At 47.0% G+C, this 71,846-nt stretch overlaps 2 protein-coding genes, 1 non-coding gene and 1 pseudogene across 3 annotated transcripts in view; 3 read left to right on the top strand and 1 right to left on the bottom strand.

Moving 5' to 3' along the window:
* Window positions 1–9,087: 9,087 nt before the first annotated feature.
* On the top strand, window positions 9,088–9,205 carry LOC144669878 (U6atac minor spliceosomal RNA; annotated as a pseudogene).
* Window positions 9,206–9,211: 6 nt separating this feature from the next.
* trnak-uuu (transfer RNA lysine (anticodon UUU)) lies at window positions 9,212–9,284 on the top strand. Its single transcript has one exon. It is a non-coding gene; the product is annotated as a tRNA-Lys (tRNA).
* A 31,707-nt stretch (window positions 9,285–40,991) lies between these two features.
* Window positions 40,992–47,922, top strand: LOC144669279 (uncharacterized). The gene is made up of 2 exons (XM_078531611.1): window positions 40,992–41,573; window positions 43,738–47,922. Exons 1-2 carry the CDS (start codon window positions 41,159–41,161, stop codon window positions 44,658–44,660), a joined length of 1,338 nt encoding a protein of 445 aa, XP_078387737.1. The 5' UTR covers window positions 40,992–41,158; the 3' UTR covers window positions 44,661–47,922.
* Window positions 47,923–67,910: 19,988 nt separating this feature from the next.
* Window positions 67,911–71,846, bottom strand: part of LOC144669289 (galectin-2-like) — a 9,873-nt gene continuing 5,937 nt past the window's right edge. The window contains exons 2-4 of the mRNA XM_078531630.1: window positions 71,024–71,100; window positions 70,044–70,215; window positions 67,911–68,100 (exon numbers count right to left, since the gene is read on the bottom strand). Coding sequence (XP_078387756.1) covers window positions 67,954–68,100; window positions 70,044–70,215; window positions 71,024–71,100 — 396 coding nt within the window. The 3' untranslated portion in view covers window positions 67,911–67,953. The remainder of the gene's footprint in view (window positions 68,101–70,043; window positions 70,216–71,023; window positions 71,101–71,846) is intronic.

Below are 71,846 nucleotides of genomic sequence, written 5' to 3' on the forward strand. Positions count from 1 at the left end.
TTCCCTCCCCTAAAGGGGCATTAACCAGATAGGCTTTCACTACAAATAAATGATGGTTTCACCGTCACCAAGACTAGCTTTTGATTCCTGATTTTATTGATTGGATTTAAATTCCACTAGCTGCCATTTGAACCCATATCCCCAGAGCATTAGTCTAGGTGCCTGCAGTGACATTGCCACTATACCATTACCCCCACATTGGGTGAGCAAAGAAAATGTGGGTAAGGAAATTGCGCAGAGCATGCCCATGACCTAATCCTTAATATATACTTGTTGTGCAATTTTAAAAGGAAATCCATTACTCAGGGATATAATTATCATAGAACGGAACACTGCCCTGCCATAATGATAGATCTATTCATTTTACACTAAACACTGCAGGACCTGTACTGCTATCACTGGGTACAGTAGTTTTGTGACTGTGTTACTAGGCTGGCGATCCAGGGACCTGAACTAGTGATAATAAAAGCAAAATACCGCGGATGCTGGAGACCTGAAGTAAAAACAGAAAATGCTGGAAAAACTCAGCGGGTCCGGCAGCCTCTGTGGAGAGAGAGAAACAGAGTTAACGTTTCAATATGGCTCTTCTTCGGAACTTGAACCGATGACCCGGCAAAGTGCGTGTTCCCATCCCACAAAGACAGCTGGAGTTTTTAAACTTGGATAATTAAATAAATCTGGAATCAAATGTGTAAATATCTGCTTCATCAATGTTAATCCTGCCTGATCCGGCCTTTATGTGATCGGGGTGGCGACAGTGGCACAGTGATAATGTCACGAGCCATATAATTCAGTGGTCCAGACTAAAGCTCTGGAGACATGGGTTCAAATTCCACTACAGCAGCTGGTTGAATTTAAATTAAATTTAATAAAATCTGGAACTGAAAAGCTGGTCTCTGTGACCGTGACCCCATCGGCTTCACGAATGCCCCTCCTCCCTTTAAGGAGGGAATCTGCTGTCCTTACCTGGTCTGGCCTACATGTGACCCCAGCACCACAGCAATGTGGTTGACTCTTAACTGACCCTCTGAAATGGCCGAGCAAGCCAGTCTAGGGCAATCAGGGATGGGCAACAAATGCTGACCTAGCTAGTGACGCCCACATCCCATCAAAGAATAAAGGAGGAAAAAAATAGCTGAACAGCCATGCAGTTCAATGCCTTCTGAAGTCACCTAGCAAGCCATTCAATTGGATCGAAAACCACCATGACAAATGACAAGCTGTGTATACCCCACGGTGGCTTACCACCATCTTATCAAGGGTAGGGATGGGCAATGAATGTTAACTCTGCGAGTGGAGCCCATGTCCTGTCAAGGAATAAATAGAAAATCACTGGCATGTATTACTTCATTTATAAACCAGGGGCGACTATGATGCCAGTAATCACAAGAAAGGGGGCAATTCCCTCGATATGTAGGGTCATAAGAATTAGGAGCAGAGGTAAACAATTGGGCCCTTCAAGCCTGCTCCGCCATTTGATAAGATCAAGGCTGATCTGGTTGTGGTCTCAACTCCACATTCATTTCTGTCCCCATGACCCTTGACCCCCTTGTCTATCAAAAATCTACCTAACTCAACCTTGAATAAATTCAATGACCCAGCCTCCACTGCTCTCTGGGGAAGAGAATTCCACAGACTAATGACCCTCTGAGAGAAAAAAATTCTCCCTAACTCTGTCTTAAAAGGGAGACCTCCTCTTCTTAAACTGTGTCCCCTAGTTCTCTCTCCCACATGAGGAAACGCCCTCTCAAGTCCCCTCAGGATCATGTTTCAATAAGATCGCCTCTCGTTCTTCTAAACTCCAATTGGTATAGGTCCCAACTTGTTCAACCTTTCTTCACCTGATAAGCCCCTCATCCCAGGAATGAGTCGCCTGAACCTTCTCTGAACTGTTCCTAATGCAATTATGTCCTTTGTCAAATAAGGAGACCAAAACTGTACAAAATATTCTAGATTTGGTCTCACCAGGTACAGCTGCAATAAAACTCCCCTACTTTTATATTCCATTCCCCTTGCAATAAACGCCAACATTCCATTGGCCATCTTACTCACTTGCTGTACCTGCAAACTAACTTTTTGTGATTCATGTACCAGGACACCCAGATCCCCTGCACCGCAGAGCTTCGCGATCTCTCTTTATTTAAATTGTATGCTGCTTTTCTTCCTGCCAAAGTGGACAAGCTCACATTTTCCCACAATATACTCCATTTGCCAATATTTTTCCCTCTCACTTAACCTATCTACATTCCTTTGCAGCCTCTCTACCTCCTCTTGACAACTTACTTTCCTACCTATCTTGGTGTCATCAGCAAGTTTAGCTAACATACTTTCGGTCCCTTCATCCAAGTCTTTGATGTAGGTTGTGAATAATTGGGGCCCCGGCACTGATCCCTGTGGCACTCCACAGGTGTACACAGCTTGCCAACCTGAAAAAGACCCATTGATCCCTATTCTTTGTTTTTTTTTTGGTTAGCTAGCTAATCCTTTATCCACAGGTTACCCTCTACACCACATATACGTATCTTGGCTGTACACTTCTGGTGTAGCATCTTATCAAATGCCTTTTGGAAATCCAGATATATCAGGACAATCCCTCCCCACTTAGAATCTACTGAAATGTTCATGTGAGGTCCTTCCCTAACTTCTAAATCAGAGACTCTAGGCTACATCCCCCTGCCTGCATAGATTTCGCTTACCTCCAATAGCCCTACCTCTGCTCCCACAGGTATACAATGAGGGTAATTTTAGCGTGTTCATGTACCACCATTAATTTATTGCATCCTCCTTCTGTGGGTTTCTAATCTATACTCAATGCATATTGTATGCTATAAAGGATGGTGCAGGGAAAGGCCACACAGCTAATCCCAAAGATCAAAGGTCTGATTTATGAGAAAAGACTGGAAAAAAACTAAGGTTTTGAACCTAGAAAGGAATTAATCATAACGTCCTACAGATAAAGAGGTAAAATGGACAAGGTACACCTTCCACCTGAGGTCTTATGGCATAGTGGTAATGTCCCTGCCTCCAGGCCAAAAACTCCAGGTTCAGGTCCCACTCCAGGACTTGGTGATCACAGAAAGTACACACATAACAAGGCCAAACAAGTTGATTATCTGCCTGTAAACCCTTCCACTCTGCCTGATGGCAGGTGATAAAAGTAGGAGAGTTTCCTGGTCTGCCATACTGCTGAAGGCAATGGCAAACCACTGCAGTACTTTACCAAGCATAATCATGGACCAATCCATGATTGCCAATGTCTTCTTAGGGCATGGTAGGGAGGAGACCTTCTACATGGTATGAGAATTGCATTAAGTTCACAGCACAAAAACAGGCCATTCAGCCCAACAAATCTATGGTGCCTCCTCTCACTCTAGGCCAGCATTTGTTGCCCATCCCTAATTGCCCTTGAACTGAGTGGCTTGCTGGGCCATTTCAGAGAGCAGTTAAGAGTCAACCACATTGCTGTGGGTCTGGAGCCACATGTAGGCCAGAGCAGGTAAGATGACTATTAAGGATATTAGTGAACCAGAGGGGTTCACTAATGGTCACCATCACTGAGACTACTCCAAGATTTATTAATTGAATTTAAAAGCTGCCATTGTGGGATTTGAACTCACATCCCAAGGGCATTAGTTCTAGGTTATTAGCTCAGTGACACTGCCACTGTGCCACCACCTTCCCCAGTTCTACATGCTAACCACCCTCCACATAGAGACGTTTCTCCTGAGTTCCTAACTGGATTTAATTAGCGACTATCATATGTTTTAGGCCACCCTAGTTTTGGAACCTCCTCAAGCAGAAGTCTTGACATCTTACATCTTCTCTGTATCTATCCTATCAAATCCCTTCATAAGTTTGAAGGTCCCTATTGCGTCACCCCCTTAACCTTCTCTTTTCTAGAGAAAAGAGGGTCAGCCTGTTCAGTCTTTCCTGATGGTTGTGACCTCTCAGTTCCAGTATCAGGTATGTTAAAATAGCCAAGGATGAGGCTGAAAGAAACTGAGGACTCTAGTCGGCTAAACGTGTCAAAGGAATGCAGAGCAGAAATAGTCAAAGTCCAATGGGCTGTTGAACTACATCGGCCAAAACAGCAGGTTGAAAGTCAGAGGGTTTGTTGATCAAATTTTTTGGGGCTCAGGTTAGACTATACCTTGAATACACAACAATCTCTGGCTGCCAATATAGATGTTCTCACCCCGCTGGCTGTGCAGCAAAGCGCCACAAAATTGACGCTCGGTGTCGTTCACAGAGATTTGATCTTCTCATCTGGACAGGAGGCACCCAAGAGGTGGTTAGAGAGCTTTACAGCACAGAAGGAGACCATTCGGCCCATCATGCGTATAGCAGCTCTTCAAAAGAGGTGTCTAATTTAGTCGCTCACCCCAGCTTTTTGGTCTTTTAGCAAGACAGAAGGTGGGTTATGGTATAGATAAAATTAATCCAGAGCAATCGTTTATGTTAAAGTTTGGAAAGGTGAGTGAGATTTACCTTGATGTAGCACCCTTCACAATGGCAGAATGTTCCAAAGTGCATTACAACCAATGAGGTGTTTTTGAAGTGTAGTCATTGTTACAATGTAGGTAAGTTTGGAAGCAGAACAAGGGGCTGCAGATTCAACTTAGTAAAAAGGAAACTTCTAAACTGTTAATTCTGTGCAGCGAGTAACATGGAATAAACCACCAGGAAAAGTAATGGAGGCAAAAAAAAAACCCTGCAAACATTTAAGAAACAATTGAATGCTAATATTGGGGGGAGGGTTACAATCTCATTGAATGGATGGGCAAATGGCCACCTTCTTTCCCAAAACTACAGAATTATTACAGAACAGGAGGAGGCCATTCAGCCCGTCATGTCCGCACCAGCTCTCCGAATGAGCGATGCGCCATATCCCATTCCCTAGCCTTCTCCCTGAAACCCTGCACATTCTTCCTTTTCAGGTAATAATCCAATTCTCTCGTGAACGCCTCGATTGAGCCTGCCTCCACCACACACACTCCCAGGCAGCGCATTCCAGATCCTAACCACTCGCTGCGTGAAAAAAAAAATGCTCATAATTTCCCTTGTGACTTACTCCCAAGTAGGCACAACTCATTATCAAGCTCCGAAACTTGGCTCCAGAAGACCATGTCAAATGAGGGTAGAGCGTATGCTTGTTTGATGTCTGGTGTTCGAAAACAATTCCTTTCCTTCATAATGTTTCCTATTTCCAGAGGTGGAGCTCCACACATGAAGGAATATTGGGCTGCTGAGTCAGGAAGGAAGAACAAAAGGAGGTCAGGGCTGAGGGAAGCCAATTTGTTAATGACTTTTCAGCAAAAACAATTAACTTTTATTTCAATTCGACCTTTAACTGTAGGTTGTACGGCCGCCATTAATCCTCTAACTGGCATGGTGCAGTTAGTTTATAAACAGCCCGTGAGTAGGAATGCCTCTGTAAAGGTAATATTTGCTTTGGCAAAGTTTGTGCCTCTATAAAACCTAATGGAAAGCTGCTAATTTATGGCAATGGTTTAGGCCGGGAATCCTTCATTATAGCTGCTATTCTTAGGCAGTGCGGTGTTAATTTTCCTTCCTGCTGTCTGCTAGCTCAGACTGCCAGAGTTACATGCCTCTTGCAATCTACTGGGTGTCTGCTGTTAAAATGGTTTTAGCCTTCAGGCATTTTACTTTACAGGTTAATTTGGTGCATGTCAAGGGAAGCAATCTCCATACTTTAGGATTAAAAGTTTGTCCTTTCCATTAATTGTCCGCTTCAAAGCAAGTCTCCCAGCATGGGTTAGGTGGGCAGGGAGAAATTCGTTAGCCTCTCCCATGGCAATATGGCTGAGCCTCAGAAGAAGCTTCCCTCCCTTGTACCAACACAACGCTGGCACCTTCCCTCCCTTACACCAACACACTCTGGCACCTTCCCTCCCTTACACCAACACAACGCTGGCACCTTCCCTCCCTTGTACCAACACAACGCTGGCACCTTCCCTCCCTTACACCAACACAACGCTGGCACCTTCCCTCCCTTGTACCAACACAACGCTGGCACCTTCCCTCCCTTACACCAACACAACGCTGGCACCTTCCCCCCCTTACACCAACACAATGTTGGCACCTTCCCCCCCTTACACCAACACAACGCTGGCACCTTCCCCCCCTTACACCAACACAACTCTGGCACCTTCCCTCCCTTGTACCAACACAACGCTGGCACCTTCCCTCCCTTACACCAACACAACGCTGGCACCTTCCCCCCCTTACACCAACACAATGTTGGCACCTTCCCCCCCTTACACCAACACAACGCTGGCACCTTCCCCCCCTTACACCAACACAACTCTGGCACCTTCCCTCCCTTGTACCAACACAACGCTGGCACCTTCCCTCCCTTACACCAACACAACGCTGGCACCTTCCCACCAGCCATTCTTATGTCATCTGTTGCCTTTTCCTTCATCATCCATGGGTTATTATCCTGATGTTCCTCTGCTTCCCGCTGCCATGGCAGCACCATCGCAGTGGTTCAGGGTGAAGGCTTTCGGGAAGGGCAAGAAAGACCTGCCTTGCCAGCAAAGCCCACATTCTCTACCCCAGAGAGTGTTGGCTGCTCCAATGTTGTATACAATTAAGGCTGGGATAGACAGATTTTTGGTCTCTCAGGGAATCAATGGATGGGGGGGAGTGGGCAGGAAAATGGAGTTGAAGCCCAAAATCAGCCATGATCATATTGAATGGCGGAGCAGGCTCGATGGGCCGTGTGGTCTACTCCCGCTCCTTGTGATCTTGTACCTCAAGAGCAAACTTGAAAACAAATTGGTGTCCTATTATGAGTTGCTTTACGTTGTGGATTCATGCCCTGAGCTAACCTTTCAGATCGATCTTTATTGGATAATTTAAATAATCACTTTTTAAGAACCTGCACTGGAGGCAGTTCGGGAAAGGTTCATTAGGTTGATTCCTGGGATGAAGGAGTTGTTTTGTGCCACTTCCTGTGACAGAACCGCCTCCCACAGAAGTTACCTCTGATCGAACCACGGCTGATGGTGGGGCCTTAAGCAGGGCTTTGACCGAAATACTTTATTTCATGGAGGATTCAGATTGCAGTGACAATTCTGACCTCGGCATTTGCTCAGGGAAGGGTTCATGTGTGAGTCTATGCAGTGGGGGTGTCTTCGCCCCAGCAGTTGAAAAGTTAAATATTTCCAGAGTGTTTGGAGAATGTCTGAACTGTAAACATTTAAGTTAATGTCATGATCCAAATACTCACCACAATGGCTCTTGACCAACAACTGTAAACTCATCTTAACTCTCAGAGCCTTGGAATTATTTTGGTCATATTGCTGCCTCTTTAGTGCCAGTGCTTTGTCATCTTTCTTTCACATGTTAAACTTTTTTGGATTCCCTCGCACTCTGTTCCCTTTACCACCTCCTTCCCCCTTACCTGCCTGATGCCCTCAAAAGTTAACTAGCTACAGGCTGGATGGGAAGTGAGTGGGTCGAGGATTTCGTGGCCCATTTACAGAGCCAGCCTGCCGCAGTTCTTTGTATGAATCCAGCTTTATCCCTTTTTTGTTTTCCACGCATACCGGCTACATTTTCAGGAGGAAACAGGAAAAGGGCTCTGCTCAAGGAACAATAGATCATTTATCTTAATGGAGGAGACTCCACACTGCCTTGTCTTTGAAGACTCCTTGAAACACATCGATACCATCATGCCAGGAGTCAGGCAAGGAAACGGTTCCAATACTGGAAGCATGGAGGTTGAGCCAAAATTTCTGCACTGGTTTTTGCAGATGGAGTCTTGCCATCGGTACATCTTAACGACAAAGTGGCTATTGATCCGTCAAGGAAACAACAGTGAAACTTGGATTGTTACAGGCTGATCTGATCTTGTATACCTACACGTGGATCTCCAGTAATAGTGGTGCCAATGCTACTATTTTTTTTTGACAACTTGAACTGGCTTTTCCTTCTGGGTGTTCTGTCTATGAAGGTGGAGTCACAATAAAACAGTCCTGTTAGGGTACATTTAAAGTGAGGACCTCACCTTGAGGAGCTCGTAAAAAGGGAGTCTTGCCTTAGCAATCCCTTAAAGGGGAAGTCTTTTTATCATTGTCGCTTTTAAAGAGGCTCATCAGAACAGTTCTTTTGAAAAGAGCTCCCACAGCGCTACTAGGTAGGGAGTTCCAGGATTTTGACCCAGCAATGATAAAGAAATGGTGATTATGCAACCACGGCACCTAACTTAGGGGAGAATGTAGAGGTGCTGGTGCTCCCATGCATCTGCTGCCCTTGTTCTTCTAGGTGGTAGAGATCAAAGGTTTAGGAGGTGCTGAAGGGACATCTTTCTGAGTTACTGCAGCGTATACGAAAGACAATACACACTGCAACTACAGTAGGCCTGTGGTGGAAGGACTAAATGTTGAAGGTGGTGGATGGGGAGCCGATTAAGCAGGTTGCTTTGTCCTGGATGGTATCAAGCTTCTTGCTGGAGCTGAATTCATCCAGGCAAGTGGGGAATATTCCCTCACACTCCTGACTTGTGCATTGTAGATGATGGGGAGTCGGGGGTTGATCCACTCCCTGCTTCTGACCTGCTCTAGAGTGGTGGGAATTCAATGAGAATAATGCTTTTACCTTCACTTGCCTCGATGAGTGTAGCCACAACAACACTCAAGCTGCTCAACTCCACCCAGCATAAAGCAGTCCACTTGATCGGCATGCCAACCGCCCACTCCATCCACGCCATGGTAGAAGGTGTGTACCATCTACGATACCTTCTGCAGCAACTCACCAAGGCCCTTTCGACAACACCTTCCAAACCCACAACCTCTGCCCACCTAGAGAGAAAAGGGCAGGAAATGTATAGAAACCACCACCAACTGCAAGTTTTCCCCCAATCCTGGCTCAGAAATATTTCCCTTTACCTCCATCATGGCTGAGTCAGAATCTGGGACCCCCTCACCTAGCAACACTGCTGAAGAAGCTTCACCCACATGGACTGCAGCAGCTCATGGAGGCCGCTCACCACCACCTTCTCAAGGGAAATTAAGGATGGGCAATAAATGCAAGCCTCCTCAAGAACGAATGCTTATAGAAGTGCCATATAGAATGATCTACTCCCCTTGATAAGGATGGAAGGGGCCCTAGTGGCCTTACAGCACACAAATGGTTAAGGCATTGCCATCTACTTAGTGGCATCTAACCATGCTTTTTTTTAAGAGCCTGGATAGCTCAGTCAGTAAAGCATCAGACTTTTAATCTGAGGGTCCAGGGTTCAAGTCCCTGTTCAGGTTCTTGTTTTGACCTAAATCCAGAAATCATGAGCAATTAATTCCAATTTTCTGTGGCTCCAGGAATGGAAAGGACCGAAACTGGAAGCAGCTCCCAGAGCCTAAATCCCAAAATTCCAGCAACAGTCCTGCCATCCCAGGAATCAGTCTGGTAAACCTTCGCTGCACTCCCTCTATAGTAAGAACATCCTTCCTCAGACCCCGGAAGTATCGAAGGTCGGCCTTGGGATCGCTGTGTGTGTGCGCAAAAGTGACGTGTTGCTCGCGAAAAAAACCAACATATGCTCCATATAATGAAAAAATACAAGAGCAAATCTATCAGAGATGATCAAGGATAGTAAATAAACGTTCCTTAAATCAAAAAAAAATCTATTTTTCAGCATGACAATTGAACTGCACTTTGCCCTCATAGCACCAGATGCTCTTAACAAATGAGCATACATAAGTAGGAATTAAATCGGATATAAGGCACAGAAGCAGGCCACTCGGCCCAATCAGTCCATGCTGGTGTTCATGTTGCACTCAAGCCTCCACCCATCTAAATCTATCATTGTAACCCTCTATTCCCTTCTCCCTCATATGCTTGTCTAGCTTCCCCTTAAATGCGTCCATACAATTTGGTTTGACCATCCACAGTGGTAGCAAGTTCCACATCCTCACCCCTCCTTTGGGTAAAAACATTTCTTTTCCATTGGATTTCATGGTGGCTACTTGTACATGTTATACGACCTCTCGCAAAGGGAGCTGTTCAGTCAGGAGTCTTCTCAGGCCTTAAATAAACATCGCGAGGAAGAGGAAATCACAGATCAAAGTTGTTCCCTCACCTATAAAAGGCATTTTAAGACGTGAGATGGCTTAGAGTTGCCTATTGGACAATCTTAGGAGAGACAGTGCAAGGGATGTTTCCCGGGGCGGGCAGGGGTATAGGGGAGGGTGTTTAAGACGGAAACAAAAACAAAAATACCTGGAAAAACGCAGCAGGTCTGGCAGCATCGGTGGAGAGGAGCACAGTTGACGTTTCGAGTCCGCATGACTCTTCAACAGAACTAATTAAAAATAGAGAAGGGGTGAAATATAAGCTGGGAGGGTGGGGGGGGGGGTGGTGGGGACAAGAAGAGCTAGGTAGAGGGCCAGTGATAGGTGGAGATAACCAAAAGATGTCACAGACAAAAGGACAAAGGGGTGTTGAAGGTGGTGATATTATCTAAATGGAATTTGCTAATTAAGGGTAGAAAGCAGGACGAGCAAGGTACAGATAGCCCTAGTGGGGGTGGGGTGAAGGAATCGAAAAAGGCTAAAAGGTAGAGATAAAACAATGGATGGAAATACATTTAAAAATAATGGAAATAGGTGGGAAAAGAAAAATCTATATAAATTATTGGAAAAAACAAAAAGGAGGGGGAAAATCGGAACGGGGGTGGGGATGGAGGAGAGAGTTCATGATCTAAAGTTGTTGAACTCAATATTCAGTCCGGAAGGCTGTAAAGTGCCTAGTCGGAGGATGAGGTGCTGTTCCTCCAGTTTGCATTGAGCTTCACTGGAACAATGCAGCAAGCTAAGAACAGACATGTGGGTATGAGAGCAGGGTGGAGTGTTGAAATGGCAAGCGACAGGGAGGTCTGGGTAATGCTTGCGGACAGACCAAAAGTGTTCTGCAAAGCGGTCACCCAGTCTGCGTTTGGCTCTCCAATGTAGAGGAAACCGCATTGGGAGCAACGAATGTAGTAGACTAAGTTGAAGGAAGTGCAAGTGAAATGCTGCTTCACTTGAAAGGAGTGTTTGGGCCCTTGGACGGTGAGGAGAGGGGAAGTGAAGGGGCAGCTGTTGCATCTTCTGCGGTTGCATGGGGAGGTGCCGTGGGAGGGGGTTGAGGCGTAGGGGGTGATTTTTGTTTTTGTTTCTGTTTTGGATTTCCAGCATCCGCAGTTCTTTGCCTTTATCCCTGTGTTTAAGACGGATGCTTGTGCCTTCAGTGCAGATATATGATAGTGAACAGGCCTTGTTAATTGAATCTCCCTTGCTGCAGAAGGAAAGGTTCATCAATGACCCTGTTCAGGCAAACCAAACACATGCCATATGTCTGTCTGTGGCCAGATGGAACAGTAATGTTGGCAGTGGTGGGGGGTGGGTGGGGAATCCCAAAACTAACCACTCTCAGCCCATTCCCTGAGGTTGTGGGGGGAGGGGAGGAGATCTGTGTCGATTGTAATTGCAGAATTACATGGAACCATAGAATTTTACAACAAAGAAACAGGCTATTGGACCCAAATAACCCAAGCTGCTGTTTTCTTTATCAGCCATATACTTGCCTAATTTCATCAACCTATCCCTCTATTCCTTTCTCCCTCATGTAAGTAACTAGCCTGAAACATTTTGCTGGGTAAGGTTTGGATGAACAATTTAAAATGGCGTAAAAGCAAACCTCCCTTTAGCCTACTTCTCTTTAGCTCTGAAGCAGTCGTGCGGACTCGAAACGTTCACTCTCTTTCACTCTCCACAGATGCTGCCAGACCTGCTGAGCTCGTCCAGCATTTTCTGTTTTAATTAAAATGGTGTCGTTAATTAAGGGTCGGTCAGGTTCCGAGAAAGTCTATCCAAGCCCGTACCCATCCTGGCTGAATGCATGCATGAGCTGTCTCATTGGGCAATCTGCTCCTGAGTTGTTCCAGGAAAGCTCAGTCCAAGAGTGGGAATATGTTTCTGGGAGCAATTTGTGACATTTCCAAGAACTTGCGATTCTATAAACAGAAACTGTGATTAAACAGAACTGTAAAATGAGCCCTGTCAAAAGCCTGTGTACTCTCCAAGTCTGCTGAAGCTCAGAGGCACGCCCAGAAAGGATACAAGAAAAAGCTTGTTAACTATCCCTGCCTTGTGTGTCGCGTCCAACCTCTCCCTCCCTCTCTCTCTCTCTCTGTCACACCCTTTTTCATCTCCCTCCATTCCATTGAAACTACTGTGGTCACTGATAGAAACATAGAAAAGCTGAGGTGCAGAAAGAGGCCATTCAGCCCATCATGCCTGTGCCAGCCAGAAAAAGATGACCCTCTGAAGTTGCCCCTCCCTCGATCCTCCTTAGTATCAAGCGCGCCCTCTTACATATTATTCTGCCAACCTGCATCCCTCCCAGTGTTAAAACAACATGAAGAATAACAACTTACTTTTATATGGCACCCTTAATGGAGTAAAACACACAAAGGTGCTTCACAGGAGCATTGTAAAACAAAATATGACCCTGAGACACAGGTCAGATGGCCAAAAGCTTGGTCAAGGTGGGTTTTAAGAACTGAACTAGCCATATAAGTACTGTGGCTACGAGAGCAAGTCAGAGGCTAGGAATCCTGTGACGAGTAACTCACCTCCTGACTTCCCAAAGCCTGTCCACCATCTACAAGGCACAAGTCAGGAGTGTGATGGAATACTCTCCTCTTGCCTGGATGAGTGCAGCTCCCACAACACTCAAGAAGCTTGACACCATCCAGGACAAAGCATCCCACTTGATTGGCACCACATCTACAAACATTCACTCCCTCCACCATTGATGCACAGTAGCAGCAGTGTGTACCATCTACAAGATGCACTGCAGGAATTCACCAGACCTCCTTCAACAGCACCTTCCAAACCCATGACCACTACCACCTAGAAGGACAAGGGCAGCAGATTCATGGGAACACCACCACCTGGAAGTTCCCCTCCAAGCCACTCACCATCCTAACTTGGAAATATAACGCCGTTCCTTCACTGTCGCTGGGTCAAAAACCTGGAACTCCCTCCCTAACAGCACTGTGGGTGTACCTACACCACATGGACTGCAGTGGTTCAAGAAGGCGGCTCACCCCCACCTTCTCAAGGGGCAACTAGGGATGGGTAATAAATGCTGGCCCAGCCAGTGATGCCCACATCCCATGAATGAATTTTTTTAAAGTGTCAGAAAGGAGGAAAGTGAGGTAAAGAGGTGAAGAGCTTTAAGGAGATTATTCCTGAGCTTGGGGCCTTGACGACTGAGGGGGTGGCCCCTAAAGGCGGGGTGATTAAAATCAGCCGTACTCAAGAGGCCAGAATTAGAGGAGCGCAGGTATCTCAGAGGGTTGCGGTGTTAGAGGAGGTTAGAGATAGGGCGGGGCGAGGCAATGGAGAGATTTGAAAATTTTATGAGAATTTTACAGTCAAAATATTGCTAGACCAGAGGCCAATGTAGGTCAGTGAACATTGAGGTGAAAGATGAAAGAGACTAGCTGCAAGTTAAGATTTGGACAGCCAAGTTTAGGATGACCTCAAGTTTACAAAGGGTCGGGTGTGCGAGATCAGTCAGGAGTGCATTGGGATGGTCAAGTCTACAGGTAACACATTGTCCTTCAGAACCCCAAAATCATTTCCCTTGGTCTCCAGCTCCTCGTTAAATCTACATCCATTTAAAACAAGAGTACAGCTTAATTTCATCGTACGTTGCCTTAACCCATTGTCCCCTACTCTTTCCGATCTAGGGGATGCAGCAAGGACAGAAAGTTTGCAGTATTGACCCTGCCGGGGTGCTAAGGCAAGTTAAAGTCCAGAGCGTTAGCAGTGGGTGGTGGACTGTAGCCCAGAGTTTCACTGCTATCCAGAACCAAACATCCGACTCAGTCAGCGATAGTTAACTCTGCTTTTAAGCTACTCAGTTTAAAAAAAAGGGCAGAGTTTCAGATACCAGTACTCTAAGCTCGGGGGGGAGAGCTCCACAGTAAAACATTGAGCACTAGATATTTGCATTCCATAAAGATCTCTGGGACTGATATGGAAGATGGACTGGCTTGAATCTATGGAATTCATTGCCACAGAAGGCTGTGGAGGCCATGTCATTGAGTGTATTTAAAACCGAGATAGATAGGTTCTTGATTGGTAAGGGGATCAGAGGTTACGGGGAGAAGGTGGGAGAATGGGGTTGAGAAACTTATCAGCCATGATTGAATGGCGGAGCAGACTCGATGGGCCGAATGGCCTAATTTCTGCTCCTATGTCTTATGGCCTTATGGTCTTATATGTTCATTCGACATTAATAGTCCTTCAAGTTCACATGGTGCGCCGTCGTCCTTATTCTGAAGAACACTTGATCTCAGCAGAGATAAACAAGTTGGATCACGCACTCTCCCAAGAATGTGCAGCCAAGCTAATCTTGCAAAACACCTTGATTGTGTTCCCCCTCCCGGCCCCACCCCTTTGCAAGTCGTCTGTCAAATTGCTGCTGAACTCCCCCAGGACTGCAGTTCCACAGGCACTGGGCACCTCCCAGCATCTCACCAAAATGGGCATTATCGAATGGGAGACGTGGTCACAAGCGTCGGCAGGCTATTGGGCAGTGGAGGGGTTGGTGGCGTTACCCCAGCTGAACCTACCTTCACCCAGTGTGAACCTGCAGTCAGCATTGCTAGATACAGATCAGCTCTGATTAATCACTCTCTTTGCTGGCTGACTAATTTTCGGCATAAATCAGAAGAGTCAGTTAGATTAGGGCTACGCAAATTCCCAACATAAATCTATGTAAGTTGGTCACATCCTAACACAGTGATTTGTTACCTTCCACTGTTACCTCCCCCCACCAACTCTCAGTATTATACAGACGTATCTATAGCACCGTCTTACACAGACATAACTCTTCTACATAACGGTGACAGTATTTTATAAGACTCCTGTGCATCCATTACATAACTTTATACAGATAAGGATAACACTCAAATGTATCTTGTTACATGGTTTTATAACACTCCTGTGTGTCTGTTGCACAGTTTTATACAGATATCCTGCCCACCTATATCTGTTACACAATGTCATGCGGTATAATATTCCTAGTTATCCATTACAATAATATATAAAACTTACATAACCATTACATAACTCTCCTCTGCACCTGATAAACTGTTTTATTAAACTCTTGTGTACCTGTTGTGCTTAGTTCTGTTGAAGGGTCATGAGGACTCGAAACGTCAACTTTGCTCTTCTCCGCCGATGCTGCCAGACCTGCTGAGTTTTTCCAGGTATTTCTGTTTCTGTTTCTGTTTTTGTTTTGGATTTCCAGCATCCGCAGTTTTTTTGTTTTTATGCAGTTTTATATCACTCCTGTATATTTATTCCAATGTTTCAGAAGGCAGGACATATCTGGGCTGCTTTGCATCGAAACCTCAAACATGAATAAGAATCGCTGGGGTACGTTCGCTTTGTGGGATCGAACACACAAGCTTTGTGGAGTCCAGATGTGGAGCAATTTGAAATAAAAGCGGAACATGCAGGTCGGGGAACATCTTTCCAGAGAGGAAAACACATGGGCCTGAATTTTCGGCTCTGCGGGCAGGCGCGATCAGCGGGCCCGTGATCGGCCGGGAAACGGACCCCCGGCCGCGATTTCACGCTAGCTGGCCAATTAACGGGCAGCCAGCCTGAAAAGCACAGCGCTGCCGGGGTTGGGGGGGTGCAGGAGGAGGGCAGGTGATGACAGCAACGCGGGACCGGGCGCTGGGCGAAACCTCCCTGAAGGCAGAGAGCTGCCTCTCACGGGACTGCAGACCCGAAAACCACGAAATAAAGTTTCGAAGATCAGAAAAACAATGTCCGAGCGTCACCGTCAGGCACCTGAACATACAGACGATAAAAGTGCTGTCCACGGGTTTCCATTTTTATTTTATTCAGTATCGGAAACCTCACCCCGCCCTTGGATGAGGTTTGATGAAAAATGTAAAGGCCGCCCGGCCGATTTGCCCGTCCGCCAACCGTAAGGTTGGACGAACCACGAAAAATCGGAGACAATTAATGGGCTTAGTTGCCGGCGGTCGCGCTCCCGACTTTTGCACGCGCCCGCCGAGCGGAATATCGCGCAGGATGATGTCGGGACACTCGCCCAACGTCTTCTCGCACTGTTTTACACCCAACTGGGTGGGGCACGCACCTGCCCATGAGGCCCAAAATTCTGCCCATAGAGTTAATGTTTCCGATCAATAAACGTTCACCCGAACAAGCCAGACATCTTCACCCTGTTTGCTTTCCAAATTTTTTTTTTTAATTCTTTCAAGGCTCGTGGGCTTCACTGGCTGGGCCGGCATTTACTGCCCATCCCTAACTGCCCCTTGAGAAGGTGGGGGTGAGCTGCCTTCTTGAACTGCTGTAGTCCATGTGGTGTAGGTACACCCACCGTGCTGTTAGGGAGGGAGTTCCAGGATTTGGGCTCAGCGACAGTGAAGGAACGGCCGATATATTTCCAAGTCAGGATAGTGAGTCACTTGGAGGGGAACTTACATATGGTGGTGGTGTTCCCATCTACCTGCTGCCTTTGTCCTCTAGATGGCAGTGGCCCTGGGTTTGGAAGGTGCTGTCGAAGGAGCCTTGGTGAATTCTGGCAGTGTATCTTGTAGATGGTACACACACTGCTGCCACTGTGCGTCGGAGGTGGAGGGAGTGCATGTTTGTGGATGTGGTGCCAATTGGTCCATTGTGTCAGTGCTGACTTGATAATCCCAAACTAATTCCATTGCCTTCACAACCGGGTAGCCCCATATCTTTTTCTGATTGAAATACTTATCAAATTTTCCCTCAAAAGGAACAATTGTCTCTACCCCATCCATTCATTGTGGCAGGACATTGTATGATTCAACAGCCTGATGTGTAAAGAAAAAAATCTCCTAAACTCCCTTACTTAGTGGGGAGGCGATGGTGCTACACTGACCTAGTAATCCGTGCTCTGGAGGGCATGGGTTCAAATCCCACCACATCACCTGGTTGAATTTAAATTCAATCAATAAAGTTAAAAAGCTAGTCTCAGTATTGGTGAACACAACAACTATCATGGATTGTTGTAAAAGCCTATCTGGTTCACCAATGTTCTTTAGGGGAGGGAATCTGCCACCACCCTTATCCGGTCTGGCCTACATGTGACTCCAGCCTCACAACAACATGGTTGACTCTTAACTGCCCTCTGAAATGGCCGAGCAAACCATTCAGGAAGGGCAACAGATGCTGGCCTTGTCAGTGACACCCACATCCCATGAAAGAATAAAAAAAACTCTCTTGATCGCAGCTTTAAATTGCTAGCCAGGAAAAATAGTCTCTTCCTAATCGGTCATTCCTTTCGTGGAGCCTAAATCCATGGCATGTGAGATTAGGCTCAGATCATATCCTGATGTAAGGGTTGAGGGGAAGATAATCACGACCCATTGCAGGAGGACTGTCAATCATGAGACAACATCACATCTCCCACAGCAACGATCCTGAAGTGGGAAACAAGAAATTAATAACCACAATGTTTATGCTGTTTTTATTATACCAACATGTTGAGGAGGTTGAAGATGTGTCTGAGCTGGCCTGTCAATGCATGGGTGTGTTCGGTTAATGGAAGGGGAGGAGAGCGAGGAGGGAATCTCATGTGAACTAACATCACCTGCAAATTCCAATTACCTAGCTAATGTTTTCCAGATATGCAACACCTGCAAGGTAAGAATAGGGCCAACTTTTCCCTATTTTTTTCTTCCCTATTATCCTGGTCTCTCTTGAACAAAGTGTCTCCTGCCAGGAGTGAGGTTTTTTCAGATGCATTTCATGAGGGGCGTTCCTTCTTTGTTTTTTTATTCATTCAAGGGATGAGGGTGTCGCTGGCTTGGCCAGAATTTATTGCCCATCCCTAATTACCCTTGAGTGGTGGTGGTGAGCTGCCTTCTTGAATCACTGCAGTCCATGTGGTGCAGGTACACCCACAGTGCTGTTAGGGAGAGAGTTCCAGGATTTTGACCCAGCGACAGTGAAGGAACGACGATATTTTTCCCAGTCAGTATGGCGAGTGGCTTGGAGGGGAACTTCCAGGGGTGGTGTTCCCATGTGCCCACTGCCCTTGTCCTTCTGGGCAGTAGAGGCCACAGGTTTGGAAGGTGCTGTCTAAGGAGCCTTGGTGAGTTTCTGCAGTGCATCTTGTAGATGGGTCACACTGCTGCTACTGTGCGTCGGTGTTAGAGGGCGTGAAAAAGGGAAGACCTTTTAGAACAGAGATGAGGAGAAATTTCTTTAGCCAGAGAGTGGTGAATGTATGGAATTCATTGCCACAGAAGGCTGTGGAGGCCAGGTCATTGAGTGTATTTAAGACCGAGATAGATAGGTTCTTGATTGGTAAGGGGATCAAAGGTTACGGGGAGAAGGCGGGAGAATGGGGTTGAGAAACTTATCAGCCATGATTGAATGGCGGAGCAGACTCGATGGGCCGATTGGCCTAATTTCTGCTCCTATGTCTTATGGAATGTGCCCTTATGGAATGTTTACCAATCAAGCAGAAAGGTATGATTCTATGAGTATGACTATGTCAGGCTGTTGCTTGACTAGTCCGTGAGACAGCTCTCCCAATTTTGGCACAAGCCTCCAGATGTTAGTAAGGAGGACTTTGCAGGGTCGACAGGGCTGAGATTGCAGTTGTCGTTTCCAGTGCCAAGGTCAATGCTGGGTGGTCTGTCCAGTTTCATTCCTTTGAGACTTTGTAGCGGTTTGATACAATTGAGTGGTTTGCTTGGCCATTTCAGAGTGCATTTAAGAGTCAACCACATTGCTGTGGGTCTGGAGTCACATGTAGGCCAGATTTCCTTTCCCTAAAAAAAAGGGGCATTGGTGAACATAATGGGCTTTAACAACAATGGCTTCATAGTCATCATTAGACTTTTAATTCCAGATTTTCTCTGAGTTCAAATTTTGCTATCTGCATTGGTGGGATTTGAACCCAGGTCCCACAAAGCATTTCTCTAGATTGTTAGACCAGCAGCAATACCACTATACCACAACTGCCATCTGCCCCTGTGTGCATAAACTTAACCAATATGCACCAGCAGGCTAATTGGCATGCAGGGGTGTGGCAATGAAGCTGAGTATTGTTCCTGCTTCACAGAGCTAGAAAGAGTCATAGTGCTCAGCTATGAAAACAATGTTTTATTTCCTCCATCCACGCCTAGCCCAGGGGTAATGAGATTAAGCTTGGTACTCTACCAGCTCATCTCACACACTGGCACCTCCTCACAGGAATAGATCCTCAAACCAGAAATTTAAACACCTAGATGATATTGGATGGAGCTATGCAAGTATTATAGGCTAGGGAACTGCAAGTAATAGTGATGGGAGCAATGAAATTAAGACTGGACAGGGCAATGAAAGTAATATCAGACAAAACAACAGCTGGATGGAGGCAACAGGTGTAATACTAGACAGGGCAATAAGCATGATATTGATTGGGGAAAGAGTGATGTGAATTGTAGTGTAAAGGGCTAATGGTAAATATACAAATAGATAGTCTACATCATCAGTGATTTAAGATCATATGACAACAGAGTATATGGAGAGATAGAAGACAAGAGAAAATCCAATCATTTCCCCTTGACATTCAACGGCCCTATCCCTATTACCAACACTGAGGGGTTACCATTGACCAGAAACTGAGCTGGACTAGCCATATAAATACTATGCCTACAAGAGCAGGGCAGTGGCTAGGAATCGTGTGACGAGTAACTCATCTCCATACTGCCCAAAGCCTCTCCACCATCTACAAGGCACAAGTCAGGAGTGTGATGGAATATTCCTCAATTGCCTGGATGAGTGCAGTTCCCACAACACTCAAGAAGCTTGACGCCGTCCAGGACAAAGCAGCCCCGCTTGATTGACACCCCATCCACCACCTTCAACATTCACTCCCTCCGCCACCAACGCACAGTAGCAGCAGTGTGTACCATCTACAAGATACACCCAGCAACTCACCAAGGCTCCTTCAAGAGCACCTGCCAAACCTGCGGCCTCTACCACCTAGAAGGGCAAAGACAGCAGACACATGGGAACCCCACCACCTGGAAGTTCCCCTCCAAGTCACTCACCATCCTGACTTGGAAATATATCGGCCGTTCCTGCACTGTCGCTGGGTCAAAATCCTGGAACTCCCTCCCTAACAGCACTGCGGGTGTACATACACCACATGGACTGCAGTTGTTCAAGAAGGCAGCTCACCACCACCTTCTTAGGGGCATTTAGGGATGGGCAATAAATGTTAGATTAGCCAGCGATGCCTACATCCTGCGAAATAGTTTAAAAAGCTCTGTGTGAAGCCCCGTGTTCAGCCTTGTACCGTATGCATTTAGTAGAACGTTCAATAAAAGGAAAAGTTTACCAACAGCCTTGCTTCCAGCATTATCTATAAGTCCTGACCAAGGACAATCTCATTTATGATCCACAATGAGGATAACAGATGAATGGGGGGGTAATCAGAGCCGGTGGCAGCCCTGCCAGAGTGGGTGCAATTCTTGGCTTTGAAACCAAAGTTCTTGGGTATAATTTCCATTCTGGAAACCTGAGCCCAAGATCCAAGATCACATCCAGCACTGTACCAAGGGAGTGCTGAACTGTCAGAGGTGTCACCTTTTGAATGAGATATTTAACTGCCCCCAGTCTGCCCTCCCAGGTAAAAGATTTTGAAGAAGGGCATGTGAATTCTCCTTGGTGCCCTTGCCCGTGTCTATCCCTAAACCAGCTCTACCAACATGGAACTATTTGCCCATGGCCCCACTGCTGCTCGTGGTCGCTTGTGGGCAAATCAGCTGTCCTGCCAGGACATCCCAAGACGCATTACAGCCAATGAAATCCTTTCCGAAGTGTAATCACTCTTCTAATGCAGGAAGCATGACAGCCTCTCCTTTGGAGTAGTGGCACCCGAGAGAGCAGAAGCGGAGGCAGCTTAACATCTAATCCAAAAAAAAGCAGCATCGCTGACACGACAGCACTTCCTCTAGTGCTGCACTGGATTACATCAGCCTAGATTTTGTGCTGAAGCCTCTGGAGTGGGATTTTAACCCTTCAGCCTTTTGGCTCAGAAGCAATGGTGCTAACCCACCACTTGAGACCAGTAGTAACGAAGCACATTGTGAAATAAATGTCATCATTAACAATAATAGTGCATGAGATCCCATTAGAGATTTAAGTCCTTTTTACTTACATTTGATGAATTCTGAAAACAAATCAATTTCTGATATTTTTAATTCAGATTGCCTTTCGTAGGCTTTATTGTCAGGGGCTTGGAGTACAAGAGCAGGGAGGTTATGCTGAACTTGTACAAAACACTAGTTCAGTTTCAACTAGAGTATTACGTCCAGTTCTGGGCACTGTGGAAATGTGTGAAGATTTTAGGGAGGGTGCAGAAAAGATTCACAAGAATGGTTCCAGGGATGAGGAACTTTAATTATAAAGATAGATTGGAGAAGTTAGGACTGTTTTCCTTGGAGAAGAGAAGGCTAAGAGGAGATTTGATGGAGGTGTTCAAAGTCATGAGGGTGCAGACAGAGTAGGTAGGGAGAAACTGCTCCTACTCATGAGAGGATTGAGAATGGGCAGAGATTTAAAGTAATTTGCAAAAGAAGCAAAAGCGATGTGAGAAAACACTTTTTCACGCAGCCAGTGGTTGGGGTCTGGAACGCACTGCCCGCGAGTGTGGCGGAGGCAGGTTCAATCGAGGCATTCGAAAGGGGATTAGACTGCTATTTGAAAAGGAAGAGCGTGCAGGGTTGTGGGGGAAAGGCAGGAGAGTGGCACTAAGCGAATTGCTCAAGGGCGGGTCAGAGGCTAGGAATTCTGTGGAGAGTTATTCACCCCCTGTGCCAGTGTGGGCACGACGGGCCGAACGGCCTCCTTCTACCCTGTAACAATTCTGTGACAAGCCTTCCTCTTATTACAATGGGGGGGGCGGAATGACAAGAACCAGCCTGAACCTTTTGGGTTGGGTAATATCGATGTCCATCAAGCGTTGATCTTTTGCCCCTCCCACCCTCTCTCGCCTCTCCAGCTACTGCAGCAAACGTCAAGCAGAGAAAAGTTCTGGTGCAGTGAAACGAGGGAATTTTGTAAAGGGGAAAATAGGGTTCAAGACCACCAGGGAGGCAGAGGACAACCAACGACTGCACATCAGCCAGAGACACATTAACCTCTTGCAAAAGTTTGCCGCAGTTAAAGCAACTCTTTGGGGTAAGAGATTTCTCATTTCAATATAAAATTCTTTTGTGACAATTGTTAGCCCCAGTGCCAGAGGAAAGGATTCTGACAGCCGCCTCTGGAGAGTGAAACTGGAACAGAACAGTGGGAGATTTTTTTTCTTAAAAATGCCTGAAATATAAAAAGAGTTGCAAACCGTTTAAAGTTGGTTTAGAAGTAAAAAAATTAAAACAGGAAAGAGTTGCAATGTTGCAGTCACAAATGGAGCTGCTTGAAACAGATCGTTATAGTTAGGTAGAATCATGATAAAAATGTACTATTTCCCCCCCCAGTCTGTAACATGCTGGTGTGTAAAAAAAAAGTTTTAAAATCCCTGGGGTGAAAATGAGAAGCTGCAATTTTAATCTCAACACTGGCATTTTAGATCCACTCCATATTGTCGATGGGAGCAAATTCCTGGAGCCAGGAAATCCAGTCTGAAACCCTCATCAGAGCGATTGCTGCAGATGAAACCGACCTGTTCAAACATCTTTGCTGCAGCTTTTCAACCCTTCCTGGTCTTTTAAAAAAAAAAGTTTTGTTTTAAAGTAACAAAAAAGTTCCAAACAAAAGCTTTAAGTGATTTGTATTTGTATTTGGAAGGATGGATCAAATGTTGCGATTCCGAAATGAATGAATGCTTTGAAACAAGCTCTCCCAATTTTCTCACGTTACTATTTAGGGGGGAGGAAAAATAAACCCCTCCCTCCCTAACGATAATAAATGGGGCCCCCTCCCGAAAGAACCATTGTTGATTCGGATTGTCTTTATAAAATGGTTTAACAGGTCCCGGCCGCAGTGTAATGCTCAGTGACAAACTTGACATTTTTTTTAACTTTATTTGAATTGCTTTGTAAAGCGAGGCACCTAGAACCAGAATAGTCAGTTCTTCCAATAGCCTGTTTTTGAATTTTGGCTACATTGTCATTTGGAAAATATTAAATCTCCTTTGTTCAAATTGTTTAATGAGTACAGTTACTTTAATCTTCAGGTCACAACCCCTGATGTATTATCACTATTAACCCTCTACAATTAGATTTGAGCCCTTTAGTCACCTCAGTTACTTCTTCACAAGATGCGAGTGTCAACTGTGGCTCAGTTGGTGGCACTTTTTGCCTTTTCTGCCGACAGTTGTGGGTTCTAGCCCTGTTCCAGAGGCTTGAATGAATTTAGATAGACTGAGTCTCCAGGGGACTGCTGCCCTGTAATAAAAACAGAAGATGCTGGAAAAACTCAGGGGGTCCGGCAGCATCTGTGGAGAGGGAAACAGAGTTAACGTTTCAAGTCCATATGAATCATCTTGAAGGAGAGAATCTTCTTGAAGAAGAGTCATACGGACTGGAAATGTTAACTCTGTTTCTCTCTCCACAGAAGCTGCCGGACCCCCTGAGTTTTTTCCCCCACCCCCCCGGCATTTTCCATTTTTATTTCAGATTTCCAGCATCCGCGGTATCTTGCTTTTATCTGAGCGCTGCACTGTCAAAGGTATCCTATTTCAGATGAGATGCAAAACCGAGATCCCTGCCTGCCCTCTCAGGTGCACTTAAAAGACCCTGTGGCGCTGTCTCGAAGCAGAGTTCTCTCTCTCTTGTCCTGGCCAGGTCAATGTGTATCCCTCGATCAGCGTCATTAAAATTAGCATTATCAAGTTGCTGTGTGTGGGATCTTGCTGTGTGTAAATGTTTCCAACTGTATAACAGTGACTATTCTTCACTGACTATAAAGTGGGTTGGAATGTCCTGTGAATGTGAAGAGTGCTATGTAAATGTAAGTTGTTCCTCTACTATATAAATCCTTAAAAGTTTAATGTTGGGGGGGAATTACATTAATTTGTTTGGCACAGGCTGTTGGTGCAAATGACAACTGTTTAATCAGCTTCTTAAAATTTGTTGACGGGCTGTGGGCATCGCTGGCTAGGCATTTATTGCCAATCCCTCATTGCGCTTGAGAAGGTGGTGGTGAGCTGCCTTCTTGAACCGCTGCAGTCCCTGTGGTGTAGGTACATCCACTGTGCTGGTAGGGAGGGAGTTCCAGGATTTTGACCCAGCGACAGTGAAGGAACGGCGATATATTTCCAGATCAGGATGGTGAGTGGCTTGGAGGGGAACTTGCAGGTGGTGGTGTTCCCATGCACCTGCCACCCTTGTCCTTCTAGGTGGTGGAGATCATGGGTTTGGAAGGCACTGTGGAAGGAGTCTTGCTGAGTTGCTGCAGCGCATCTTTCAGATGGGCTGCCACTGTGCGTTGCTGGTGGGGGGAGTGAATTTTAAGGTGGTGGATAGGGTGCCAAACAAACAGACTGCTTTGTCCAGGATGGTGTTGAGCTTCTTGAGTGTTGTTGGAGCCGCACTCATCCAGGCAAGTGGAAAGTATTCCATCATACTCCTGACTTGCACCTTGTAGGTGGTGGACAGACTTTGGAGAGTCAGGAGGTGAGTTACTCACTGCAGGATTCCTGCTCTTATCGCCACAGTATTTATATGGCTGGTCCAGTTCAGTTTCTGGTCAATGGTTATCCCCAGGATGTTGATAGTGGGGGATTCGGCAATGTTAATGCCATTAAATGTCAAGGGTGATGGTTTAGATTCTCTCTTGTTAGAGTTGGTCATTGCTTGCACTTGTGTAGTGTGAATGCAACTTGCCACTTATCAGCCCAAGCCTGAATGTAGTATAAGTCTTGCTGCATATGGGAACGGGCTACTTCTGTATCTGAGGAGCCACGAATATGAGCAATATGAGCTGCCTTGCTACTGACTCCTATAAACCCATCATAGATTAAAAGTATCTGCCTGTGTGAAATGGATTAACAGCTCCTACAGAAATCCTTGTTCCTCCCGCTCCCGGCGGAGCATTGTGCGATCATCAGCGAACATCCCCACTTCTGACCTTACGATGGAAGGAAGGTCATTGATGAAGCAGCTGAAGAAGTTTGGGGCTAGGACACTACCCTGAGGAACACTTGAAGCAATGTCTCAGGACTGAGATGATTGACTTCCAACAACCACAACCATCTTACTTTGTGCTAGTTATGACACCAACCAGTGGAGAGTTTTCCCCCAGATTCCCATTGACTCCAGTTTTGCTAGGGCTCCTTGATTCCACACTCGGTCAAATGCTGCCTTGATGTCAAGGGCAGTCACTCTCACCTCACCTCTTGAGTCCCGCTCTTCCGTGTTTGGATGAAGGCTGTAATGAGGTCAAGAGCTGAGTGACCTTGGCGGAACCCAAACTGAGTGTCAGTGAGCAGATCATTACTGAGTAAGTGCTGCTTGATAACACTGTCAACGAACTCTTCCATCACTTTGCTGATGGTGGAGAGTAGACTGATGGGGTGATAATTGTCCGGTTTGGACTTGTCCTGCTTTTTGTGCACATTTCTGGGCAGACGCTTGTGTTGTAGCTGACATGCTTGGATCTTGCCTGTCCTTGGATGTATGGTGAAAGTTAACGATTGTGGAGCCATTACTGTAGATTTATAATGTAGCAATCAGCAGTTAATTCAAAGTACAAGGCTCTATCCCATGGTTAATTGTATATAAGTGTCATGTACAGTGCAGCCTTCTTAGATTACTAGCTCGGTCCCAGACAGAAAATTGGCCTTTAAGAGCCTGGCTGTGAGGAATCAGGTCAGTAGGGAAACATGAATCTAAAAGGGACTGCCATTTGGAGTACTATATGCAAGTGAAACTCAATGTCTGTGCTGTGTTAGGTAGAGGAGGATTAGTTTGCTATGTTACAACTTTGACCTCCTGGCAATAAAGTCTAGAGTAAGTCCTAGTCCTAATTGTGTATTTGCACAATTCCTTCCCTTAGCTGTGTGTAACTGATCTTTGGTCAGAAACTATGGCTGGGGGGGCTGTGGGCAGGTGGGCTCTTCCTATACGGTTCTATTGTGCCTCCTGGTGGATCAACAGTGGAACAGCATAGGTGACACCTGCTGGTTTAAACCCAGTCCATCCCCCAGAGTAAGGTGTGAATGCAGCCATGTTAACAAAGACACAGGAAGGGGCAAAATTGTAGGAAAAAGTAGCGTTTCAAATTCCCAATGACAATTTTACTGGCGTTTTCCTTTGACTTTATATTATAATGAAATATTATACTGCCAATTGAAAATTTTAAAACTTGACATTCACAGATTGTTGTTAGGCAAGAGCATTAAAGGTTGCAAAACCGAGGCAGATAAATGGAGTTAAACACAGATCTACCACTATCTAATTGAATGGTGGAACAGGCTAGAGGGGCTGAATGGCCCCCTCCTGTTCCTAAGTCTCTCTCCTCTGTTTTCGCTCCTTAAAACCTGCCTCTACAACCACGCTTCTAGTCACCTGTCCCAATATCTCCTGGTCTGATAATGCTCCCGTGAAGTACCGTTGGAACATTTTATTAGAGAGGCCACTAATCAGGGGGCATAGATTTAAAGTGATTGGTAGAAGTATTAGAGGGGAGTTGAGTAATTTGTTCATTTATAGGGTGGTGGAGGCCTGGAACTCACAGTCTGAAAGGTAGTAGAGGCAGAAACCCTTATCACATTGACAACAACACTTGAATATACACTTCAGGTGCCATAAGCTTCAGGATTATGAACCAAGAGCTGGAGGGCAGAATTGAGCTGGATTGGTTTATCAGCTGGTATGGACATGATGGGCCGAATAGCTGCCTTCTGTACTTATGTATGTTTATATGTTCAAGGTGCTATATAAATTCAAGTTGTTGTACCTATTATCCATTCTACTGAACAGGAATAATATTTTTCAACAACCATTACTATCTTTAAAGTCTTGTATGTGACATGCACTGTCCATATTACCCTTAATTCCAGCATCACAATTTTCTGTCCACCTTTCTCACGTAAAAATTCACTGGTTAACATTTACAACTGAGAAACTGCCATGTCAACATTTGCCTGTCGCATTGCAATGACAGATTGCCTGTCACCAGGCGGCGCTGTTCTACCCCATTCATCTGTTACCACATCTGTGAATTCCACACATTCTCCAGCCACTCACCAGGGTCTGGAAATCTCTTGTGCTGGATCTGACTCCACAACAAGCTAGTATTTGTCACAGCCCCGAGTGCCTCCCATCTGAGCTGCTGAACAGAAGAAAAAACTGCATTGCTTGACTCACAATCCTCGCAACCCGCTTCCTGTCTCTTACAAATGCCTCCCTGGGCTCCACAGCACTTCTCATAGTATCACACAACACAGGAGAAGGTTATTCAGCCCATCTTGCCGGTGCTAGCTCTTTGGAAGAGCCAATCCAATTGATCCCCTGTTCCTCCTCCATAACTTTGGAAGTATAAATCCCTTTTGAAAGTTACTATTGAACCTGTTTGCATCATCCTTTCGGTCAGTGCATTCCAAAACATGACAAATCCCTGTGTAAAAAACTCGCTCCTCATCTCCCCTCTGGCTCTTTCACCAGTTACCTAAAAAGGCTCCTCTGGTTCTCAAACCTCTTGCCAATGGGAACCATTTTCTCCTCATTTATCCTACCAAAGCCCCCCTCATGATTTTGAACGCCTCCATTGAAGCCACCTTTAATCTCCTCTGCTCCAAGGAGAACAATCTCAGTTTCTCTACGTAATGGAAGTCCATCGACCCTGGTACCATTCTGGTAAATCTCCGCTGTACCCACTCAAAAGGCTTGACATCCTTCCTAAAGCGTGGTGCCAAAATTGGGCACAGTGCTCTAGCTGAGGCCTAAAAAACGCTTTGTCAAGGTTGAGCGTGACTCTATTGCATGCGTCGATTAATAAAGTGGAGAATCTGATGTGCTTTTTCTTAACTTGTCCTGGCGCCTTTAAGTAATAGTTATGTGAATCTCCAGGTCTCTTTGTTACAGGCCTCTTTAAAATTATGCCATTTAGTTTTTCCTCCCAAAGAGCCTGACATTTACAGTTAATACTAATGCGTGTGTGCTTTGGAAACGGCTCCTTATTTCTTTATGAGTTATTCACTTGCCTGCCATTAAAAACAGCCTGTACCAGAGCATCAGCCGCATAAAATTCAAACATAGCTAATCAGTGAGTAAGGTTCATAAGCCCAAGAACGTACTGGGCTGCTTGGCAGGACTTGCAGGGTTGGAGAGCAGCAAATGGCTGCCAGCCCATAGTTCGCCCATCTTGACCCACAATGTGTCACATTCATATTGAGTTTATTACTGCATAGCAATATATAAATATAGCCTCCAGTTGGTCCTGGATCATGACCAGCCTGTCATTTGGACTGCCCAACCTCCTCAGTCCTTCTTTCCTTTACCTTGCATCTGTTGGAGAATCGGAGAATTATACAGCACGGAAGGAGGCCATTCGGCCCATCAAGCCTGTGCGGACTCTTTTGGAGAGCAGTCCCGTTTGTCACCCGGTTCTTTCCCCCTATCCCTGCAATTTTGTTTTTCTCTCCTCCGGGTATTTACCCAACTCCCTTTTGAAGGCTACAATCGAATCTGTCCCCAGTGACCTCTCAGGCAGCGCGTATTCCAAATCCTAACAGCTCGTTGCCTGAGGCAAGTTTTACCTCACGCCGTCTTTGGCTCTTGTGCCAATCACCTCAAATCAGAGATGCCCCCCTGGTTATCGACTCTTCAGCCACTGGGTGCACTTTTCCTTTACTTCATCTGTCTCAAGCACGGTTTTAAAGACTCCTTTCAAACCTCCTCTCGGCTTTCACTGCTCTGAAGAGAACAACCCCAGCTCCAGTCCTTCTGAATAACTGTAATCCCTCATCCTTGGCCCCATTCTAGTAAATAGGTAGTAAACCATTTTCGGCACTTTGGAGGAGCATTATCAAACAAAGTTCGACACCGAACCACACAAGGAAACACTGGTTGAGTAGCCTTTATCCAAAACCCCTTGGGGCCAATTGCGTTTCAGATAATTCCGGTTTTTGGATACCGCGTATAGGCCCAGGTCTGCTTACAATGGCCAAAGCCTAGGTTAGCTGTTGTCTAAAAGTAAATAAAATGGCTAGAAAAGTAAGATGTACCACTGAGTAATAAATACAGGGTACCTGTAATAAGTTCCCACTCGTGGCGCCATCTGTGCTTCTGTTTGTAGGCAGGGGTTCGCGAGGTAAACAGCGCAAACAAACGACTAGACTTCCTATGCTAAAGGTCAGGGTGCGGTCGGTGAGGTTCACCTCGGCTCGGGCCTTGTCGGCTTGGGTCACAGGCTTCCCGCGCTAAAGGTCACTGAGGTTCAAACAAGTGTGGCTCCTGGACACGTTTTCGTTTTCGGGTTTTATGGATAAGGCATACTCGACCCGTATGAGGGCAGGTGACCAAAAGGTTGGTCAAAGGGGTAGCATTTTATCATGCGTCTTAAAGGAGGAGAGAGAGAGGCAGAGAGAGATTTAGGGAGGGAATTCCAAAGCGTGGGGCCTAGCCTGCTGAAAGCGGAGCTACCGGCGGTGGAGAGGTTAAAATTGGGGGACGCACAAGAGACCAGAATCGGAAGAGTGCAGACATCTCAACGGTTGTAGGGATTGGAGGAGGTTACACAAAGATAGGGAGGGGCAGGGCCATAGAGGGATTTGAAAATAAGAGAGTATATGGTTGGGAGGAGGTGGGGGCCAGTGGGGGACATGGGGAACCTCTGACTGCACATGCTTAGGAGTGAAAGAGACGTATATAGGTCAATGAACTTGCAATTGATTTTTAGTCCACAGAGTGTTGGCAGGTCCCATGAAATGGCAATGTCCCTGATGCAGCCGGTTTTATAAGTTTTATAGCTCACGCACTCTCACACTGAGCTAAATGCTAACATTGCAGTAATTTTACCCCTGTGTTCAGCATTGTAAGATATTTCTCTAAATTACAGGCCTGATATAAGTAACAGCGAAAATCTAACCCTTGGCAAGCGTGCAGTCCGGGCCTCTTTTTATTATTCGTTCATGGGGTGCGGGCATCGCTGGCTTGACTAGCATTTATTGCCCATCCCTAATTGCCCCTTGCTCAGAGGGCATTTAAGACTATGGGGTCTGGAGCCATGACCCATTCACCTATATCGCCCCTGTGCTCACTGACCTACATTGGCTCCCATCAAGCAATGCCTCGATTTTAAAATTCCCATCCTTGTTTTCGAATCCCTCCATAACCACGCCTCTCCCTATCTTTCTAATCTCGTCTAGCCCCACAACCATCGGAAATATCTGCGCTCCTCTAATTCTGGCCTCTTGAGTGCCTCAGATTTTGACTGCTCCACCATTAGCGGTCAAGCCTTCAGCTATCGGGGCCCTAATGTCTGGAATTTCCTCCCCAGACCCCTCAGCCCCTCTTGTCAATGGAAATTGAAGTGACAAAGAAGAGCTCTTCCTGTAGGCTGAGGGCACGAAGACCAGGAGACACAGATTTAAGGTTTTGGACAAGAGATGCGCGAGGAGATGTAAGGAAGAACATTTTTAGGCAGCGAGTGGTAGTGACCTAGAACCCGCTGTCTACAAGGGTGGTGAAAGCGGAGAAGATCAATGATTTTAAATGGAAATTGGATGGACACTTGACGGAGAGAGCAGGAGGATGGGACGAACTGGATTGCTCTACAGAGAGCTGGCATGGACTTAATGGACCGAGTGGCCTCCTACTGTGCTGTTAATGTCTGTGAAAAAAAAAAGTGGCCTGTAAATTGGATGGCCAATCTGATTTGGGTTAAAGTTACTCTCCGGACCCTCCCCATTCTCCCCATCCCCGCCAGGTCCGAACAATGCTCCAAACGTAAACTCTCAGCCAGCGAGGAAAGCGAAGTATAACTTCTAAAAATAACAATTGTAAACACTCCACTTCCGCTCATTGTACCTTCCAGTTCCTCCTCCATCATCTCTCTATCTATTTCTATTCATACTATTCAGGGGTGGGGCAGCGGTGTAATGGTTATGTCACTGGCCTAGCAATCTTGAGGCCTCAGGCAAATGTTCTGGGGACATGGGCTCAGATCCCACCTGAGTTTAAATTTAATTAATAAATCTGGACGTAAAAGCCAGCCTTGGTAATGGCCGATTGTTGTAAAAGCCCATCTGGTTCACAAATGTCCTTTAGGGAAGGAAATCTGCTGCCCTTACCTGGTCTGGCCTATGTGTGACTCCAGACCCACAGCAATGCGGTTGACTCTTAAATGCCCTCTGAACAAGGTCAATTAGGGATGGGCAATAAATGCTGGCCTAGCCAGCGATGCCCACACCCTGTGAATGAATAAAAAAAAATCTAGCCCAACTGATCTTCCCCATTCTGTGTTTATGTTATGAGGTAAAATCTTGCATAAAACCTTCTGCTGATGCCTGTTTAAGAAATGAATAGGCGAATTGCGAAACAAGTTGAAATTAGTGACTGTTGGAAAGCAAACATTAGTGCGACTGCATGGGGGTGAGATTTGAGAGACCTGGTACTGAATGAAAGTTCATATCCATCATGGGTCAAAGGTCGCCTGCCAGATTGCATGACCTCATTCCTTAAGCCCTCCAGGCATGCACATTCCGACTGCCTGTTATGCTTCCCCCTGCCCCCAGCTCCATAAAAAAAAAATCCAATTTGAGAACATGTCCTCATCTGGAAAGGTTTATCTTGTCTGAGGTACTGCGTGAGACAGTAAAACTGAGTCAGAATTCCTGACAAGGCTGCAGAGCACCAGAGTTCATTCTCATGATCTCATCAACCACCAGAGTCTGGCTAAGCTGACGATTAATTTTTGTGGCTTCATCGAGTTCGCCCTGGTCCGTGGTTCATTCCACCCCCCCTATAACCAGGGTTGCCAACTGCCGCACTCCCCCACAACCCAGGATTGGCTTGGAGTCTCCAGGGATTGAAAATCAAACTCCGGGACACTGCTGTGTGCAACCCTGGAGAAAAAAGATTGCTTTTTTTTTGTCATTTTCTTCGAACGTTTCTCTGGTATGGGGGAAAAAAATGGCTGTTTGGCTGACAGTCAAGCATCAACCATTTGGGTAATGAGTCTTTTTGCTTTCCAGTTGGCGTGGGAAGATAGTGCGTCACAGGGATGGATGTGTTGGCCGACTAATGGCTTCAGTGTGAGGGACAGTCATGTGATGAAACCTCCAGGAATACATTTACTCAACCCTACCCAGACCCAGACCCCAAACCCTCTCTACCCCAGAAGGATTGGACACCCTACCCCAAGGCTCTTGTGCTTCTTGGCCTTTTAGTAGTTCCTTTTCTTACAGCTGTCAACGGACAGATTAGCGTCTCAGTCAGTGCCTAGTGTTAACCTGTCGAGGGCACCTCGTCAGGTATCAGGGCTTAAGGCAGCCGGTTCTACTACAATGGGATAACCATTATAGTAAGATGAAAGAAAGACTTGCATTTATATAACAGCTTTCATGACCACCAGACGTCTCAAAGCGCTTTGCAGCCAATGAGGTACTGAAGTGTAGTCACTCTTGTAACGTAGGAAACACGGCAGCCAATTTGCGCACAGCAAGCTCCCACAAGCAGTAATGTGATGATGACCAGCGAATTGGATTTTGTGATGTTGATTGAGGGGTAAATTCTGGCCAGGACACCGGAGGGTAACTGCCCTGCTCTTCTGCGTGGTAGTATCAGCGGATCTTTTGCATCCACCTCCGCAAGCCGAAGGAGCTTCCGTTTAATGCCTCATCCGAAGGTGGCACCCCCAACGATGCAGCACTCCCTCAGTACTGCACTAGAGCATCAGCCTTGTTTTTTTGTGCTAAACCCTGGGGACTTAAACCTAGGACTTTGTGACTCAGAGGTAACAGTGCTGCCAACTGAATCACCACCAACACTCAAAAAACAGTTGAATTGGAGTCACATTGTTAGCATTGTGGTTTTAATAATGTTTAATGGAGGGTATATGATATTTTTATTCTATGACCAGTTGAAAGATTTTGATAAGGGTGGATAAAGAGAGATTGTTTCCAGTTGTAGGGAAGAAATTAACTAGAGGCCATCAATATAAGGTAGTCATCAAGCAATCCTTTCTTTATTAGTTCCTGAGATGTGAGCACCGCTGGCTGGGTCAGCATTTATTGCCCATCCCTAATTGCCCTTGAGAAGGTGGGGGTGAGCTGCCTTCTTGAACCGCTGCAGTCCATGTGGTGTAGGTACACCCACAGTGCTGTTAGGAAGGGAGTTCCAGGGTTTTGACCCAGTAAAGGAACGCCGATATATTTCCAAGTCAACATGGTGTGTGACTTGGAAGGGGGTGTTCTCATGCATCTGTTGCCTTTATCCTTCTAGGTGATAGAGGTTGCGGGTTTGTAAAGTGCTGTTGAAGGAGCCTTGGTGAGTTACTGCAGTGCAGATGGTACACACTGGTGCCACTGTGCACTTGTGTTGGAGGGAGTGAATGTTGAAGGCGGTGGGTGGGGTGCCAATCAAGTGGGCTACTTTGTCCTGGGTGGTGTCGAAATTCTTGAGTGTTGTGGGAGCTGCACTCATCCAGGCAGGTGGAGAGGATTCCATCACACTCCTGACTTGTGCCAATCAGGAATTCAGAAGAAACCTCTTTTACCCAGAGAGTGGTGAGGATGTGGATGCTTTTAAGGGGAGGCTAGCTAAGCTTCTGAGAGAGAAGGGAACATGGGGTTACACTGATAGATTTAGTTGGGGCATCAGTGGAGCATGAACACCAACATGGACTGGTTGGGCTGAATGGCCTGTTTCTGTGCCGCATATGAACCATTTGGAAAGAAAAATCACAGTACAAATATAGCTTTTGCCCATCCCAACCTGGTTTCTAAATGGAGAGAACCACATGCATTTATATATCATCCAAGGCATCCCATGATACAGCCTGGTAGATAGAGGAAGGAGATATTAAGCCAAGAGGAAGGGTAATTAAAGATGTGGGAGAGAAGTTGATTTTCAAAGGAGGAGAGAGACGGTCAGGGGTCTTGGGAGAATGCTCAGTCCTCACAGCCTAGGGCGGCAAAAATCCCTGCAATCATTGGTGGGATGGCGAGACGATGGGAGGCACATTAGGTTACCAACTCTCCAGCATTGATCTGGAGTCTCCAGGAATTGGATATGGATTTGCCAGACACCACTGTGAGAAAAAGCAGGTGCAAAATCATTGGCGCGTTAAAAAGAATTGTGCGTTTTTCATTTTCTTGGCACAATTAGTTTCGGAAAAAATTTTAGAGATGGGAAACGAAAGGTTGTTTGACTGGGCGCGGGGGCGGTTGTAGATGGGAGGTCATGTGAGGAATCCTCCATTCAGAGTTGGCAACTCTAGCACACTGGGTAGGCCGAAGGGCACAGGGGGGGAGGGTAAAGGCTGCAGGTGATTGTAAATGGAGGGTGAAGGACGTGTTACTGCAAGTCTGGCACTGGTAGGAATAACCTGACTGGAAGAAGATCACCATACACAAAGCTGTTAATTGTTGTGGAATGTTTTCCCACAGCAAATTGGTGCCAACTTGCATCTTGAGGCTGCCAACAACATCGGAGTGTATACTCGTAACAGAAGCGTGTATTCGCAACTCACCTACTCTTTAATATGATATAGTTGGTTTGATACAAGGTGTGTTATAGCAGATAGCTACAGTAGCTCGGCAAAGCAGCCCTAGTTGACTTCCTAAATGCCATGTTGAGTGTTTTACTACTTTCCATAGGACGCCAGGGTTGGATTAAAGTCTTCAACTCAATGTCATCTCTCTGGTAGTTAAGAATATAACTGTGTTTCATTTAGTTAAAACAAGGTAATGATTATGGTCTGCTTTTCCAATGATGCAGCAAGGGTATTGAGGGCAGGTGGAGGAGTATGACACAGATGAATAAAGAGGACTCTGATATAGGATGATAAATTACATTGCTTTGTTAATAGCATAGTGCCTGAGACTATGTAGCCCTCTACGCACAGTAATGGCCTAGAATCAGCTGTGGCTCCCTTGGTAGCACTCTCACCTCTGAGTCACAAAGTCCTGAGCTTGGGCACAAAAAGGGAGGCCCCACCCCCCCTCCCCATGCACAACTGAGGGAGTGCTGCACTGTCAGAGGTGCTGCCTCTTGGACGAGATGTTAAGCAGAGGCTCCTTATGCTTGCTCAAATGGGTGTGAAAGGTTCCTCGGTTCTACTTCAAAAAGCAGGGGAGCTCCTCCGGGTGTCCTGGCCCTGAATCGACATCACACGCAAACCGATTATCTGGTCATTAGCACATTGCTCTTTGTGGGAGCTTGCTGTGGGCAAATTGGCTGCTTCGTTTCCTACCTTACAACAGTATTTATTTCAGAAAGAGCTTCTTTGGCTGTAAAGTGCTTCAAGGCATCCAAGGGTCATGAAAAGCGTTGTATAAATGCAAGGTTTTCTTGTCACCAGCTGTGGCTCATTCATGGGGCGTCGCTGGCTAGGCCGGCATTCATTGCCCATCCTTAATTGCCCCTGTTCAGAGGGTCAACCACACTGCCTGTGGATCTGGGGTCACATGTAAACTAGACCAGGTAAGGATGGCAGATTTCCTCCCCTAAAGGACAGTAGTGAACCCGATGGGTTTTTATGACAATCGGCAATGATTTCATGGTCACCATCAGACTTTTAAATTCCAGATGTTTATCGAGTTCAGATTTCACCGTCTGTCATGGTGGGGGTTCGAGCCCTGATCGCTTGGAACCCCTGGCCCCCTGGAACCCTGGGTCTCAGGATTCTTAGTCCAGTGAAAATATCACTGTGCCACCGCCTCTTGATTCAGAGGTTCCCGGGATCGCAATTGCTGCTGCGGAGTCTTGAGCCCAAAACCTAGAGTTTCCTCAGGCCAGCTTAAGCTTTCTCTTGCACAAGTTTGAACCTGCCCCTGTAGATTAGAACAAGGGTGTGCCTCTATGGGTAGGATGGGGGTTAGGGAACGTTTACTCTGTCAACCACCTCCTTCTTTCAGTAAATTCAGTTTAAAAGCAGTTATCCTTGGTTTCACTGCTTCTTTTGTGGCTTTGTTTGACAACAGCTTGCATTGATGTAGCACCTATTACATCTGACTGTAATCAAGCAATTGGCCAAGCCACGTTAGGCCTGCGGCCAAATGCTTGGTCAGAGGTGGGATTTAATGAGTGTCTCAGAGGAGGAGAGAAAAATGGAAAGGGAGGGAATCCAGAGCCTATAGGGACTTGGCAACTGAAAGGCAGGGCCACCAATGGTGGCGTGATTAAAATCAGGCTCAAACAGCGAGATCAGCTCAACTGTTAGCTCCACCGAAGTCTAAATCATCGATCTATCTTTTAACACAGGAATGTTTATCAGTTCCCGCTCGTTGCAAGGCTTGGGAATTCTTTCAGTCCACTACTCCGTGTCATCGGTCCTGTCAACCAACTGAAAGAGAAACTGTGCTTAATGGGTAGGGTAGGGAAGAGGCCTTGACCAGAATTCGCGTTCCAATGAATATGTCAGCCTCTCGTTCCTCTTTCAGAATTTGACCTACCCGACGTGTTTCAAGTCTTTGGAGCCACAGCCTTCCTCTGTACGTTATAGGCTCTGAAAATATCTTCCTAATAAGCAATAGGCAAAAATTAAACGCTCAACATGTTTAAGAGATAATGATTATTCTTTGCTTATAGACAAATGCCAGAGAAGTAAAACACAGTAAGTGCTGGAAAAACTCAGCAGGTCAGGCAGCATCTGTGGAGAGAGAAACAAAGTTAACCTTTCAAATCCAATATGACTCTTCTTCAGAACTGAGAGGCTGGAATGTGATGGGGTTTCTGCTGTTGAAATAGGGGGCAGGGGTAGGTGGAGCTAAAAGGGAAGGTCAGGGATAGGTTAGAGGGCGAGGGGAGATTAAGTGACAAAGATGTCATGCAACAAAAGTCAAAGAGAGTGGTAATGGTTGTAGTCAAGGAACAAAGCATTGGTCCAGAGTGGGTGTTAATAGCAGAATAAAGGTCAGCACCATCTGAAAGCAAAACATGAGAACAAGATGCAGACTGGCGCTGGGGGAAAAGAATACAAAATGGAGGATAGAGTTTTTATTTCTGATCTCCAGCATCTGCAATATTTTGCTTTCATTATGCAGAGAGGACTGGTCTTTTACCCCCAATCTACTCTCTAAAGAGAAATTAAGTACTTAGCATCTTATCGCAACCTCGGAATGTCCCAAAGTGCTTCATAGCCAATTAATTATCTCCGAAGGATAGTTGCTGTTAAGTAGGTGGAAATAGCAGCCAATTTGCACACAGTGACGCCCCACAAACGCCAGAAGATTTGGTTGACCAGCAGTTTTAATTTTGGTGGTGTTGATTGAGTCAGGAACATTGGCCTGGGCGCCAGAACTTCCTGCTCTTCAAATAGAGTCAGCTGATCGTGTGCGTTCATTTGAACAAGCAGTACAGGCCTCAGTTTAATGTCGCAGCCTAAATACTTCACAAGGTGGTACTCCCTCAGCACTTGGAGTCGATGAGGCTAATGTTTTTTTTCATTCTTTGATGGGACGTGGGCTTCACTGGCAAGGCCAGCATTTGTTGCCCATCCCACATTGCCATTGAACTGAGTGGCTTGCTAGCTTCTGAGGGCAGTTGAGAGTCAACCACGTTGCTGTGGGTCAGGAGTCACGTGTAGTTCAGATTGGGTAAGGGTGGTAGACTGCCTCCCCGTAAGGTGGATCATTGGTGAATTAGACGGGTTTTGGCAACCAGCAATGATAGTTGTCATGGTCACCGTTGTTGAGACTAGCTTATAATTCCAGATTTATTAATTGAATTTAAATTTCACCAGCTGCCATGGTGGGATTTGAACTCCAGACCATTAATCTGAGCCTCTGGATTACTACTCCAGTGATATTGCCACCATCTCCTCCTAAACATTATTTTTGCCAGGTCCCCAGGTGTCAATCGTCCATTGAGTAACTCTTTCGAGTTATCAACAGTCACAGAATATAACTCTTTCGAGTACATTCACAGTTCTTGGTTTCCGGGAGTGGGACATGAACCCACAACCCTCTGATTCAAAGGCGAGGGTGCTATGAACTGAGCCACAGCTGACACCTCCTTGGCAATCGTCCATGATGGACCATAGGCATCTCTGTCCATTAGAGAGAGACAATTGGTTATATCGCTTAGGGCACCACTTCACACCAAAGGTGGGAGCAAGGCGAGGGGGCAGACCTCCCTGAACTACCACAGCTGGTACAGGGATTGAACAAGTGCCCTTGGCATCGTTCTGCACCATACTGTAATCATCCAGCCAACTGAGCTAACCCCATAAACCACTGCAGCAAGATATTGCCATAGCAACCACGGGGCATGCATAAGTTGCCACTGACCAGTGAATCAGTGAAAGTGGCCTTTCAGCCCAACTGGTCCATGCTGGAGTTTCTGCTCCACACGAGCCTCCTCCCACCGTATTCCATCAAACCCTACCAGCCTATTCCTCCCCCACCACCCCCACCACCACAAGTTCTTTCCCCTCAAATGTATCTGTGCTATTCGCTCCACACGTTAGCAAGTTCCGCTTGTAATCAAGCTGTAGCGATGTCGGAAACCTTCATGTCAAACACTCAGAAGAAGCAAACAATGCAGTTAAGGAATGATTTTTATTTTCCCCGTTAATGGAGTGGACCCATTTTAAAATGACTAAGGGATTTTGCGGACTGCAAGCCAGATGCTCCTATGTGCTAAGAGCACACTAAAACGCTGGTATTAAAAAAGGCTTAAAATTCCAGCGATGTCCGATGGGCAGAAATTCTGCCTGACTCTGTTAAATAGTGTACTGACCGACAAGTTAATTATGAAAAGTGATCCGCTCCATCGCAGACGGTGGGGGGAAATATGAGTCAGTCACAGATTTTTAAGCAAGGCTGGTAATTCCCTTTGAGCAGTTTAGAGGCGGGAGCTTACTGTAAAACAGAATCTCCATTTAACCTGAGCCTTGGCTCTTGGAGCCTGATATGTGATATTTTAATCAGGGAGGTCTTGGGAAATATCCCCCTCCTTAATGGTTTAGGGCTTTCAAAGCAAAACTTTCCCTGAGAGGCCCATCAGCAGCGCCGAATGCAAAATACTTTTATGGAGGCTGGGAATTTATGGGAATGTTTCAAACCCCTTGGCTGTTTTGTTAAGAGATTCTTGCGCAGAATTTAACAGAGCAGGAACAGAACATTCAGCTGCATGGCATATGCCAGTTTTTAGGCTCCACGTAAACCTCCCCCCCCCCACCCTATTTCATCTCGCCCTATCCTTCTATTCCTTTCTCCCTCATGTACTTATCCGCCCGCCTCTTCAACGCATCCATGCTAGCCGAGGGGTCTGCGGAGGGAGGGCATAGCCTCAGGATAAGGGGGTGGGGGTCGGTTCTCCCTGATTTCCTGGCCAAATCTTCATCCCTCAGTCAGCATCGGTAAGACAGGTAAATTACCTGATTGCTGTTTGTGGGAGCTTGCTGTGCGCCAATTGTGCATTTCATAAGCGTGTAATAAATAGGAGCCGTAGACCATGTGGCCCCTCGAGCGTCCAGGGGCCATGTGGTCTACAGCTCCTATTCCTTACATTTGCAACAGTGATTACACTTTAAAAACACTTCATTGGGTGTCAAATGCTTTGGGACATCCTGAGGCTGTGAAAGGTGTTATACAAATGCAAAAGTTCTGACACTTAAGGGGGAGGGTGGGGAAACCCCTTCATGGGCTCAGACATAGAGCGGCTGTAGTTATTCATGTCCTTCAGTTTACAACTGGGCATTCTAACTTTTAAGACAAGAAAGAAGTTTGCCTTGAATATTGTTGAAAAGGGAGACGTGTTGCTGAAGCTTTTCGTCTTGCACTCATCGGGACAAATGCAAGAATGCCAAATTTCAAACGACCACGACAACTTATACCACAGGAGAAACGGGTGCTGATTGGTTGCCAAGTCGACTGTGATTGGCCGGTCCACTGTGAGAGGCCAAGGTGTTGCCATGGAGAAAGCTATAGGCTTTCACGTCACTTCTCGCAAGTGTAAATGTTTGCTTTGAGAAACCTGGTTACATAATGCACCAGAGATGTTGGTGTTTGATTTTCTACTTTTTTTGCCGCTATCGATAGTGACCCCATTGTTTTCTGTTTCGTTTCCAGACAAGGCTGTTCGAAGTCTAAACCCGGAGTTGTCCAGAGACTTGGCTCTTTGATTGCTTTTTGCATCCAGTGAGGGAGGAGACCTTTGGCGCACGGGGCGCTTAAATCGACTGCACCTTAGAGCTCACCTCCATCTATACTCCGGGAGACCCCGACACCTGAGGAACGAAATGTGACTCTTTGCAGTCCCTGCCCTGGTTCTGGCCCAGGAATTTGGATCCTGCTGTGCAGCCCTCGCCGGTGAACTGACCTCTGAAAAGCCCGAAGACGAACGTTTCTTTTTAAGTTAACGGGACGGTCAGCTCAGAGGCCGTTACTTCACACCTTGGCCCAAGGACCCACAAAGCTGCCCCTTTTCTGCCGTTGGGGGCTAAGCTAAGGAGCGTTGCCACGGAAACACGGGACCCCCGCCCCCCACATTAAACGCAGACCCAGCCCCACGTTTGACACCAGAGGAGAGGAGAGAGAAAAGAAAGATCTTTCTGTCCGATTCCCCGGAACGATCGAGGGCCTTTTTATATTGACAGGAAAACACTTTAAAAAGAAAATGTCATCTATCAAACTGATTATCTGCATTGTCTCTGCTAGCAGAATATCAGCCTTCAAGTCCTGAATAGGGTGAAATTAGTTCCCTTTTTTTAAAAAAAACTCGGCACTGAGTTTTTGTTTTATTTTCAGGACTATTTTTCCACCAAAAAGTACTTGGGGGGAATTGGTTAATACCCAGTTTAAGTTGCCATTAGGTTCCTGTAATAAGGTTGAAGCTGTGCTGATGTATCTGGCTTTATACAGGACTGTGCGTTGTGTAACAAACTCTTGTCAGTCTTCTACCCCTGCACGGTTACTCAGTGGTTAAAGCTTTGGGTGCGCAGAGGGATAGAAAATGAGTTTAGGAAAGTTGCCCGTCTTTAAGAACCTGGTCTCCAGCAAGCGTAGGTTCAAGTCCGAGTTGACCCCTGACATGATCAGCTCGCCGCTGGGGGACTTCCGCCACACCATGCACGTGGGCCGGGGCGGGGACGTGTTTGGTGACACCTCCTTCCTCAGCGACCACGGCGGGGAGAAGGCGCGCGAGAGCACCAAGTCCAACCCGCTCGTCCGGGCGCTGAGGAACGTCAGGAAGTCGCCGATGAGGAGCCGCAACAACAGCCGGGAGATGGCGCCCCCGCCGACGGTCTCTCCCATTATTAAGAATGCCGTCTCTTTGCCACATCTGCTGGAGACAAAGAATGGATCCGTGGAACGGCTTAATTTCAGAAGTGTGATGTCAAGTCCGGGTGTGATAGATGGATCATACGGTAAATTCAATTTAAAAATGTTTTATTCCTCAGTTTTCTTCCACTCTCTCTCTTCCTCCTTCTCTCCCCCCTACCCAGGTCCTCTCCTTTACCCCCTCTCTTCCTCTCTCCTTAACCTCCACCCATTCTCTCCTTCTCCCCCTCGTCTTGCCCTCTCCCTTTGGCCCCCTCACCCTCTAGCTTCAGTCCCCCTTACCCCCTCCTCTACTTTCTCTCCCTTCCCTCTCTTCTTCCCTTGCCGCACCCTCTTCCCGCTTCCCCCTCCCTCTTACCTCCTACCCTCCCCTCTCCCTTCTACATTTCTTTCTTCTCCCTCCTTACCTCACTCTCCTCCCCCACTCCCCTCTCCTCTCCCTCTCTCTCTCTCTCTCTCCCTTCCCATCCATTACCCACCCCGCCGCCCTTGTCCCTTCTTGGCTCAATTGCACTCTGGGTACCTAACGGTTGGCGGGCAGGTGAAAAGGCCGAGTGGCCTCCGTGCCTCAGGGAGATTGAAGTGCTCTTTCGTCCGCATGCGCGAGAGAGCGCTGGACCCAGCTCTCCCTCCTCCCCCAATTGTCCAATTACCAAGTGTTCCCCCCACCTGAAAATAGCGCCTTGTATGTGAGGCGGTTTAACATTTGTGAAATATGATACGGTACATTGTGAATCCATGCCCTTTCCTTTCCCTTTATCAGTTCCATCCATATTCGTCTTCTGCGCTCTTCCACCTTCTCTCTCTCCCTTTATTCCTCTGCCCGGCCACATCACCTTCCATCCAAATGGGATGAGAAGCTGCTTGGTGAATCAAACTAGCCGTTTCCATGACAGGAAACAACCAGTTAATCTCAAGGGGAATGTCCTCCCCAGTCTCCTCAGGAACACAGGGGCAGGAGTAGGCCATTCGGCCCATCGAACTTGCCATGCAATTCAAACAGATCATGGCTGATTACCCACCTTGATGCCATTTTTTTCCCCCCCACTATCCTCATATCCCTTGATATCATTAGTCTCCAGAAAGCTATCAATTTCTGTCTTGAACGTGCTCAATGATTGAGCTTCAGCAGCCCTCTGGGGTAGAGAATTCCAAAGATTCACCACTCTCCGAATGGAGAGATTCCCCAACTCAGCCCTAGATGGCCTGCCTCTTACTCTCAGACAGTGCCCCTAGTTCTGGACTCAGCCAGGGGAGACATCCACATCTACCCTGTCACGCCCTGTAAGAATTTTGTAGTGAGATCACCTCTCATTCTTCAAAACTCTAGAGAATATAAAGGTGAAATACAGCAGTGAAGAAGGCCATTTGGCTCATTGCACCTGTGCCAGCTCTTAGAGAGTAACCAATTAGCCCCACTCCCTCCTTATTTCCCTTGACCCAATAAATCTTTTCCACTTCAATTTTTGATCCAATTCCCTCATAAGAGTTACGAATGAATTAACTTCCACTGCCCTTTCAGCTAGCATATTCCAGACCCTGTCTACATGAAAAAAGTTTCTTCCTATAGCCCCTGGTTCACCTTAACTCTGTACCATCTGGCTTTGGGTAAAGATGTTTCTCCTGAATCCCCTATTGGAGTTATTAGTGACTAACTTATATGGATGGTGCCTAGCTTTTCAGACTGGGGAGGTCTTGTGGCACAGGAGGTAGCATCCCTACTTCTGGGCCAAATGCTCTGGGTTCAAGTCCCACTTCAGGACTTGATGGGTAGGGAAGGTGACCAAGCAAGTTGATTATCAGCCTGTAAATCTATCCTGATGGTAGGCAGTAAGAGTGGGAGTTTCCTGGTCAGCCATACTACAGAAGGCAATGTCAAACCACTGCTGTACTTTGCCAAGCATAATCGTGGACCAATCCAATGGAAGTCCATGGTCGCCAATGCCCTCTTAGGGCCTAGTACCAGGAGGACTTTTGAACTTCTTATGCAAGTGGAAACAATTTCCCCTCATCTATCCCATCAAATCTTAAAACACCTCTATAGGGTCACCCCTCTCCCTTCTTTTTCCCAGAGAACAGAGCCCCAGTCTGCTCACAGGCAGGTGTAACCTCTCAGTTGTTGTCAAAGTGGGCCGGGAGGAACATGGGCCCTTTAAGGGAGGCCCAGCTGGATTAACCATCCCTTTAAGTTTGCAAATATTTAAGGTCTGGAGAAGTTTCCCTTACTACACTCTGCTTGTTCTTGCTCAGGGTTGGAGTCAGGATTCTGCACCCTCCCGAGATGGTCCAGGTTGGATAAACCAAAGGAGAACTCGACGGGAGCGGACTCAGAGAAACCGACGGACAATTTGGACATCACGGATTTTGAGCTTCCCCGCACGGACTCCTTACTCTCCTTCAGCCTGGATTTGGGGCCCTCTCTGATGGCTGAGGTGTTGGGGGTCATGACGAAGGAGGCCCCCGAGAGCCTGGGGAAGGCCACATCCCCCGTGAAGTTTAATGTGGAGGGTTCTTTCGGCCAGGGGGATTTAAAGGGACTTCAGCAAAACGGCGACTCTTCCCCGAAGGGTCATCAAGAGCCTGCGGGTGAGGTTACCCCGCCGGGGGTTTTGAGGGAGCCTTCACCCTTCACCCAGAAGGCCGAGATGTTCTTGCACCCCAACGATGCGGCTGGTTTGAGGGGGACGCAGGACTTTACGACAGAGAGACACGTTCTACGGCATTGCGGCGGGGCTATAAGCTACCCGGATTCAACCGAGCCCGGCGCCAAGAGAGGCGGCGTTCGCGAATACCGGACCGGCCCCCAGCAGCTGTTCACCCACAGGGAGGCAGTTGGCGGTCAAGAGGGCAGCCCGCCGATGGGCGGCGCTGCCCAGCGCCTCCTCGGCCGCCATTTTGTCGCCAGCCTCGCCCAGGAGCCGGGCCAGTACCTGGGGGCCCCGGCCTCCGGGAAGGTGGAGAGCAGGTTCCGGGGGAGCTGGAGAGGGCAGTCGCCGTCGTCAGGGCAACGTGACCCAGCGGACGGTGAGGAGACCAGCCTCCAGCTGAGAGGTGAGGGACACAGGGAAGACTACGGGGAGAGGCGCCTGTCCCCAGCACAGGAAATGGCCTTCAGCCCACTGAAGACTGAGGCCTTTGCCTTTGCTGATGAAGATGATGAAATCCGGGTTTGATTGCTCAGCCCTAATAATAGAGACATCATTATCCGCTAATTATTATTAATGGACCCTCTTAAAGGGACACAGACATGTTTTCTCATTGTCTTTATACCTAATACCATGGAGACACTTTAAGATCCATTCCCCAATTGCAAGGAGCCTCAGTGGGTGAGGGCCACACCCGACAGAATAGGAAGATTCCTGGACCGTGCTGAGTTAGTTGGCCGCAGTGTTAAAAGTCGGTCTCAATGTCCTGGGGCTAGGAAGATAGGTGGGGAAGAAGAGCCAGAAATTGCTCTGGGCGCCTCTCTGCTGAATGATGCTCCTGCATTGATGTGGACAGGGGAGAAGTCAGGGCCAATGTCCCGTCACCCGGTCGAATATCCTGCCCACGTTCAGAGCCCAGACTCGTGGGGCCTCTCTGCCATGTTGTCAGTTGGCATAGTGTGGCACGTCCAGTCTCCTGAGCAGGGAGGAGGAGGAGGAGTGGGGGGAAAGTGAAATTAGACTCATTGGCGTTGACCCATCGGCCTAATAGAAAGGTGCGGGGGGGTCCTTGTGTAAGTCTCTTCCCTGGGGGCATTCCTTGCATCGGACGTGTGACCATCATTCAGTTCCAACCAGCTCCTTCCCACCCAACCAAAGCAGAAAACTGCTGGATACTGGAAACCTGAAATAAAAACGGCAAATACTGGGAATACCCAGCAGGCCAGGCGGCATCTGTGGAGAGAGAAACTGAGTTCGGTTCGTCAGAACGCTGGATTTTGTCAAACAGGAACTCTGTTTCCCTTTCTCTCCGCGGGTATCCTTGGCCTACTGAGCATTTCCGGCACCTTCTGCTCAGTCAGTGCTCGCGTTACCCCGGGTTGGAAAATACGAAAGCTGGCGTATCAAGGCTGCCCCCCACCTGTGATGGTTGGAACTTCATGGCTGTGCACTTCCTCCCACACACCTCCCCCACCACACCCCACTTCAACCCACAGCCAGTAACGTCCGAACAGAGAAACACTCAGGGCCAGAACAGAGGCATGTGTAACTAATCGTCAGAAAGTCAGGAGAGTAATACCTGTTGAAAGCAGTCCAAGGACAGTAAATGAGGGTTACCAGTGACAGGCAACAGCGCTGGACCAGACATAAACATACTGTGGCTATAAGAGCAGGTCAGAGGCTGGGAATTCTGTGGCGAGTAACTCACCTCCTGACTCCCAAAAGCCTGTCCACCATCTACAAGGCACAGGTCAGGAGTGTGATGGAATACTTTCCACTTGCCTGGATGAGTGCAGCTCCCACAACACTCAAGCCACCATCCAGGACAAAGCAGCCCGCTTGATCAGCACCCCATCCACCAGTATTCACTCCCTCCACCATCTTAAACATTCACTCCCTCCACCACCGACGCACGGTAGCAGCCGTGTGTACCATCTACAAGATGCTCTGCAGCAACTCACCAAGGCTCCTTAGACAGCACCTTCCAAACCGGGTACCACTACCGCCTAGGAGAACAAGGGCAGCAGATAGATGGGAACACCACCACCTGGAAGTTCCCCTCCAAGTCACTTGCCACCCTGACTTGGGAATATATCGCTGTAGGTTCACTGTCGCTGGGTCAAAATCCAGGAACGCCCTCCCTAACAGCGCTGTGGGTGTACCTACACCACATGGACTGCAGCGGTTCAAGAAGGCAGCTCACCTCCACATTCTCAAGGGCAATTAGGGATGGGCAATAAATGCTGGCCCGGCCAGCGAAGCCCACACCCCGTGAACAAATTTTAAAAATAAGTTAAAATTCCAATCCACTCCCCTTTGTGTGAAGAAGTGCTTCTTAGCATCACCCCCGAACGGCCTATCTCCAACTTAAAGCGATGCCCCCTTCTTCCAGTCTCACTTCACCAGAGGAGATTGTTTCTCTCCGCCTACCCCACAAACACTCCTTTTATCATTGTAAACACCTCAAACAGCTCACCTCTCAATCCTGTGTGCGTGAGGGACTCTGAGCCTTGTCTATCTAACCTAATCCACATCATTTGACCATTATAGCCCCCCTCCCCCACCATATCATGTCACTGTGAAGGAGGGCGGCAATTTTGGCCTGTACCGTGACTCGAAACGCCAAGCTTGCCAACACTAAGCCCGTTATTTACCCTGCGCCAATGTGTGATTTTGCCTGTGGCAGCGTTACTGTAAGTCGATGAAGACGAGCGTTCGTTTTAATTTATACTGGCAGCAGAATTAGAATAGACTCATCTAGTGACCATGTGGGGTGAAGATGGGAGTGTGGAAAGGTCGCTGGCCTAGTAATCCAGGGGCCTAGGCTAATGCTCTGGGACATGGGCTCAAATCCCACCACAACAGCCAGTGGAACTTAAATTCAATTAATAAAACCTGGAATTGAAAGCTAGTCTCAGTAAAGGTGACCATGACAACTATCATCGATTGCTGTAAAAACACATCTCATTCACTAGTGTCCTTCCCCCTGTGGGGAAGGAAACCTGCTGTCCTTACCCAGTCTGGCCTACCTGTGACTTCAGACCTGCAGTGATATGGTTGACTCTAAACCACCCTCAGAAATGGCCTAGCAAGCCCCTCAAGGGCAGATAGGGTAGGACAACAAATGCTGGCCTTGCCTGTGATGCCCACATCCCATGCAAGAGCAGACCAAAACTGGCAGCTACTGTGACAGTTGACATGGCAAAATTTGAATGGATAATGTTGGGCAACAAAATGTAACCAGAAATCATGAGAGAGAAGGGAAAGGGAAAGGTTTAAGGGTAAAGTTTGTAGAAAAGAAGATTTACTCCTGCAAGATTTTTGATTAAGTGCTTTTTTAGTTTGAATGTCATTTTTCAATGATTGAGTTGAAAGGAAGGTTCTAGTAATTCTTCGCAGGGTTCCTCCAAGCAGCAGGAACTTGTCTCCTTTGGGTCTTGTAGCTTTTTATATCAATGATCCATACAGCCTGATAACTGGAGACAATACACACTGTGCAGAGGCAATGACAGCTTGCTAATTCAAGTTTCAGTCTTCCATCTAAACAAGATCCCTATCACCTCCATGTCTAATATCTGTAATCCTCTGTGTCTGTCTCTATTCCAGTATCTCTCTGCAATGTTTGCACTGCATGCCTGATCATGTCTGCAAATGCTTCTCTATCTCTTCTCTTTCTCTCCCTTATTTTTCTTCTCCCCCCTCTTCCCCTCTCTGCTCCTCCCTCCCACTCGCTTTCTTCTTTTCTCTGTGTCCACTCTCTATTCCTGCCCCTCACCCTTCCCTTCTCTTCTTCCCTCTCCCTGTCCCCCTCCTTCCCCATCTCTCCCCTCCCCTGTCTCTCTCCATCCCTCTCTCTTCCCCCTTCCCTCCACCTTCTCACCTTACTCCTCTCTCTTCCCTCTGCTCTCTCTCTCCTTTGTCCCTCTCTCTGATTCCCTTTCTCTCTCCCCCATCTCCCCTTCCCCTCATTTCTCCCCTTCCCTCCTCTATCTCTCACCTTACCCTTGTCTCTCTCCCTTCCCCCTTTCTCTTTCCTCCTTCTCTCCTTCTCCCCTTCCCCCTTTCTCTTTCCTCCTTCTCTCCTTCTCTCCTTCCCCCTCTCTCCCGCCTTAAGCGCCCTCTCTCTCCCCTCCCTCTTCTCTACCCTTCCCCCATCTCTCCCCTTCCCCCTCTCTCTCTCTCTCAGTCTCTCTCTCCCCTTAACCCCATCTCTCCCTTCCGCTCATCTCTTCCCTTTCCCCCTCTATCTCTCACCTCACCCTTCTCTCTCCCCATCCCTCCCTCCCCTTCATCCATCTCTCCATCTCCCCTTTCCCCATCTCTCCCCGCCATCTCTCCCCTTCCCCCCTCACTATGTCTCCCCTTCCCCCACCTCCCCTGCCCTCTCTCTCTATCTCTCTCCTTCCCCCATCTCTTCCCCCCCTTCAATCCCCTCCCCCCTCGCTCTCCCCCTTTCCCCTCTCTCTCTCCCCCCACTCACCCTTCTTCTTTCCCCCCCTTCCCTCTCTTTGCCTCTCTCCCACCTTCATCCTCCTCTCCCTCTTTCCCCCCCACCTCCGTTGCTTCCCCCTTCGTCCAGCCTAGCGTGAACCCTGAGCCCGGTGCCCTGCCCTTGAGTTGACGCCCTCTGCCAGTCCCTGTACAAGGAGGGTGTCGCCCGCATTGTGGTTATCAGCCTCTCGCCCGCGGGCTTTTCTCGGTCGCCCACATAGACCAAGAACTTCCTTTGATCTGCTCTCCTGTCTCGGTGCCAGGAACACTTCTCACTGCAACCACTGTGTCTAATCGCTGAGCCTCTATCTACACTTGAGAAGGAGGAGAAGCTTTCCAGAGCATCTTGGATGCCAGCACTTAGCCAAGTTCCCTCAGGATTAGTGTTTTAAAAGTGTTTCGAAACACAAGAAAATCACTTGAATGGATCCAGAGGGGAAAAAAATTCCTGAAAATCCAAAGTAAAAACAGGAAATATTTCAAAGGCAGAGTAGGTGCACCAGCGTCTGGAGGGCAGGAGCGATATTTCGGGTGGTTCTGGATCTCTGTCGTTCTTGAGCCATTAACCCGCACCCCCCCCTCTCTCTCTCTCTCTCTCTTCACAGATGCTGATGGGCCTGCTCTGTATTTCCGGCACTTTCCGCAGAGCTTCAAGGCTGCCCTGAGCAAGGAGTTGTGAATGGGGTGTTTTTTTTCAAAAGATCAAAAACCTTTGGCACGTCCCGTTTAAAATCGGCCTGCGGCGCGAAGAAAATCCAGGGGTTTTGGCGGCGTTCAAAACACCGAAAGAGGCCGTTCAGCCCCTCACGGACGTGCTAGCCCCCTTAGCCGAGGCCTGTTGCACTTCACTCCAGGAGTCCAGGTTGCTATGGCCATGTTGTCGCCTGGAGCTATAAATAGTGATGACAGAGGCTCCAATGTTCTTCCCATCGCATGAGTGAGCGTGAACCTCTTACCGCCTGCCATTGGCATGTGCTGCAACCTGTTTGGCCACATTATGAACATATCTTGTTCAACTGTCAAGCACCTGAGGTGGGAATTGAACCCACATCTCTTGGTTTACTGAGGCAGGGATACTATCCACTGCAGCACCCTGGCTCTTTATTGGAACGGTCCAATGAATCCTATTTGCCTGCTCATTCCCTGAAAGCCCTATAAATTTTTCACTTCAAGCGGTCTCTCCAGGTTCCTTTTATACTTTACGACCGAACCTGCTTCCTTAACAGCTGCATACACCACATCTGCTTAAATCTTTCTCCTCATCCTCCCCGTTTAGCTCTTTAATTAATTTATCTTCAACCTGTGTCCTCGGGTCGCCCACCCTCCTGTCACTGGAGCAATTTCTGCTCGTTTACTCCGTCAAACCCTTTCGTCGCTTTTGAACACATCTCCCTTTAACCCCCACCTCCGCTCTGAGGAGAATAATCCCAAAATCTCCAGTCTCTCCAGGTCACTGAAGTCCCTCATCCCTTGTGTCCCGCTGTTAAACCAAATGGCTCGCATCCTGAGGCGAATAATTTAAATAAAAAGCAATTTGCAATTACCTGCTGCCGTCAACTTGTCCTCTCAAAGTTCGAGGATAACCAAAGGGCGAATTCCCCCAGTGCAATTTTTCATTTACCTATTACCGGCTGAGGGAGTGCTACACTGTCAGAGGCGCCATCTTTCGATTGAGGCCTCACGCCAAGGCCCCGTCTTCCCCCCACCCCCAGGCGGATTTGGAAATTTGAGTTTAAAGGCAAAATACTGCGGATGCTGGAAACCTGAAACAAAAACAAAAAGTGCTGGAAAAACTCAGCAGGTCTGACAGTGTCTGCGGAGAGAGAGAGAGAGAGACAGGGAGCAGAATTTAGCCCTCGGTGGGCGAGCGGGCCCCACCGGCTGGGCGGCAGGCGGGAAGCCGACCCCCGCCGCCGAAACGGGGCCTGCCGCCATTTTGAGTGGGCGGGCCAATTAAGGCCCACCCAGCGGCCTGCCCGACGGGAAGCGCCATGCACTTCCTGTGCGGGGGGGGAGGGAATCCCCAGCTGTAAAGTGCGCTCTCTCGTGAGCGCACTGCTCCCTGAGGCTAAGTGCTGTCTCAGGGAGATTACTGACAGTGTCAAAAACATTACAAATAGAAACATTAAAAAATTATTAACATGTCCCCCTCATGTGACAATGTCACACGGGATGGGACATGTTAATAAGAAACACATAAACTTTATTAATTTTTTACAATACGGACATGAAACCTCATCCCGCCAGTGGATGAAGTTTGATGAATAATCTGGATCCCGCTGGGGCTCCTGGCCTGCCCGCCAGCCTTAAGCTTGGACGGGCAGGGTCTTTAACAAGGTTAATTAGCCCGTCAATGGCCTCAATTGGCCACTGACAGGTCAGCGGGCGGACAGCTGATTTTGCTGTCCGCCCGCCTTCCTGAAGATTTAAAGGGACCAGGATGACATCGGGGGTTCCTCCCGACATCATCCCGCGTCATTTTCCCCTCGGCGAGCGGGCCCCGCCCCCACATCGCCGAGGGGGAAAATCCTGCCGAGAGTTAACGTTTCGAGTCTGTACAACTCTTCTTCAGGACTATTTTCACCGCCCTTACTTCTCTTCAGCTCTGAAGAAGAGTCACACGGACTCGAAACGTTAACTCTGTCCTTCCCTCCACAGGCGCTGTCGGACCTGCTGAGTTTTTCCACCAATTTTTGATAAAGATCTGAAGATTTGAAGAAAGCGTGGGGGAGCTTTCCCTCCGCTCTTTGGGTCAATATTTATCCCTCGTGCAGCACCTAAAAAATGAACAACGGATTACCTGGTCTTTATTGCATTGTTTGTGGGAGCTTGCTGTGCACTGCAGCAGCGATGACACTTCAGAAGTTTGTCATTGGCTGCAAAACACGTTGCGATATCCCGAGGCCCCGAACAGCGCTACTTAAATGCAAATCCTTCTTTACTGGGTAAAAATAACTAGGGATGGAAATTTGCCGCCCCTCCGGCCGGTGGGATTTTCCGGTTTAAGACTAAACTACGTACAAAAAGCGGAGTCAGAATTTAGATCATGAGGCCTTTGTTTGGTAATGGAGGCAAAGGATCGTTTTATAGTTGGGAAAATAACAAGCAATTACTTAATGTTCCTCCACATGCTATTTTAACATTAATGTATTTATATAGCGACCCTTTCAGTATTGTTAAATCATCCTAAAGTTCCTCATAGGAGCATGATCAGATTGCTATCGGGTAGCCAGGGAGCATAGTGGTCACGTTACTAGGCTTGTGAGCTCTGGAGATGGGAGTTCAAAACCGACTGCAGCCGTTAGGATTTAAATTTAGTTAAATAGACTTGGAATAAAAAGCTAATTTCAGTCACGGTGAATGTGGAACTGCTGGATGGTCGTAAAAAAACCCATCTGGTTCACTAATGCCCCTTTAGGGAAGGAAATCTGCCGTCCTTACCCTGGTCTGGCCTACATGTGACTCCCGACCCTCAGCGATGTGGTTGACCCCTGAAATGGCCCTAGCAAAGCCACTCAGTTGTGCCAGCCTCTACTGTGGGTGCACCCACGCCACGTGTGCTGGAGCGGCTTAAGAAGCTATAGCTCCTTCGCAGGGGCAATTAGGGATTGACACCGATTGTTGGGGTTGCTAGCGCTGCTCACGCCCCTTGAGTGAACACAGAAGTTGGTCAAAGAGATGGGTTATATGGGGGTCGCTAGAGAGGGAATTCTAGAAGTTAGGTCCTAGACAGCTGAAGGCATGGCTGCCAATGGTGGGGCATTGGCTGATTTATATTTACATTAGGGCATAAGAAATAGGAGCAGGAGTAGGCCATTCGGCCCATTGAGCCTGCTCCCCCGGTCAATACGATCATGGCTGATCTGATGTGGTTCCAACTCCACTTTCCTTCCTGTCCCCCAACTCCTTTGTCAATCAAAAATCTGTCCAACTGAGCCTTGAATATATTCAATGACCCGGCCTCCACTGCTCATTGAGAATTCCAAAGACTAATGACCCTGTGAGAGAAGAATCCCCTCCTCATCTCCGTCTTAAATGGGAGGCCCCTTATTTTTAAACGGTGTCCCCTAGTTGTAGATTCCCCCACAAGAGGAAACATCCTCTCGGTATCTACCCTGTCAAGCCCCCTCAGACTCTTCTATGTTGTAATAAGATCACCCCTCATTCTTCTAAGGCCCAACCTGCTCAACCTCTCCTCATAAGAAAGCTTCTTGCTACCAGGTGAATCGGTTGATCAGCAATAATTAACAACAGTAAGTGACGGGTTGATGCACAACCCCTTGTGCAGTCGATTCCTCCTCTTTAAGGTACCAGGCGCTAAGAGGGCATTGGCGACCATGGACTTCCATTGGGTTGGTCCACGATTATGCTTGGCAAAGTACTGCAGTAGCTGCCTTCTGGAGTATGGCCGACCAGGAAACCTGCCTGCTCTTACCACCTGCCATCAGACATATTGGAAGGATTTACAGGCTGATAATTAACCTGTTTGTGGCCACTTTATAAAACACACCTTCCATGACCATCAAGTCCTGAAACTCTTTCGTGTTATCAACAGTCACAGATTGCAACTCTTTCGAGTACAATCACAGTTCTTGGTGTGGAACTTGAATCCAGAGCTAGGGACTCCACCACTGCACCACTCCCCTTGTCGAGTTGGTGTAGTGTCAGCACCATCTGGAGTCCTAATGTTGTAACTGCAGGAGAGGAATCCCTGACTAATCTCTGGTCAACATCTAACTGAACTTCACTCTCACAGCAGGAAAGCTCTTTTCTCCATCTTCATTTTATTTCCACATTCCACCATGTCACTCGGCCCTGCCATTTCTAAAAAAAAAATCTGTTACCCATTAATTCCATCGCTCAGACAGGCAACAATGATGGAGGCTGTTTAAACAATCGGGGAACAATAGAGCACAGGCAAGGCCATTTGGCCCACACTGCCTGTGCTGGCTCTTTGAAGGACCCTATCCAATTAGCCCCACTCCCATCATATAAACACAATGCTGGAGAAAAAGATACTCAGCAGGTCTGGCAGCATCTGTGGAGAGAGAAACAGAGTTAACGTTTCGAGCTCAATATGACTTCTTCGGAACTGAGCACCTCGGGATGGTTTGGCTACATGGTCACTGCTTATATAGCTGCAGACCTACGTCTTGAGGCACATTGTTGGCGTTCCTACCCCTGGGCCAGAAGCTTTGGGTTCAAGACCTGCTTCAGGATTTGAAGGCCACAGAAGGTGTGTTCATAACGTGGCCAAACAGGCTGATTATCTGCCTGTAAATCCTTCCAATAGGCCAGACAACAGGCGGTAAGAGCGGGAGAGTTTCCTGGTCAGCCATACTGCAAAAGGCAACAGCAAACTACTGCAGGTACAGTGCCAAGCATCATCATGGGCACAATCCAATGGAAGCCCATGGTCGCCAATGCCCCCTTAGGGCCTGGTGCCTGAAGGAGGAGATATGAATGCAAGTTGTTGTTGTTGTTGACTATGTATTCAGGGTCAAAGATCCAAACAGTAGCTAAATTTTGTTCTTGTTCTCAGGTGAAGCTAGCAATACCGCTCCTCCTAGCAATGCTGCTCATTACCCTGAGCAATACTGAGCTTCCATCTTGAGGCATGGAGCTGATTTTGCCACTAAGTGTAATGCAGACCAGTGCTGGTCGGGGCTGAGGTCAACTTTACTTTAACTCTAAAACGCTGGTCCACAAATGACCAGATTTATCCAACTCAGTTTCACAACTTATCCTGATCGGATTTGAACTCACAGTCTCTGCTCCAGTACATTGCCACCGATAAAGGAAGACTTGCATTGATGTAGCACCCTTCACGGCCTCAAGACATTCCAAAGTGTTTTGCAGCCAATGAAGTACTTTTTGAAGTGCGGTCCCTGTTATAATGTAGGAAACACAGCAGCCGATTTTCACACAAGAAGCTCCCGCAAACAGCAATGTGATAGTGAACAGATTATCTGGTTTAATTTTAGTGATGTTGATTGAGGGGAAAACATTGGCCAGAATATCGGGGAGAACTCCTCTGCTCTTTCTCACAGGGTCGTTGACGGCCACCCGAGAGAGCAGTTGGCCTAACATCCCGACAGCTCCTGCGGCAGTGCAGCACTCCCTCAGCGCTTTAAAATCCTGCTCAAGCAAGTGCTGCAGCCACTTCTGTAGGAGAGAATGACCAGGAAGAGTAAAGCATCTTAAAACGCAGCACGAGGTGCCTGACTGCTGCTCAATACCACCACCTCCTGGCAGCAAGACAGAATTACGGAATATTTTGGCTTGACTTGCAAAGCGCCAGACAAACTGTGAGCAATCTCTATCTTAAGACAAGAACACGGCTCTGATGGTTCTTGGGAACCCCATCGGGGGCAAAGAAGGGAACATCCCCTTTTATTTGGCCGCTCCTAGGTTCTAATACTATCCGATTGCCTCTTGGGTGCCTCGATTGAACCTGCCTTCTCTCAGGCAGCGCATCCCAGACCCTAACCACTCGCTGCGTGAAAAAGTTTCTCCTCGTAACTCCATTCAAAATGACCTCTATCCGTGTAAAAAGCGAGCGTTGTTACAGCACAACCCAGCGCACAAACTTCTGGATGTATAAGTAGAGAGAAAGTGAGTTAACTCAATTGCCACCAGAGGTGGATGGGGAGGGCGGGCACTAACAAACTTACTTCAAAGGAGATTAAAAGAAAAGATGTCTGGGTGATACCCTCAGTCCCCCTCTTTATAGGGAGACAGTGCACGGCTTCAGCCCTACTCCAGAGGCCTCAGCACATAATCCAAGCTAAAGCTCCCAGCGTGTCACTGAGGGAGTGCGGCACTGTCAGTGGCACTGCTCAGGATTTTCCCTGGGGCTGCTGAACCCTGCCCGACAGGCTCAAATGGGGGTAAAATCTGCCCGGAGTGGCGAATTGAGTGGGCAGCGGGCAGGCTCACTGTCCAGTTAAGGAGGGTGGGTGGGTGGGCCAACCAAGAGGCCTTCCACCTTGAAACCAGCAGCAGGATGTCATGGTAGGTGAGTCAGAGAGAGAGAGTGTGCTTCAAAATGGAGGCTCCCTCTCTCCGACCTACTTAAATCTGACATAAAATTTGGTTGTGCAGCCGTTGGGATAGGGATGGGGGGTGCGAAAGCCTCTCCACTGGGCGGCTCGGGGCTGCATCCAACCAGGCCGGCAGAGCCTCCTTCAGCAGGCCGTGAACGGGCCTTAACCTGTGTACTTGGCTCCCCGCTGCCCCCCTGAGCAGGTCATCCGGCCGGACCTGCCCAGCACACCCGCCTTTCTGGCCCTGGCGGATACTCAAAGTCAGGCTGGCCATCTTTAAACGATACTAAACCGAGGCTGCCCCTCAGTTAGATGTTAAAGAGCCCCTGCCTCCATTTGCAGACGTAGCCAGAGGGGAGGGAGGAGCAGGGGGACCCACTGAAAGGCTGATCTGGGGTATTTCTTTGGGGGGAGAGTATAACCACCACCTTAGAGCATTTGGGCTGAATGGCCTTCTTCCCTCTCCTACATTCTGTACAATTTGCTGCCCTAGACGGTGTTTATCAAACGCCCTTTGAGGGAAGGAAATCTGCCGTCCTTACCCGGTCTGGCCTACATGTGACTCCAGGCCCACGGCAAATGAGGTTGACTCATCACTGCCCCTCTGAAATGGCCTGAGCAAGCTACTCAGTTCAAGGGCAATTAGGGATGGGCAACAAATGCTGGGCCTTGCCAGTGACACCCACATCCCATGGAAGAATAAAAATTTAAGAAATATGAGTAGGCCATTCGGCCCCTCGAGCCTGCTCTGCCATTCGCTAAGATCACGGCCAATCTGGTTGTGGCCTTACAGCTTGCTGTGTGCTATCTGGCTGCTGCATTTCCCATATTACAAGAGTGACTGTTCTTCATCAAGTATTTCATTGGCTGTAAATCCCTGTGAGGGATCCTGATGTCACAAAAGGTGCTAAATTGCAAGCTCCTTCTTTATTTCTTATACGCTGCTTAGTAGCTCCAAGTCATTTTGCCCCTGGGGTGTCTGTGGTTTGAAGTTTAATCCTGAACTGGATCACATAATCTAGCCTGACACTTCAGTGCAGTGCTGGGAGAGTGCTGCACTGTCAGAGGTGCTGTCTTTCAGGTGAGGTAGCTGATTGGCCGCTTTGGCGGATATTCCAGATGTCGTGGGCGCTAATTTGAGAATCAGCAGACAGTTCTCCCAGAGGCCTGGGCAGTCATTTTGCCGCTGACAGGGCAATGTCCCCAGAGACTGCCAAATACCTGAAACTGGTAATAGTGGGGTGTTATACTGACGTGTTTTGATATTTACTGATATCTATTGTTTACAGGGAAGTAACCACGCACAGACCTTGGAGAGGAGAGACAGGAACAGAGCAGGCAGGCTCCATGCATTCTCCATGAGGCTGTTAGCAATTATTAATAAATTTCAGTGAGTGGGACTATTGACTTGGGCACAGCAATCTCACCCAGCCTGGGACATTGTTCAGCAAAAGAGCAGACTAGTTTTATGACTTTACGTTCCTCAGTTTCCTTTCACTCTTTTGATCAACATAGAGCCATAGAGTTAGACAGCACAGGAACAGGCCCTTCGGCCCATTGTATCCATGCCGGCCATCAAGCACCTATCGATTCTAGTCAGTGGGGAACTGGGCGAGGCGGTGGGTTTAGACCAGCCGGACCTTGGGGGTCCCCTGGGGGTCCTTGGAGTGTTTCCGGCCCCCTGCAAAACCATGTGGAAGTGGGAGTCAGGAGTGGAGTGTGGCTGCCACGTATGCAATGCAGAATAGGATAGCCTCGAGAAAGTAAACGCCTGTTCCCTCAAAAGCATTTTTAAAACACACTTGACACGCATCTTATGAGTATTATAGTTTAGGCCTTTACCCATTGGAGTTTGGAAGAGTGAAAGGTGATCCTCACTGAAACATATAAAATCCCGAAGGGACTTGACAGGGTGGATGCTGAGGGGGGTGTTCACTCTTGTGGGAGAGACGAGAACTAGGGGGCTCTCTCATTTAAGACAGAGATGAGAATAACGTATTTTTCTCTCAGAGGGTCGTGGATCTTTGGGACCCTTTTTCCCCTCAAAGAGCAGCGGAGGAAGGGTCAATGAATATTTTTAAGGCAGAGGTAGATAGATTCTTGACTATCAAGGGAGTTTGAGGGTTATCGGGGGTGGAGTTGAGACCACAATCAGATCAGCCACAATCTTACTGAATGGCGGGGCAGGCTCGAGGGGCCGAGTGGCCTACTCCTGCCCCTAATTCGTACGGATGAGAGGGGGTCCGTGATTCTTAATCCATTTGAAAAGGGGCCCTCCAACCAAAAAGAATTTGGGAACCACCAATCGGCCATTCATCTCTGTGACCTTAGCTTCAAATTAAACCCAGACTGGCAGGATGAACATCTTCTCTGCCAGACTCGCACCAGATTTGAGTGGGCATGGGGCGAGCTGCCCAAAATGTGGCACTGATTGGCAATGCCACTCTTTCGGGGCTAAGGGTGGTCAGTACAGCCAAGGGAACAAGGGCAGGAGTGCGTGTTTCTCTGAGGTTGAGGACAAAGGCATCGGGACGGAGCAGAGGAACCTTTACTCTCCGTCTGGCTGTAGCTGGCCAGGAATTATTTGATGCTGACACTGGGTCCCTAGTTCCACTCCCCAAACACACAAAAAAAGACCAATGCGGGCGCTGGAGGATGGTATTGAGGAACCATTTTCCAACCCTGCTTTGTTCTTGTGCCGCTTTCTTCACTCGCAAAGCGGAGAAACTCTGTTGTTCGTGAACTAATTTGGAACATGAATATTGATGTGTCTGTACTTGAACGATGCAAGATGTTGGGCGGGACTTGAGGACATGGATGTTGAACCCTGCTCACGGTCCAGAAATCTAGTACGTTTCTTGGGTTTTTCTTTCACTTTTTTGAGCATCAATGGTTTTCCCACCCTCACGCGCTTCACCGCTACTTTAACATATTCACCCCTGCTACGCAGCACACCAAACCCAGAGCATTAGGAAGGCTCAGAAGAATGCTTTCAAGATCTCACTTCACCGCTGGACTGAGCACCGAGGTTGTGTTCATTGAATTGATGAACGTAATCTTAAATCAATAAGCCGTTGACGGACAGACGGCCTTGCGATGTAGTGGACACTAAAACGTTTCTCTTCGCCCCTGGAACAGGGCCATGGGATGTTGGGCGGCCTATATAAAATCCAAAGAATTTCCAACTCAAGCGTGTTTTTACTGTGCTTTGTTGTTCTTTTAAGGCCCCTTCTTGCTGCTGTCTTCCACCCCAAAGGCTCCTCGATTAGACAAGGGTAAAGAGTTTATATCCCGACCTCAACTGAAGGGGCCTAAGCCATGGGTGTGCCCCATGACGGACTCCTCCACCCCCATTCCTGGCTCCAAGGTTTAAATGACAGGCGTCGGGCAAACTCCATCCTTCTGTCAGGATTTGGAATTGCCCAAATGGAGATTTATTCCAGTTTGTTTCAGTTTGGATCAATTTGGGCTTCAATGGGTTGCAACTATATTACACCATTAGCCTAAGAGACGTCTCAAGAGGCTTCATGACAAGGACATTAAAAATAGGGTAAAAGTGATAGACACTAGGCCGTCGCAGAGGCTATGAGGGGTGACCAAAACCTTGTTTGAAATCAGGGTTTTGAGAAGAAATGGGACGTATCAGTCAGTTCTGCTCTACCTGTTTCAGGTGTTTGGAGAAGCACATTGAGGCTGAAAGAGCATTTCCGTTTTGGCTAAAAGTAACCAACTCTAAACAACACTCTAGCAAAGTGGCCTCCCATTTTGGTTTCTAGATATGGCCTTGATAATTTGGTAAATACCACACCTTTGGTCAATTTTATTTTTTAAACATTTTATGGCCAAGATTTGGTGAGGCAATTTGCAGTAGCCCTGAACAGGAGCTGTGGGCCTCACACCCCCTCAGCAGAAATGGAACATCCCACCTCCATAACGGATTTCCACTCGGTGATACCAAAGAGGGGCTATACCAACTCATGGTGAGGTGACTGAGGAGTGCAAAATTGATCTACTTTGAGACTGGCATTCACCTCTTGATGCCCTGATCGGAAGGTAATCTCTATGTTAGAGAGCTCTGATGAGTGAGGGGCATCTCCCATTACTTGTTAGTTCTTTGGATAGTTCGATTTGGACACCATGTTCCATTGACACCTCACACTAGTTGTTAAAAACACTACAAAATGCCATTCATAGTATTCCATCTTGCAGCCTTATTTGATCCTTAATTGTGTATATTGTATTCCATAATGTGCGTGATATATTAATGACCAGTTGATTGGCATGATGTTGGCCATATTGTCATGTGGCTATGAGCCAATATCCTGTAAACGAACCAACACAAATCTATATTTAAATCTTTTACCTTATGCATTTATAACTCATTATCAATAATAAAGTTTTTATTCTTTCTTTTCTGCGTGTTGGTTGATTTTCCGTTTTTGTCCCAAGGGTCTCCCTTTTAGACAACGCCTTAACCTTGTGTCACGACCAAATGAGATGGGGTGGACTGCCTCCCCCAATTCTCCCACTCCTCGTTTGACCATAACAGGGGCCGGGATTTTCCGGACCCGGCGGGGGTGGGGGGAGGGGGTTGAGGCGGCTCCCCAGCCGGAAGTCCGGCAGGACCGGACCGTCCCGATGGCGGACGGGTGCGAAAAACCCCTGCCCGGGGTCTCTTTTTTTCAAGAACTCGGAGAAGATATGCTTCGCCAATTCGGCAAACGTCCCACGATTTACGCGTTGGGGTTGCGGAGAATTGCTGAGCCGGGTTTTCCCGAAGTTCAGCGAAGGAACGAGGTAGGTTTTACTGAAACTATTCCCGAGCTAAAATAAGAGGTGGGAAAAACGCGACACCGTTCATACAGTCACACACATTCATCTACTCCCCAGGCACACACAAGTGCAGACGGCAGAGGACAGAGGAGTATATGATTACTGTTCCTTGATTGGTCTCGATGGGGCAATTCAGGGTTGACCTCATTACAGTTTTGCTTAGCTGTGGGGGAGATGCTGCTGTATGGAGCTGTTTTCCAGATTTTCAAAGGTCTTGGTTCACAGTTGTTTTACTCTCCAGGTGGATGTAGTACTTGCCGAGGGAGAGAAAAGGTACTGAGCTCCGGTACTGACTCAGCTGGCTGAGTCTTAAAGGACATAGCTGCTAGTCTGGGCCTCCAGCAAGCAGTGAGGGGACCAACAAGAGGGAAAAGCCTCTTCCTCACCAATCTACCTGTCGCAGTTGACAGTATGGGTGGGAGTGACCGCAGCACAGTCCGTGTGGAGACGAAGTGCCGTCTTCACATTGAGGATACCCTCCATCGCGTTGTGTGGCACTACCACCGTGCTAAATGGGATAGATTTCGAACAGATCTAGCAACTCAAGACTGGGCATCCACGAGGCGCTGTGGGCCATCAGCAGCAGCAGAACTGTACTCGACACAATCTGTAACCTCACAGCCCGGCATATCCCCCACTCTACCAATACCATGAAACCCTGGTTCAATGAAGAGTGGAGGGCATGCCAGGAGCAGCACCAGGCATACCTAAAAATGAGGTGTCAACCTGGTGAAGCTACACACAGGACTACTTGCGTGCCAAACAGCGGAAGCAGCAAGTGATAGACAGAGCTAAGCGATTCCACAACCAACGGATCAGATCTAAGCTCTGCAGTCCTGCCACATCCAGACATGAATGGTGGTGGACAATTAAACAACTTACTGGAGCAGGAGGCTCCATTACACAATGGGGGAGCCCAGCACATCAGTGCCAAAGATAAGGCTGAAGCATTCGCAACAATCTTCAGCCAGAAATGCTGAGTGGATGATCCATCTTGGCCTCCTCCAGAGGTCCCCAGCATCACAGATGCCAGTCTTCAGCCAATTCGATTCACTGTACGTGATAACAAGAAATGGCTGAAGGCACTGGATACTGCAAAGGCTATGGGCCCTGACAATATTCTGCATCAGTACTGAAGGCCTGTGTTCCAGAACTTGCCACACCCCTAGCCAAGCTGTTCTAGAACAGTTACAACACTGGCATCCAACTGGCAATGTGGAAAATTGCCCAGGTATGTCCTGTACACAAAAAGCAGGACAAATCCAACCCAGCCAATTAAAGCCCCATTAGTCTACTCTCGATCATCAGTAAAGTGATGGAAGGGGTCATCAACAATACTGTCAAGTGGCACTTACTCAACAATAACCTCACTGCTGCTCAGTTTGGCTTCCGCCAGGGTCACTCAGCTCCTGACGTCATTAGAGCCTTGGTCCAAACATGGACAAAAGAGCTGAACTCAAGAGGGGAGATGAGAGTGACTGCCCTTGACATCAAGGCCACATTTGACCTAGTGTGGCATCAAGGAGTCCTAGCAAAACGAGTCAATAGGAATCAGGGGGAAAACTCTCCACTGGTTGGAGTCATACCTAGCACAAAGGAAGATAATTGTGGTTGTCGGAGATCAATCATCTCAGTCCCAGGCCATCATTGCAGGAGTTCCTCAGGGTAGTGTCCTAGGCCCAACTATCTTCAGCTGCTTCATTAATGACCTTCCTTCCATCATAAGGTCTGAAGTGGGGATGTTCGCTGATGATTACACAATGTTCAGCACCATTCGCAACTCTTCAGATACTGAAGCAGTCTGTACCCATATGCAGCCAAACCAGGACAATATCCAGGCTTGGGCTGCCAAGTGGCAAGTAACATTCGTGCCACACAAATGCCAGGCAACAACCATCTCCAATGAGAGAGAATCTAACCATCGCACCTTGACATTTAATGGCATTACCATCACTGAATCCCCCACTATTACCTTCCTGGGGGGGTTACTATTGACCAGAAACAGAACTGCACCTGCTACATAAATACAACAGCTGAACAGAGGCTAGGAAACCTGCGATGAGTAACTCATCTCCTGACTCCCCAAAGCCTGTCCACCATCTACAAGGCACAAGTCAGGAGTGTGAGGGAATAGTCTCCACTTGCCTGGATGAGTGCAGCTCGAACAACACTCAAGAAGCTGGACACCATCCAGGACAAAACATCCGTTTGATTGGCACCCCATCCACAACATTCACTCCCTCCATCATTGATGCACAGTGGCTGCAGTGTGCACCCTTTACAAGATGCAATGCAGCAACTCACCAAGGCTCCTTCGACAGCACCTTCCAAACCCGGGACCTCTACCACCTGGAAGGACAAGGCTAACAGATGCATGGGAACACCAGCTTCTGCAAGTTCTCCTCCAAGTCACACACCATCCTGACTTGGAACTATATCGCCACTTCTTCACTGTTGCTGGGTCAAAGTTTTGGACTTCCTAACAGCACTGCGGGTGTACCTACATAGACTGTAGCGGTTCAAGAAGGCAGCTCACCACCACCTGCTCAGGAGCATTCAAGGACGGGCAATAAATGTTAGTGATGTCGACGTCTTATGAACGAATTTTTAAAAATGTATTTGCTGTAGCACTCTCTGATATACCACCTCACCCTACCCTATATCCTAACGATTGGGAATGTGGGGTTGCTTACTGAGACATCGGCAGGGATCATATTCCCAGAAATCCCTCTGCTCATTGGACTTGGCGTTGAATATGAGGGCGGGAATTTAAGGAAGAGAAATTGAGAAGCTGGTTTCTCAAGGAGGCAATAGATTGTGAATTTTCCTTACCCACCGGGCTTAATTTACAGTTTGGGAAGGATTTGACTCTGAAGAGAGATAATTGGAAATCATAGACTTGGTCCAGCCACTTCCGACAATGATGACAAAACCTCTTCTGTTCTTGATATACAACACCCCTAACTATAACACTCTGATATACAACACCCCTAACTATAACACTCTGATATACAACACCCCTAACTATAACACTCTGGTATACAACACCCTTAACTATAACACTCTGATATACAACACCCCTAACTATAACACTCCGATATACAACTATAACACTCTGATATACAACACCCTTAACAATAACACTCTGATATACAACACCCCTAACAATAACACTCTGATATACAACACCCTTAACTATAACACTCTGATATACAACACCCCTAACTATAACGCTCTGATATACAACACCCCTGACTATAACACTCTGATATACAACACCCTTAACAATAACACTCTGATATACAACACCCCTAACTATAACACTCTGATATACAACACCCCTAACAATAACGCTCTGATATACAACACCCCTAACAATAACACTCTGATATACAACACCCTTAACTATAACACTCTGATATACAACACCCCTAACTATAACGCTCTGATATACAACACCCCTGACTATGACACTCTGATATACAACACCCCTAACTATAACACTCTAATATACAACACCCCTAACTATAATACTCTGATATACAACACCCCTAACAATAACACTCTGATATACAACACCCCTAACTATAACACTCTGATATACAACACCCCTAACAATAACACTCTGATATACAACACCCTTAACTATAACACTCTGATATACAACACCCTTAACTATAATACTCTGATATACAACACCCCTAACTATAACACTCTGATATACCACACCCTTATCTATAACCAGATAGTTGTTGGTGATGCATTTATTGCCCATCCCTAGTTGCCCTTGAGAAGTTGCCCAGCGACAGTGAAGGGTCAAAATCCTGCAACTCCCTTCCTAACTACACTGTGGGTGTACCTACACCACAGGGACTGCAGTGGTTCAAGAAGGCAGCTCACCACCACCTTATCAAGGGCAACTAGGGATGGGCAATAAATGCTGGCCCAGCCAGCAAAACCCACATTCCGTGAATGAATTTTTAAAAATGCATAAAGGAGTCTTTGATTGGCAGGTGATTAGTGGAGACCCGCAGGGCTCTGTGTTGGGGCCTCAACCTTTTACAATTTACATCAATGACTTAGGTGAGGGAAGCAAAGACATGGTAGCTAAATTTGCAGATGACACAAAGATAGGTAGGAAAGTATGTTGTGAAGAGGACATAAGGAGGTTGCAGACAGATATAGATAGGTTGAGTGAGTGGGCAAAAATCTGGCAGATGGAGCATAATGTGGGAAAATGTGAAGTTGTTCACTTTGGCAGGAAGAATAAAAAAGCAGAGTATTACTTAAACGGAGAATAACTGCAGAATTCCGAGGTGCAGAGGGATCTAGGTGCAGGTACAGTATGTAATCAAGAAAGCTAATGGAATGCTATCCTTTATTATAAGAACATAAATGTAAGGATGTTATGCTTCAGTTATACAGGGCATTGGTGAGACCGCATCTCGAATATTGTGTGCAGTTTTGTTCTCCTTATCTAAGGAAGGATGTAAATGCATTGGAGGCGGTTCAGAGGAGGTTTGCTAGATTGATACCTGAAATGAGTGGGTTGTCTTCTGAGGATAGGTTGGACAGACTGGGCTCGTTTCCACTGGAGTTTAGAAGAGTGAGGGGTGATTTGATTGAAGTATACAAGATCCTGAACGGCCTTGACAAGGTGGACGTGGAAAGGATGTTTCCTCTTGTGTGTGAGTCCAGACTAGAGGGAACTCTTTTAAAATTAGGGATTGCCCTTTTAAGACAAAAATGAGGAGAATTCTTTTTCTCTCAGAGGGTTATGCGACTTTAGGACTCTCTGCCTCAGAAGGTGGTGGAGGCGGGGTCATTGAATATTTTTAAGGCCGAGGTAGATAGATTCTTGTTAGGCGAGGGAATCAAATGTTATCGGGGGTAGATGGGAATGTGGAAATCGAAATACAAACAGGTCAGCCATGATCTTATTGAATGGCAGGGCAGGCTCGAGAGGTCGAATGGCCTACTGCTGCTCCTATTTCATATGTTTGTACGATATACCACACGTCTATCTATTACATTCTGATATGCACACCCCTACTATAACACTTATATAACATACCCCTAACTATAACATTCTGATATACCCCATACCCCTAACTATAACATTCTGATATACTCCACATCTAATAACACTCTGCTACACCACACTCCTCACTTTAACTCTCTGATAAAGCACAGCCCTAACTATAACACTGATATACCACACCCCTGAATATAATACACTGTGAGGTCTTCTGATGGGGACCATACCTGTCTCTGAGCCAGAAGCCCTGGGCTTGAGTCCCCCTCCAGCACTTGATGGCCAAGGAAGGTGAATTCATGACATTGAGCACCAACCTGTAAATCCTTCCAACACACGCTAATGACAGGCGGTAAGAGCGGGAGAGATTCCTGGTCAGCCATGTGATGGAAAGAGCATTGGAGCCTCCAGCATCACTATCCAACGCTCCAGACTACAACATGCATGGAAAAGTGCATGTTGCCAAAGAAACTCAGACTCCAAGTGAATTATAATGCATCACCAACAACTATAACTCTGATATACCACTCACCCAACCATAATTCTCTGATATACCACATCCCTATCTATAACATTGTGCTACACCACACCCTTAACTATAACACTGACGTGCCCCATCCCTGCCCCCCAGCAACTGTACCACTCTGATATATTGTACCATGTGTCTAGCAGTTGCTGAGAGACATAATCCCCTCCCATACAATCACATTTTATGATGTACAAAACAAACTCCATATTTTCTAATATACCCAGCCCCATGTCTGATATACCAGACAGCTCCCCTTGGCAGAGGGGAAAAGGAGTGAGCACATACAGTTCTGTTTATTTTTTTCTTTCATGGGATGTGAGCATCACTGGCAAGGCTGGCATTTGTTGCCCTTCCCTAATTGGCCTTGAACTGAGTGGCTTGCTAGGGCCAATTAAGAGTCAACCATGTTGCTGTGGGTCTGGAGTCACATGTAGGCCAGACCAGTTAAGGATGGCAGATTTCCTTCCCTAAAGGGCACTAGTGAACCAGATGGGTTTATACAACAATGGCTTCATGGTCACAACTACTGAGAGTAGCTTTGAATTCCAGATTTTATTATGCTATTGAGGTGGGATTTGAACCCATGGCCCCCCAGAGAATTAGCCTGAGCCTCTGGAACTACTAGTCCAGTGATATTACCACTACGTCACAGTCTCCCCATAAATGTCCCACTGTTAATCTATAATAGTACAAGAATCATCAGTGAACTGATACATCTCACAAAAGAAAAGCTTTATTTGTGAATGGTCTACAGGAGATGTTGTTTCTATCAATAAGAAAAATACACAGGTCACTCAGAAGAGAAAGATAGGTTGACGGTTTAGGTCGACAAACTGCTTGATTGGAACAGACAATGAGAGGCTGGTGATCAAATCTTCTTCAGGAGGTCTCTGCTACCTGAATGCATACCTGCTGGGCTCCAGGCGCTGAATGATAGGAACATTTTCCATTTTGGGTGGCAAGTTTTATCCCCCAGATCACAGCTAGAGGCTACCAGGAGGAAAAACCAGTTCAAAATTTTCAAATCTCAGTAAAACTTTCTTTTCCCCTTTATTTGGGATATGGGCGCAACTGGCAAAGTGGGCACTTGTTATTGTTGAACAGAGTAGCTCGTTGGGCCATTATCAGAGGGTCTGGAGTCACATGTAGGCCAGTCCAGCTAAGGATGGCAAATTTCCTTCCCTAAAGGATGTTAGTGAACCAGATGGGTTTTTACAACAATGGCCACTCTTAGTGAGATTAGCTTCTTCTTTAAACTCCGGAACTTTATTAATGGACCTCAGATTCCACCAGTTGTCCTGGCAGGATTTGAACCCACATCTCCAGAGCATTAGCTTGGGTCACTGGAGTTACTAGCCTAGTGAGATTGCCACTACACCACCATCACCCCAGCACCAGGCATGCTGGAGTTCCATTTTAAAGGTAAACAAGACCAGGTCGGACAAGCTTTACTGGTTTTCCTTTCACATTCCCACACTCAACCTGCTGCAGGGCTCCTGTTGTATTCCACACATGGACTATCCTTAGGCCTGTCTTAATAGGGCTCATTTTAGACCCATAAGGAACGAATTCAGCCTATTCAAACTAATTTTACATAAAACCCTTGCACTCAGCAGTAGGAGAAGATCTCTATCTGATAAACCTATGCTAGGTTTGAATCCAAACCTCCAGAAATGAAAGGTCAGCGTGTAACTATTGCTAGGTTCGATAGAAGGCCCCACTTCAACTGACCTTTCCCGTTCTGATAGTTGAGAGACCTGGTGCATGTTTACAGGGTTTTACTGCTTTTTCTTTCAAATTTCCAGCTCTCCACAGGCTTTTCCCTTTTTTTGTTTGTCGGGGCCGGGGTCGGGGGTCGGGGGTCGGCGGTGGGGTGTCACAAGCATTTTAACTCAACTTAAAGGAAATCATTTTGAAGTCCCCATCCACGGACATGTGCTCAACTTTATCCAGAGACAATCTGTTGGGGAACTTCGTCACGTGGCCATTTGGGAGCTGGATTTCAAATGTGTCTCCGCTGAAAGTGATGTGTATCTGTGAAAATAGAGAAAAGAAAAGAGTGAGAGCGAAACGAGGCTGAAAAGCCAGACTGGGCCTGGGGCCTACTCCTGCAAATGCACCAAATGCGGTATAGTCCTTAGAGTGAAATGACGTTGCTGTTTGGGGAAGAGCTCTGCCAATTTGGGAGCCTCGTCTCTCTCAGTGGGCCTGTGCAACACGGTTGCCAACTCTGGTTGGCCATATTCCTGCCTCCAGCCTCCAACAGCCCCTATCCCAGCCATTGGTTGCCTGGTGTAGCCTTCCCACACCAACTGGAAGACAAATAGATTCTTGGACCTAATTGGGCGGGTCTTGCATGTCAGCCAAACAAACTACCTTCCTAGCTCTATTGGTTTATATAACAAATAAATGTAAGCGTTCAAAAATCATGGAAACAATTCTACCTCATCTCTTTCTTTATTCTTTTACAGGATGTGGGTGTCATTGGCAAGGCCAACATTTATTGCCCATCCTTTGAACTGAGTGGCTTTGCTAGGGCCATTTCAGAGAAGAGTCAACCACATTGCTGTGGGTCTGGAGTCACATGTAGGCCAGACCAGAGTAAGGATGGCAGATTTCCTTCCCGAAGGGGCATTAGTGAACCAGATGGGTTTTTAAGACAAATCAATGATAGCTTCACAGTCACCATCGCTGAGATTAGCTTTCAATTCCAGATTTTATTAATTGAATTTAAATTCCACCAGCTGCCATGGATGGGATTTGAACCCCTGCCCACAAGTCATTAGTTTGGGCCTATTAGGCTAATAGCCTGGTGATGTTACACCACACCACCATCTCTCTAGTGCTGCTTGTAGATTGCTCGAGATTAATCTTTAAATCCCAGGGCAACCTAAGGATTGGCAAACCTAACTACAAAATGCGTCGATTCCCTGATTAAAACGCAACAGTTAAATGGAGTTTAGACTAATCCATTCATGACCACCCTGCCTAATTCCTTGTTATCATACATCCAAGTGGTTTAATGTGGTATCTTGGGCACATAGGTTGAATAATTGGCATTACCTACATATGTGTGTGGGTGAATATATAGCACCAGTCACTGTAAGGGACTTGGGGAGCAGTGAGTGAGCCCAACAAAAATGATTGCATATAGTGGCAGCAAGATTCCTGGCCAGAATGAAGGTGATTAGGTCATTCTCCCCATCTATCATCCCTGGAGACTGCACCGCTGTACGTGACTGGGATTGATTTTACACACAGAATTTGTATAATGTAACTATTCTCCACCCACTGCATTCTGTTGCAAAAACCACCCTGCTTTTATCGGAGGACATTGCTGCAGTTTCAATCATGAGCTCTGTTTGCTACAGTTTGTGGAGACTCTGTTTAAATACACTCTGTAGACAGTTTGTTGTCGCAGACTGTTTAAGTAGATTCTGTAGACTGTTTGCTGCAGTGCAGTGTTTAAATAGACCCTGCAGACTTTTTACTATAGTGTGTTGCTGAACTAAACTCTGTAGGCTCTTTGCGGTAGTGTTCTGTTTAAATTGATTCTATCGACCGTTGTGCTGTTTACATAGACTTTGGTGTAAAATAGACTGCTGTAAAGTCCCATGCCCAACATCCCCCCTGCCCACCCCACCCCTCCAGCTCACTGGTTGACATGGTGGTGTCAATAGGCTCTCTGAGCAAACATTGATAGTGGAAACAGTCCTTTTTTGAAATACAGGCAAATAACTTTGTTTCTTCAACAAACCAAAGGACCATGGAGATAGAATTCCCATGCTAGAAAGTGTATGTGTTGATACAGTACAGTACTCTACACTCCTGTTAATAAACACGGAAAAGTTTTTTGTATGCGTGTGGTTCTACATCTTGAAACTATGGGGTTAGAGTTGGTGTTTAATGTTTATCCTTTCACTATTTTCAAAGGGAAGCAAGATTAGCTCATAGAGTGATGTTCAGTCTCCCCTTACCTTGACCTCATCCCCCTTGCTGAAGGGGAACTCGTATTCTCTCTGCTCATCGCCCCAGCAGTCATCACACATGGTGTTGCAGATAATCACGGTTCCGTCAGTACCATCGTCAAAGCGGGGGTTGAAGTGAAGGCCGATTTTATCTAAATTGCTCCCCAGGTTCACTGCAAATCTGTGGCCAGAAAGAAGGTGGAGAGTCAACCATTGGCACCATTGGTTGCAGTCAATCTGGAGGAAAGGTGCCGTGTGTTTCTGCATGGATGTGGCTCATTCACAGAAAAATGAGGGAATAATAATAGCAATTAGCAATCGGGGAATAACCAGATTTTGTTAGTGATGCTGATTGAGAGATGACTATTGACCAGGACACTGGGAGAACTCTGTTCTTCTTGGATCGTTTAAGTCCGCCTGAGAGGAGAGACAGGGCCTCGATTTAGCATCTCATCTGAAAGTTGGTGTAGTATTCAATGTTTGATCATGTGAGTCTGGTAACTGATCTATGTTCACTGTGCTTGATTGGGCATTGACTCACAGTAAAGTAAACAGACACAGAGAAGCTGCTAAAAGCTGTGAGTTGAAGAATGTAAACATTTTAAAGCATTGTATAAATGTCTTAATAAAGCTCCTGTGCACTTAGAAACTAGTATCATCTCTGCATAGCTCTGAAAGATACAAAATGTACAACAGTTGGCATCTCTTATAGTGTAGCATCCCTCAGTACTGGCACTAGAAATGCCAGCCAGGACAATATGCCCAAATTTATGGAATGGGATTTGAACCCACAACCTTCTTGTAGTCTGAGCATTTGCAGCAAATTTTCATTGAGTGTATGGATTCCATCGACTGTGTAGATATGCAGCATATTTGTTAACCACATGCATGCTTCATACATTTATTTTATGTCTCTGCACATAGATTTCTCTCCACTGGCATTTGGTCAAGACACGGGGTGAGGAGGGGAAAGAAAATGTTAATCTCACCTGTTAGCATCATCTGTAATCTTCCCTTTAATCTTCAGAGTGGTTCCGCTCTTCATATCCATGTTAAACACTTCAAGCTGTTTTCGATGTCGGGAGGAAAGTAATGCTAATATTATATAATGTCTTCCACACACACACACACACACACACACACACGTATCTCATATTTCTGGGATGGAGGGTTTGTCTTAGGAGAAAATGTTGAGCAGGTTGGGCCTATACTCATTGGAGTTTAGAGGTGATCTTATTGAAACATGTAAAATTCTGAGGGGGCTTGACAGGTTAGGTGCTGAGAGGATGTTTCTTACTCATGTGGGAATCTAGAACAAGGGGACACTGTCTCAAAATAAGGGGTCTCCCATTTAAGATGGAGATGAGGGGGAATTTCTTCCCTCAGAGGGTCGTTAGTCTTTGGAATTCTCTTCCACAGAAAGCAGTGGAGGCTGGGTCATTGAATATATTCAAGGCGGAGTTAGATTTATGATTGACAAGGAAGTTAAGGGTTATGGCAAGAAATTGGAGTTAAAGCCGCAATAAGATCGGCCATGATCTTATTGACCAGCGGAGCAGGCTCGTGTGAGCATGGTCTACTCCTACTACTATTCCTTAGGCTCTTATGTTCTATAAATGTGTATGGGCACATTCACATGTATATTCATGCAAAACTGCTAGGATCCAAATCTATTATACGGAGACGTGAAAACTTAATTCTTTGTGCCTAATATTTAAGAGAGCTGACGGTGATACCCTTCTTCCACTAGCCAAAGGCTTTTAATTATCATGCCACGACTCACTGGGAGCAAACTTGTCTTTATCTCACGAG

Source organism: Cetorhinus maximus, chromosome 29, assembly GCF_964194155.1.
Source record: "Cetorhinus maximus chromosome 29, sCetMax3.hap1.1, whole genome shotgun sequence".
NCBI lineage: Eukaryota > Metazoa > Chordata > Chondrichthyes > Lamniformes > Cetorhinidae > Cetorhinus > Cetorhinus maximus.

Excerpts from the sequence above, each read along its gene's own strand:
- LOC144669279 (XM_078531611.1), top strand. The coding sequence starts at position 41,159 with ATGAGTTTAGGAAAGTTGCCCGTCTTTAAGAACCTGGTCTCCAGCAAG. Across the intron at positions 41,574-43,737 it reads TGTGATAGATGGATCATACG|GGTTGGAGTCAGGATTCTGC; the intron begins GTAAATTCAATT and ends GTTCTTGCTCAG.